This window comes from Bos grunniens, chromosome 11 (assembly GCF_055505025.1).
Source record: "Bos grunniens cultivar Pamir isolate PY7600 chromosome 11, Bosgru_T2T1.0, whole genome shotgun sequence".
Taxonomy (NCBI): Eukaryota; Metazoa; Chordata; class Mammalia; order Artiodactyla; family Bovidae; genus Bos; species Bos grunniens.
In genome coordinates, this window is record NC_141175.1 from 24,378,165 (window position 1) to 24,450,253 (window position 72,089).

At 41.8% G+C, this 72,089-nt stretch overlaps 1 long non-coding RNA gene and 1 other non-coding gene across 2 annotated transcripts; one reads left to right on the forward strand and one right to left on the reverse strand.

Moving 5' to 3' along the window:
• Positions 1 to 10,339: 10,339 nt before the first annotated feature.
• On the reverse strand, positions 10,340 to 10,412 carry TRNAC-ACA (transfer RNA cysteine (anticodon ACA)). The gene has a single exon. It is a non-coding gene; the product is annotated as a tRNA-Cys (tRNA).
• Positions 10,413 to 20,503: 10,091 nt separating this feature from the next.
• LOC147362744 (uncharacterized) lies at positions 20,504 to 26,885 on the forward strand. The gene is made up of 3 exons (XR_015135686.1): positions 20,504 to 20,653; positions 21,141 to 21,236; positions 25,613 to 26,885. It is a non-coding gene; the product is annotated as an uncharacterized LOC147362744 (long non-coding RNA).
• Positions 26,886 to 72,089: the final 45,204 nt, after the last annotated feature.

Genomic DNA, 72,089 nt, shown 5'->3' on the forward strand with positions numbered 1-72,089 from the left:
ACTCAGCCATGAAAAAGAAGAAAACAATGCCCCTTGCAGCAACATGAATGCAACCAGAGATTATCATAGTAAGTGAAGTAAATCCCAAAGAGAAATATATCACTTCTATGTGGAATCTAAAATATGACGCAAATAAACTTATCCATAAAACAGACGTAGAGAATAGACTGCTAGTTGTTGAGGGCAATGGGAGGGGGACGGATTGGCAGTTTGGGGTTAGCAGATGTAAACTGGTATATATAAGATGGTTAAACAGCAAATTCCCACTGTATAGCACAGGAAACTATAGTCAACATTCTGCGGTGATAAACCTTAATGGAAAATAATATGAAAAAGAATATATATATATGCACATATAACTGAGCCATTAGCACAACACTGTACTTAACTATACCTCAATACAAAAAATAATGACTTCTTACTGTTCACCTACTTTGTACCAGACATTAGCCTTTATCTCAAGCTATAACAAACTTATAAGGACAGGACAGGTTTTATCCTCCCCAGTCTTTGAGAAAGAAACTAAATTCAGAAAAGTCAATTAACTCAGACAAAAACACAGACCTAGTAGTGCGTTTGAACACGACTGAAGCGACTTAGCAGCAGCAGCAGCAGCAGTAGTGCAGAGCTAAGATGATTCCTGCCTTCACTGCTGTGCCCACAACATGGAGATGACCTGGGTTCAAGTTTAAACTCTGGTCTGGTTACTTGTGCTATTAAGGAAGGTAATGTAATTTAAATTTCCTCACTAGTTAAATAGGATTAAACATGGTATCATGTTGCCAGGGCTTCTGTGAGGATTAAATACATTAATTCCTTTAAAGCTCTGGCACATAGCAGAGACCTGATAAGTACTATCTCTTCATGATTTTATAGGGCTTCCTGGGTGGCTAAAGAAGAATCTGTCTGCCAATGCAGGAGCTTCCTGGGTGGCTAATAAAGAATCTGCCTGCCAATGCAGGAGCTACAGGAGACGTGGGTTCAATCCCTGGATTGGGCAGATCCCCTGGAGGAGGAAATGGCAACCCACTCCAGTGTTCTTGCCTGGGATAATCCCATTGGCAGAGGAGCCTGGTGGGCTACAGTCCATGCAGTCGCAAAGAGTTGGACGTGACTGAGCATGCAAGCATAGCATTCATGATTTTACAAAGTGGAAAGATAAGTTATGTTTTCTGCAGGTCAGAGTGAGTATGATTCATATTGATTTTAAAAATCTCATATTTTAACATGAAGCACACTTCTGTAGATTTCTGACATCCCCTCTGCCCAGAAGAGAGATTAATTATGGAGCTGCCAATTGCAGATCAGAACTAAGGTGAGGTCATCCAAGCATCATCCTATCTCCCTTATCTCTCCCTGCCCTGTCATGATGTGGGACTTATCTGGGAAACATAGCAAAGATAATGGGTAATCATCAAAGGATTTTTTAACAGAAAGATGAAAGAATTGGGCTTTAGAAAATGATTCTCTATCAGAGGGGATTTTGACCACAGAGGGTATTTGGCAACGGCTAGAGACAGTGTTGGTTGTCATGACCGAACTTGTCTCTAGCAGGTACAGCCCTGGGATGACGCAGTGAATGGTTAGCTGTAGCAGGGTTATTATTCAACTTGGGCTCCATAACAAAATACCAAAATGGGGGCTTGAATAACAGAAAGCTATTTTCTCACAGTCTGGAGGCTGGAGGTCAGAGGTCCAAGATTAGGAGTGGGCAGGTTCAGTTTCCTCTGAGGTCTCTCTCCTTGGCCTGAAGACGGCCACCTTCTCACTGAATCCCTGGTGTCTCTCTGTGGGTGTCCCCTTCCTCTTCTTAGGACACCATTCAGATTGGACTAGGACCCACCTGGAAGGCTTTATTTTAACTTAATCATTGCTTTAAAGGCCCAGTCTCCATACATAGTCACATTCTAAGACAATGGGAGTTAAGGCTTTAATCCTATGAATGGGGGTGGGGGATGGATGGAGCACAGATTAGCCCATAAAAGATGTTTGGTTAAACGTTAGTTCTGGTGTAAGTTTGTAAAGAACTTTCCAGATGAAATTAGCATTGGACTCAGTGGACTGAGAAAGCTGTTTGCTCTCCCCAGGGTGAGTGGGCACCATCCAATCCTCTGAGGGCTTGAATAGAACAAAAAGGGGGAGGAAGACCAATTCAGACCTTCCTGCCTGATTGCATGACATTGGCCATCAACTGCTGTAGGGGCCCCTGGCTCTCAGGTCTTTGGACTTGGACTAAATTACACCACCAGCTCTCCTGGGTCTCCAGTGTTCAGACAGCAGACAATGGGACTTCTCAGCCTCCATCACTACATGAACAGACTCCTTATATTAATAAATAAATCTCTTTCTTTCTCCATAGATACACTATCAGTCTGTTTCTCTAGAGGACTCTCACACACTGACTTTGCAAAAGCAAAGGACAAGTTATTTAGTTCCTAGTTCCTTCCTTTTCAAAAGGCAAAATCCCAGCTTGTAAGAACACCTGGATATCAAACTGCCAAGTTCATTCAGATCAAAACATGAGATTAGCTGGGAAGCCTAGAGAATACTCATTCACGTCTATGATCCAAAATGACTTTGTTCAAAATACTAGCATAACTATATTGTCCCGAACATGATCCCAACCACTAACTACCAAGAGTTGCTGGAGGCTGAGCACACACAGTCCCAGAGTGAGAGCCAAACATGTCTTGCTTTGGGAAGAATTTCTTTACAAAATATATCTAGCTCCTGGCATTCATGGTTTGTTGTCAGCCAAAGTCTATCCATTGGGAAAACACCCGAAGGCTGTGTCAACAACGAATAAAATCTGAAGTTGCTGATTTATCATTTCAAAATGAGAAGTCACTTAATCCAACCCTCAGTCTCGTCTCTCTGATCACTTATTCTTGGAAAGTAAAATCACCTTCCCTCTCCACTCCCAACTACTTCTTACATGCTGCTGACCCTCAGATCTTCATCTCAAACCCAGATAGTGCTTCTCAACTCCAGACCCACCCTACCCTCTGTAATCCAACTTTATACAGGATACACCACTCTGCAAGACCCACAGGCATCTCAAATCCAACCAACCTAGAACTCAGTTCATCTCAGATACAAATGTGAGCATCCAAAACTAGGTCCTCCTTCTTTATGACCAATCTTATTCAGCTGCATGTCTATCTACCCAGAAAACTAAACTTGAAATCTGTGAGCCAGACCAAAGTCCTCCCATATCCTCCACCCCTCACGTAATTGGTAACTAAAACCTGTAGTTTTTACATCTTAATTCAGTACATTCTCATCTCTTGGCAATGTGGTTGCAAAAGCCAGACAACTGGTCTCCCTGCAATTAATCTTGACCCTGTCCATTTCTTTCCCTGAACTGTAGCCAGAATGATTCCTCCAAAAGTAACACCTATTTTGATTATCTTCAACTTAAAAATTTTCAGTGGATCTCCCAACCTTGTGAAATAAAACCTTAACTCCTTTAAGCCTAGAAGGTTTCTTGGGATTAGCCTTTTTGCTTCCATTGCCCCTTCTACTTTATTCTCCCATCTATATTCTCTGAAAATCTCCCACAGTCAAGAGTCCCAAGAGTTTATAGTCCTGTTTTTAATTTCTTCTGCAAGGAAGAGCTTCTTCCCATTATCTGACTGACTCGTACTCATTCCTCAAGATTCAACCTTAGGAAACAAGTCACACCTGACCCCACGCTGTCTGCTGAGCCCTCCTGCACAGAAACCACTGCGTTGCGTGTGTTTTACCACATTTCTGTCCTTCCCACCTGGTGGTGCCTTCCCTGGGGGGCAGAGCTCATAACCTGTTTCTCTCTGCATCCCCACAGCTCCATAGGCATTATTTCAGTTTTAGAGAGACAATGTCATTGTTATGACACCCAGCTCTGCAGGTGTGAAGTCAGTTATAGCTGCCAAAGTTTAACAAATGGGAAAACAACTCATCCTACGAAATTCCTCCTCTGCTGCCTGGACCAGAAGAAATCACAATCCGCATTCCATCTGACAGGGTTCCATAAAGTGGAGGTGAGATCACACCATCATCACCTCTTACTGAGGCTAGAAGAGAGGTGACTTTTTCTCAATTTCAATGCGTTTGTCATTTATCATTTCCATTAAGTCACTTCTTACTTGGTTGAAACTTCACAATATTTTCCTATAACTCACCTCAAGGTTGCTCCCTCACAATGGCATCCTATGTTGTCAGGATTCTCTGCCTACAGCCATGAAGACTTTGTGCATCACTCACCTGGAATATTCAGCATCTTCATCTACTTCCATCCCACCCCCTGACCCTGCCCCCCATCTCTAAGTAGAAAACTCCTCATTTTCCTCCAAGACCCAGTTCATTGATCATAAACTCTGAGAAACCATTCCCTCAATTTTCAAAACTATACTTTTCCTTGTGTATGCTTACTGCACAGGATTGCATGTGTCTGTCTTTCTGTCTTCTATATAAGATGATGAGTTCTTTGTGGCTAAAGACAGGGATCTATTCATCTTCGGATCCCACTGCTTTATTTGGTAACTAGAGTACAGGAACTCCTAACAAACATATGTTTGAATGAATGAATACATGAATTTGTGAGTAAATAATGTGATGGGGTGTGGGGAGAAAGATCCCCGATATATGTAAATATTGGAGGGTTGACACAAACAGGAATTAATATAAGTAATCATCTATTATTTGCAAATATACTCTTGTGTTAAATTTATTCTTCAAAGTTATTGCAATTAGGATTGAATAGAGTCTCTGAACGGGAGAAGGCACTGGCAACCCACTCCAGTACTCTTGCCTGGAAAATCCCAGGGATGGAGGAGCTTGGTAGGCTACAGTCCATGGGCTCACACAGAGTTGGACATGACTGAAGCAACTTAGCAGCAGCAGCAGCAACAGCGTCTCTGAACTGAATTGGAAAAAAAAAAAAATATTTGGATTTCCAAGGTTAAATTTCAGGTCTGCAGCTGGCCATGGCTGTGACCAGGGACAAATCAACCTCTCAGGAACCTAATTTCCTCACCAGTGGGATGAGGATGTGAGGTTGAGTATTCATCAGGTGTACTTCCTGCTCTGCACATCTATAAGCTCATGATGCTATTGTTTTCTCCAGGCTCTGCATTTCCCACCCATGTAGCCCGCTCATCCTGTCCTCCGAGCACCCTGTCACCACCTTCCCACACGTGCTGCGTCTCACGGCCCCCACTCATCCTGGCTCCATCTGTTTGATGGGACGGATCTCAAAACCCACTCACCCTGTCCTCCAGCACTATAAGTCCTTGGTACTCACTTGAAATCACCTCCTACTTCATGTCTAATGAGCTGTCTTCTCACCTCCTTCAAAAAATTCCTCAAGGTATTTTTCTCCCCAAAATTCAGCTTTATCCTGAACCACTTTTTACAATGTGAAAATGCATACGTACATGTGAGATACATAATAACAACACTCATCATTAGCATATCCTAATTGTTCAAAATTCTACCTGGCCCCATCATCTCATATATTTTTCTATATTATCAAACACAATTTGGCAGGAAACTGAGGCTCAACATGTATATGTGGTTTTCCCAGACTCACAGACTTAGATTATGGAAGAGTAAGGATTTGTTCTCAAGTCATCTAACCCTGGTTATCATGTTCTTTCCACTCCTCCCAGCATGCCTCTCACAATAGAGATCCTCTATACAGATGGTGACTGCAGCCACGAAATTAAAAGACGCTTACTCCTTGGAAGGAAAGTTATGACCAATCTAGATACTATATTCAAAAGCAGAGACATTAGTTTGCCAACAAAGGTTCATCTAGTCAAGGCTATGGTTTTTCCTGTGGTCATGTATGGATGTGAGAGTTGGACTGTGAAGAAGGCTGAGCGCCGAAGAATTGATGCTTTTGAACTGTGGTATTGGAGAAGACTCTTGAGAGTCCCTTGGACTGCAAGGAGATCCAACCAGTCCATTCTGAAGGAGATCAGCCCTGGGATTTCTTTGGAAGGAATGATGCTGAAGCTGAAACTCCAATACTTTGGCCACCTCGTGCGAAGAGCTGACTCATTGGAAAAGACTCTGATGCTGGGAGGCATTGAGGGCAGGAGGAGAAGGGGATGACAGAGGATGAGATGGCTGGATGGCATCACTGACTCGATGGACGTGAGTCTAAGTGAACTCCGGGAGTTGGTGATGGACAGGGAGGTCTGGCGTGCTGCGATTCATGGGGTCACAAAGAGTCGGACATGACTGAGCAACTGATCTGCTCTGATACAGAACCAGAATAAAAATCTTTACATACTACAAGGAGTAAATGCTGTTTCCTCCTTTGCCTTATTTGTGACAGTGTCAGTCAGTGTAAGCCCTACAGGAAAAGCATGAAATGGTTTGACGGCCAAACTCCTACAAAGCAGCTGGTGGAGAAAAGTAAGTCCTGGAGCAGCAGGGCCAGTTTGTGAGGGTCCCTAGAGGTGACACTCAGGAAGGGGCCACAGAATTAAAAACTCTCTGCCCCTAGGGTCCTGAAGCACAGACCTGTATTCCTCTGAACTTTAAATGTTTCTCTATATTTCAGTCTTTGAACAGGTACATCTTCTGCTTGAATTCCCATTCCTGTTCTACTCTTTTTTTATCTAAACAATCCATACTCACTCTTCGAGACTAAGGCCAAGTTCAACTCTACAGAGTTTTTCCTGGACAGCCTAGGCTCAGCCCTATGCCATTCCTCTGTGCTATTTCAGTGTGGATTTTTTCTTATACCCCCAAACAATTAACTCAATCTTAACACTCTCTACCAAGAAAAAGTGTTGGATCCTATAAGAATGCCCCCCTACCTCCCCTCCTACTTCAGATGTCAATCATTAATCCAGATTGTTATTTGCACTATTGATTGGCTATAAATTAGAGGTTCCTATGGCCCCTCCTACAGTTTTATTAATTTGCTGAAATGCCTCACAAAACTAAGGAAAACATTTATTTCTGCCTATCAGCTTAGGTGGCTCAGATGGTAAAGAATCTGCCTGCAATGCAGGAGATCGGGTTCAATCCCTGGGTTGGGAAGATCTCTTGGAGAAGGGAATGGCTACCCAGTCTAGTATTCTTGCCTGGAGAATTCCATGGGCAGAGGAGCTTGGTGAGCTACAGTCCATGGAGTAACAAAGAGTTGGACACGACTGAGTGACTAACACTGTCACTTTTTTCACTTTCACTGGCTTATTATAAAAGGATATAACTCAAGAAGAGCCAGGTGGAATAGATGCACTGGGTGAGGCATGTATTAATACAGGAGTGTGGAGTTTCCACATGTGCTAGACACGCCACTCTCCCCGAATCTCCATGTATCCACCAACCCAGATGCAGAAGCTCTCTGATCCCTGTCCTTTGAGGTTTTAGGAAGGCTTCATCCCATAGTCATGCTTGATTAAATCACTGACCATTGGTGATGGAACTCAATCTCCAGCTCCCCTACCTCCAGTGGTCCAGGACAGGACTGAATGCTCCGATACTCTAATTACATGGTGTTAATTCCCCTGGCAACCAGACCCCATCCTTAGGTTCCCTAAGGGATTTCCAAAAGTAGCCTCGTTAACATAAACTCAAAGACACCTTGATCACTCTCTTTCTCAGGAAATTCCAAAGATTTCAGGGGCTCTGTGCCAGAAACAGAGATGAAGACCAAATATATATATATTTTTTCTTACTGCTGCTGCTGCTGCTGCTAGGTCGCTTCAGTCGTGTCTGACTCTGTGCGACTCCATAGATGGCAGCCCACCAGGCTCCCTTGTCCCTGGGATTCTCCAGGCAAGAACACTGGAGTGGGTTGCCATTTCCTTCTCCAATGCATGAAAGTGGAAAGTGAAAGTGAAGTCGCTCAGTCGTGTCCGACTCTTAGCAACCCCATGGACTGCAGCCCACCAGGCTCCTCCATCCATGGATTTTCCAGGCAAGAGTACTGGAGTGGGGTGCCATTGCCTTCTCCATTTTTCTTACTATAAATCAGGATATCACATCTCCCATAGCTTCATGTTTCTCTCTCTATTGTAACAATCTTCACCCTGTACTGTAAATACAACTCTTTTTTCCGCATGGACCCTGTGCCCCTTGAGAGCAGAGGTCATTTCTTATTCAATTCCATTTCCTCAGCTTCTCTGAGTGCCTGACACATATTAGGTGCTCAGAGCATGTTTGTGACTGAAGAATGAATGAAAACAAGATTTTCTAGAAAAAGCCTGAACCAGAGTTGTTTTTTCTCTCTCTCTCTCTGCAAATCCTATTCTGCTAATAGAACACTTCCAAGCCCTGAAGGATGAGTTTTATGGCCAACATATTTTCACAGAGACCAACACGTCCTCCAAGACTTCTAGGATTTCTGGTTAGCTCTTTTGCAAAAACAGAAAAAAATCAATGTTAATAGCAAAAGTTAAAAAAAAAAATATGCCGTCCAGTGAACTCTGTATCTATACTAGGCAAAGACAGACTTAGAGACAGATAGATGGAGGAGAATCTGAAATTACAGTCTAATCCAAAATAGTCTGATATGGATTGTGAAGAAACACAAGACACAGAGGGAACAGAGAATTTCAAAGATTTAAACCAGATAAAGAAGTAGAAGATCCTGGTAGAACCCATCATAGACAAATGTCTTTCTAGGCAATTTTCCAATAAGGAGTGTGTAACAGTTAACATGAGATGTTAGTTAGGATGAGATGGTTGGATGGCATCACCGACTCGATGGACATGAGTTTGAGCAAGCTCCGGGAGTTGGTGATAGACAGGGAAGCCTGGCGTGCTGCACTCCATGGGGTTGCAAAGAGTGGGACACAACTGAACTGAATAGTTAGCAGCTTTGCCATACTCCAGGGAAAACCACATATTACTAGTACTATTCTTTAAATATGTATGTGCAGTTTAATAATTATAGATGACATACATCTTGAGTTCTCTACCTATTTCTTGTTGCTTTTTAAAAATCTCAATTCAAAGAACTCTTCAGAAATGTTTAAGAAGAAAAGCAGGAAAGGGTTGGATTCACCAGTGCCTGTAGTTCTCTGAAATCTCCTTCAGAGAGTCTTATCTACTCTTCCAGCCCCTAATTTACTGAGTGTCAGATTCCCTGCAATTTTCACAAGTCCAGAACCCAACTCTGATCTCCCTGATCTCTCTTCCCAGATCCTTCCACAAGGAAAGGATTTGGTCACAGCACAGCCTATCAAGAGGAATTTACCTGATTAATATAGAGTGATTAGAGGTAAGACTCAAGTAAAAAATATGCACACTTATATCTTGTTAGCAAAGTCAAGAATGACACCCTAAATATTAATGCAATCATTATATATATAACATAGATATGTATGTGTATGTGTGTGTGTGTATGTGTTTGTGTGTGTGTGTGTGTTGAGTTGCTTCAGTTGTGTCCAACTCTGCTGTATTCTGCCAGGCTCCTTTGTCCATGAGATTTCCCAGGCAAGAATACTGGAGATGGTTGCCATTTCCTTCTCCAGGGGGTCCTCCTGACTCAGGCATTGAGCTGAGTCTCTTACGTCTCCTGCATTGGCATGGGTTCTTTACCACTAGTGCCACCTAGGAAGCCCATATAATATATGTAACAGGTCTAACTTGAATAACGACCCTCACAATAATACCAATTTTCCAAAGAACTGAGTATGTAGTATTTATCTCACTGAAAAAGAGGGACAAAACTGGGTCATCTGTCAGCTGAAACTTTGTACTCTATTTTTTTTTTTTCCTGTTCTTACTATTGCCAGAAGGAACTGTCAAAAACAGCAGTTTTCTATCTCACCAGGAAATGGCTTCAGTTCTGTTTTCCCAGAAACCCTGTTCCCAGGTGATTTCACCTAGATTCTAATGTCTTGTAGCTGTGGGATTGTAGAGTTAAAAGGGACACTGAAGATCTTTGAGAAAGGAAGCTCTTAACCCTTCATGGATTCATCTGAGAACGTATTGAATGGTGTTTGAGCAAACTTCAGGAGATAGTGAAGGACAGAGGAGCCTGGTGTCCTGCAGTCTATGAGGTCACAAAGAGTCAGACATGACTTAGCAACTGAAAAACAAAAGGAAACAGATCTTTACCCCCAGAAAACTGTACCTACACCCATTATTTTGCATATATCTCTTACATAGACGTCAGCCCCCAAAGGCTATAAATCCCCAATTAAGCAAACCAAATCTAGCAATCTAATCCAACCCACCATCTTATTAAGGAGTGAGTGAGTGAGTGAAATCACTCAGTCGTGTCCAACTCTTTGCAACCCCATGGACTGTAGCCTACCAGGCTCCTCTGTCCATGGGATTTTCCAGGCAAGAATACTCGACTGGGTTGCCATTTCCTTCTCCAGGAGATCTTCCTGACACAGGAATTGAACCTGGGTCTCCTGCATTGTAGGCAGACGCTTTACCATCTGAGCCACCAGGGAAGCTAGCAAATTTATGCCACTTTCTTGTTCCCATTCACTTTCTTCCCATCACATGGTGTGACTTCCCAAAGAGAACTCCAACAACATGAGCACCTTGAATGGGCAATGGACATTTCAAGACTAAAAGCTCAATTATAAATATAAAATTGTAGTTTAAGATTATAGATCATACCTAAAGCAAATCACTAAAATGAAGCCATCATAATAACACACCAATTATCAAACATATCAGGCAAATGTTTGATAAAGATAAAATGTTTTCTGTGAAGAAAGCTGAACACCGAAGAATGGATGCTCTTGAACTGTGGTGTTGGAGAAGACTCTTGAGAGTCCCTAGGACTGCAAGGAGGTCCAACCAGTCCATCCTAAAGGAGATCAGTCCTGAATATTCATTGAAAGGACTGATGCTGAAGCTGAAACTCCAATCCTTTGGCCACCTGATGCAAAGAACTGACTCACTGGAAAAGACCCTGATGCTGGGAAAGATTGAAGGCAGGAGGAGAAGGGGATGACAGAGGATGAGATGGTTGGATGGCATCACCAACTCGACGGACATGAGTTTGAGCAAGCTCCGGGAGTTGGCGATGGACAGGGAAGCCTGCCATGCTGCCGTCCATGGGTCGCAAAGAATCGGACACGACTGAGCAACTGAACTGAACGGATACCAGGCAAACTTCTAAATATAATACTGCATTAACCTTCATCATTAACCTATGGCGGGGGGGGGGGGGGGGGGCGGGTAGGGGGCAGGGGGGCAGGTGTGCAGTCGTCATGCTTCTTGTACAGAGAGGCTGAGTGACTTGCCCAAGGTCACACAGGCTGTAAGTAACAGAGCCAGGGCTGGACCATAGAATCTGGAACCAGAGCCTGTGCTCATAAACACAACACTGCCCAGACACAAGCTAAATTAGCAAAACAAACATAAATTGTATACAGGATTTTTTTTTAGCAAAGTATACTTTTATTCCTGTCAAGAATCTACAGGGATGCAATTTAAGCAAAGCATGTTCCACAGGTCGCATTAATGAGTAGTTAAGAAAGGTTTGCAATTAGCCAATCAATTTTTTTATATCTAAATCCATACTCTTCAAGGATTTCAAATTACTTGCAAGTGTTCTCTCAAGCATTTTAAACATTTCTTTCTATAATCTCATTTACACCATTCATTTGTAAAACTTAAAATGAAATTGTTTTACTTAAGTTTTCACTTCGCCATTATTTGTAACTAAATGGAAAAGAATCAGAATTTGCCATTTTTTTTAAGAGCAGAAAAGGATCTTACAGATCATTTAGTCTGACCCATTCATTTTATAGTGAGGAAACAGAGCCTAGATTAAAAGTGATTTTTATAAAGATTTCACAGCACGCTGTTAAAAAATCAGGACTAAAACTCAGTTCTGCTTTTCTACAGCCGACCAGGGTCCAATTCCATGCCCTACTACAGCTGTCTGAGCTTTGAAATCTTCCAGAAGATTATTTCATTCTTTTTAAATGAAAAACAAAACCAAGTAACAGTAGAATTATTTTTTAAGAAGTTGAAATTGCATCATATTTGAGTGGCAAATTAACAAGCAATAAAAATATACTGGCTTTTACTTTTGTTATGATATATGAGGCACGGTTTTTCTTAAACCTTAGTTACAGCATCGACCCTCTTTCCTCAGAACTTCAAATGATAATTCAAAGCATTGCCTCAAATAAAATTTAAAAACAACAGTAATGTAAACATTTGCCAGCAAACTATGAAGTCTTGAAACCAAAGATTGAAAATCAGAACCAAAGCAGAAGGAAACCGAGCCTCCACAAGGCACTGCTTCTCTGATGCTCTGACCAACCTGCCCAGAACTTAAAGCCCTGAATGTCCAAAGCCAGTCAGTCCCAAGCAGGCAGAAAGGAAACGAACATGCCTCAGGGTCAGGGGACCAAAATGGAGTGCCAGACACCCTGCAAACAAGCAGCGCCTCCATCCACTCCCTCATTCCAGCATCCCACTGGAAGCAAAGATTATTATTCCTGCTTCTCAGGTGATCACACTGAGGTTCAGAGACTAAGGAACAGACTTAAATCTCATGTGTAGTTCAATGAAGCAAGAACTGGGTGTGGAGCCTAGATTTGTTGATTTCAGCATGGGAGCTGTTTTCTAAAAATACCACCTTGCTATTACAGGCAATTGTGGGCCTTCCAGTGGGTACAACTGGTTCAAGCTTAAAAAAAAATATCTTTCAATCTAAATATAAGTAAAAGCTGAAATATATAAGTAAGTAAAATAAAAATATAAATAAAGCTATTATGAGTTTTACCTCTAAAATGACAGCTTGTGTACTAAGTATAAAATCTGGAAGATGCCTGGTAAATAGTTACAGAAAATGGAATGAAGAGGAGGAAGGGAAGAAGGGTGAGAGGGAGGAAAACACCCAAAACTAAGTGCGAGAGTGCTGTAGATCACCGGGAGCTCAGTTCTGTGTTCTGTGATGACCTCTAGGGTGGGATACAGGGTGCGAGAGAGGTCTAAGAGAGGGGATAATATGTATACATATAGCTGATTTACTTTGTTGTACAGCAGAAACTAATACAATATTGTAAAGCAACTACACTCCAATAATAAAAATAAATAAACAAATATTTTTAAAAACCAAGTAGTCTCAACCCTTGTTATTCAGAGTGTGGTTCAGGACCCAGCAGCAAGGAAGCTTGTTAGAAATGCAGACTCTCAGGCCCCATTCGGATTGCTGAATCAGAACCCGACTTCCACTGAATCCCCCAGGTGACGTGCATACACGTAAAAGTGTGAGAAGGGAGGCTTAGACTAAGCACCAAACAGCAAATACCACTGGAATTCCAAAAAGGAAAAAGCAGTGATGATCAGAGAGGGCACCGTGCAAGTGGTTGAATCTGAGTTAATCTTCCATGTGATTATGCAGAGAATTCCTATGAGGAAATGTTTTAGAATTCTCCCAGGCAGTGAGGAGCAAGAGAAATGTATGAGAAAGAATAGGTGTGCAGGAAATGGAGTGGATTCAGGAGAAGTAAGCAGATCCTTCTGCCCAAGGTGAAGTACCTGAGGATAAATGTTTGGAGTTTTCCTTTTGTGTTCTTACTATGCTCCAGGGTCACATAGTCCTGCATATAGGATTTCAATTTACAGAAAGAAAGAAAACTATTAAAGTAAAGTGTGTGCACCTGGAAAAGACGAGTACTCTTGGGGAATAAGAGCCAGCTGGATTCTCCTAACACACAGGTGAACTGATGGTTGACTCTGCCGCCTGAGACCCCAGTGCCTGATGTGAGCAAGTCCAGTGAATCCATGGTGCAGCGGAAAGCCCTGCACCAAGCTTGACAAGGTTTTCATATTTTACAGGTTTTATATAAAGAGGTTCTGAGAACAGGATCCATCTACCAAATGTGGTTGCTACCCATGTAAAGTAGGGAGCATGTGGTGATTGGTTTACTGGGGGTTAACCTGGCCCAGTGCCTTTCTCCAGATGAAGCAGATTTCATCGGCGTCCCTGTGGCCTCAGTGATTTGCTGTGATCATTAACTAAATGCTGATCACCCAGAAATGGCATAGGTATATGGCCTTAGAAATGAGCCCTGTCTCTCCAAGTCCACGATAAGCCATTTGTGCACAAAACAGACATTTACTGGGGTCGACCTCATGTCAGAGCTTTGCCAACTACTGTGAATTTGAGAACAGGAAAAAAAAAAAAATGGTCCTTGAATTCAAGCAACTTATACTCAATATTTCAGACAGCTAAACAACTGAAAGCCTTTGAGAACTTTGCTAAATAGGGGAAAGGCAGGTTTTTATAGGAGTTTAGAGGAAGCAAATCATCGGTCATTCCAGAGAAATTAATAAGGATGCGCAGAGGAGTCAGGAATTAGGCTGAGTGCTGGTAAGTTTGCCAGGTAGAAAGAGGAGAAAGGACAGGAATGTTCCAGGCAGAGAAAGCAAGTTTGCATAAAGCTGGGAGGTATGAGTGAGCTGGAAGTGTTGGGAGCTGTAGCGGTTTAAGAATACAGGTTTTGGAATCTCATGGTCCAGGATTCAAAAAGGCTTTGCAAAATAGTGCTACAGATTCTCAGAAACTGTGAGATAACAATTTGGTCAGTTACAGAGCAATAGATAACTAATACACTGTGAAACTAACGAAGTTTCAGGGCTCCTCCCTTGCACTGGGCTCTTTCAAAGCCCAAAGCAGGTGGCGGCCCTAGCCATGTGTTCACACAGTCATAAGTTTTATAAATATGCAAATATAAGATAATGGATTTTGTAATCTCTGAGACAGTTCTTCACATTTTAAATTTTTTAATCAGTTGTGCTTTTAACATTTATTTTAATTTGCTAGACAGGGTGTGGAGAAAAAAAAGAACCTTCCTGTACTGTTGATGGGAATGTAAATTGGTACAGAGACTATGGAGAACAGTATGGAGCTTCCTTACAAAACTAAAAATAGAACTACCAATGACACAGCAATTCCACTCATAGGCATACACCAAGAGAAAAACATAATTTGAAAAGATACATGCACCTCAATGTTCACGGCAGCACTGTTTACAAGAGCTAGGACATGGAAGCAACCTAAATGTGCATCAACAGGCGAATGGATAAAGATGTGGTACATATTTACAATGGACTACTACTCAGCCATAAAAAAGAACAAAATAAATGCCATTTGCAACAACATGGATGGACCTAGAGATTGTCATACGGAGTGAAGTCAGTCAGACAGAAAAAGACAAATATAATACCAGTTATACGTGGAATCTAAAAAAAGGGTAGAAATGAACTTACTTGTAAGGGTTCTTAAGGGGGGACAGCTAAATTGGGAGACTGAGATCAATATATATACATTATACAACATATGCATACTATATATACAATATATAAAATAGATAACTAATACGGACCTACTATATAGCACAGGGACATCTACTAAGCACTCTGTAATGGCCTATATGGGAAAGGAGTCTAAAAAAACATTGAATATATGTATATGTATAAATAATTCACTTTGCTGTGTACCTGAACCTAACACAATGCTGTACATCCACTATAATCCAATAAAATTTTGTAAATGTATTCTAAACATCAACTTTTATATACAAATGTATAATATATAAACATGCAAGTTTTTAAGTATGTAAATTTCAGTTCAGTTCAGTCGCTCAGTCATATCCAACTCTTTGAAACCCCATGGAATGCAGCAAGCCAGGCCTCCCTGTCCAACATCAACTCTGGGAGCTTGCCCATACTCATGTCCATCAAGCCAGTGATGCCATCCAACCATCTTATCCTCTGTCATCCCCTTCTCCTCCCTTCAATCTTTCCCAGCATCAGGGTCTTTTCTATAGAGTCAATTCTTTGCATCAGGTGGCCAAAGGATTGGAGTTTCAGCTTCAGCACCAGTCCTTCCAATGAATATTCAGGGCTGATTTCTTCCAGGATAGACTGGTTGGATCTCCTTGCAGTCCAAGGGTCTCTCAAGAGTCTTCTCCAACACCATAGTTCAAAAGCATCAATTCTTCAGTGCTCAGCTTTCTTTATGCTCCAATTCTCACATCCATACACGACTACTAGAAAAACTATAGCTTTGACTAGATGGACCTTTGTCAGCAAAGTAAGGTCTCTGCTTTTCCATATGCTGTCTAGGTTGGTCATAGCTTTTCTTCCAAGGAGCAAGCATCTTTAAATTTCATGGCTGCAGTCACCATTTGCAGTGATTTTGGAGCCCAAGAAAATAAAGTCTCTCACTGTTTCCATGGTTTCCCCATCTATTTGCCATGAGGTGATGGGACTGGATGCCATGATCTTAGTTTTTTAAATGTTGGGTATTAAGCCAGCTTTTTCACTCTCCTCTTTCATTTTCACCAAGAGTCTCTTCAGTTGCTCTTTACTTTCTTCCATAAGAGTGGTGTCATCTGAATATGATATTTCTCCCAGAAGTCTTGATTCCAGCTTGTGCTTCATCCAGCTTGGCATCTCACATGATGTACTCTGTATATAAGTTAAATAAGCACGATGACAATATACAGCCTTGATATACTCCTTTCCCGATCTGGAACCAGTCCATTGTTCCATATCTGGTTCTAACTGTTGCTTCTTGACCTGCATACAGACATCTCAGGAGGGAGGTAAGGTGGTCTGGTATTCCCATCTCTAAGAATTTTCCACAGTTTATTGTGATCCACACAGTTAAAGGCTTTGGTGTAGTCAATAAAGCAGATTTTTTTTTTTTTTTCCTGGAATTCTCTTGCTTTTTTGATGATCCAACAGATGTTGGATTTGATCTCTGGTTCCTCTGACTTTTCTAAATCCAGCTTGAACATCTGGAGGTTCATGGTTCACGTATTGTTGAAGCCTGGCTTGGAGAATTTTGAGCATTAGTTTGCTAGCATGTGAGATGAGTGCAATTGTACAATAGTTTGAGCATACTTTGGCATTGCCTTTCTTTGGGATTGGAATGAAAACTAACTTTTTCCAGTCCTGTGGTCACTGCTGAGTTTTCCAAATTTGCTGGCATATTGAGTGAAGCACTTTCACAACATCATCTTTTAGGATTTAAAATAGCTCAACTGGAATTCCATCACCTCCACTAGTTTTGTTGGTAGTGATGCTTCCTAAGGCTCACTTGACTTCGCATTCCAGGATGTCTGGCTCTAGATGAGTGATCACACCATCATGGTTATCTGGGTCATGAAGATCTTTTTTATAAAGTTCCTCTGTGTATTCTTGCCACCTCTTCTTAATATCTTCTGCTTCTGTTAGGTCCATATTGCTTCCATCCTTTATTGTGTCCATCTTTGCTTGAAATGTTCCCTTGGTATCTCTAATTTTCCTGAAGAGATCTCTAGTCTTTTCCATTCTATAGTTTTGCTCTATTTCTTTGCATTGTTATCTCTTAGGAAGGCTTTCTTATCTCTCCTTGCTAGTCTTTGGAACTTTGCATTCAAATGGCTATATCTTTCCATTTCTCCTTTGCCTTTCACTTTTCTTCTTTTCTCAGCTATTTGTAAGGTTTCCTCAGACAAACATTTTGCCTTTTTGCATTTCTGTTTCTTGGGCCTGGTTTTGATCACCACATCCTATACAATGTCACAAGCCTCCATCCATAGTTCTTCAGACACTCTATCAGACCTAATCTCTTTAATCTATTTGTCACTTCCACTATATAATTATAAGGGATTTGACTTAGGTCATACCTGAATTGTCTAGTGGTTTTCCCTACTTTCTTCAATTTAAGTCTGAATTTTGCAATAAGGAGTCCAAGGGACTCTCAAGAGACTTGTCCAACTCCACAGTTTAAAAGCATCCATTTTTCAGCACTCAGCTTTGTTTATGGTCCAAGTTTCACATCCATACATGACTACTGGAAAAACCATAGCTTTGATTAGATGGACTTTTGTTAGCAAAATAATGTCTCTCCTTTTTAATATGCTGTCTAGGTTGGTCATAATTTTTCTTCCAAGGATAAAGCATCCTTTAATTTCATGGCTGCAGTCAACATCTGCAGTGATTTTGGAGCCCAAGAAAATAAAGTCTGTCACTGTTTTCATTGTTCCCCCATCTATTTGCCATGAAGTGATAGGACCAGATGCCATGATCTTCATTTTTTGAATGTAAATGTAAAGTATGATAAATATATACATAAATGCACACAGGTTAAGTCACTTGAGTCGTGTCCAACTCTTTGTGACCCTATAGACTGTATCTAACCAAGCTCCTCTGTCCATGGGATTCTCCAGGCAAGGATACTGGAGTGGGTTGACACACCCTCCTCCAGGGGATCTTCCCAACCCAGGGACTGAACCTGCCTCTCTTATGTCACCTGCATTGGCAGTCATGTTCTTTATCCCTAGCACCACCTCAGAAGTCCCATACACATAAATATGTAAATATAAAACGTACTCATACACATGAGACAGCATGTTTAATGTTATGTAGTATGCGTGATGCTATGCTTAAGGAGATGTGTGTTGATACTATATATAAACCAGATATCATTTGGAAAATTAAATAAATTACATTTCCTGGATGTGGATTCATCCAGAACCATGTCAGGCAATCTCTACTCTTGTCTCTGTCTTTCCATTCCTTTCTTGTACCATCTCCATGCAGAGCTCACTCCTCACCATCTTCTTGAAGGAGTCCAATCTTACCAAACAATGTGTGGTTTTCCAATGTTTCAGGACAGGCTGGCTGAGCCATGAGGAAGAGACTACCTTCTGCCCCTCTAAGGCATTCCATCCCCCTGTGGCCGAGCTTCTCTCAGAGCCCATCTACTGGCCATTTGACCCCACCCCCAAAGCCCCCAAAGAAGGGCTTTGCTGTCACTTGCAGAACCCCACCGGTTGCCTCCCTGCTTCTGACTACTTTTTGCCAAGAGATATATGTGTGCATGTGTGCTTACTCATGTCTGACTCATGTTTTTGACCCCATGGACTGTAGCCCATCAGGCTCCTCTGTCCATGGAATTCTCCAGGCAAGAAGACTGGAGTAGGTTGCCATTTCCTTCTCCAGGGGATCTTCCTGACCCAGGGATTGAACCCACATTTCCTGCATGGTAGGCAGAAGACTCTTTACCACTAAGCCACCAGGGAAGCTCGCCAGGAGATGCTTCCCTGGAATTCTGAGACAGCACATCACAGCCCACTGTAAATTTATGCTGGACTACCTGGATAGTCACATCCTTAAAAACAAGCCTGAAACATGACTCCACTGGCCCTTTTTACTTCAGGTTAAAGATCATATCACATTCAGAAGCAGAACTAGACGTAATTGAAAGGGTTAATGAGAAAAGTCAGAGGTAAGTGAGCTTCCAGTACATCGCACTCCTTCCAAATAAACACAAGTCACAGCATGGTATAGAAATTAAAGCTCTGCAGCAGTTCTAAGAGAAAAAATGAAAAATGGAACTGTCACAGAGCAAATGACAGGATAGTCATGTGAGTTCAAAAGAGTCTGTGTCATAAGAATCGGTACCTTATTCCCCTGTGAGTGGTGACTTCATTTCATCAAAACATCATCTATTCACATCAAGTCAGTAATTGTCAATTTGAATTGCTTTTATTGTGATAAGTGGAATATTTCCTGCTATATCAGTGAACAAGGATGACTTAAGCCGTTAGGATTGCAGCCACTCCCTAGGGTGAGTCCCAAGGGAGTTTAGGATGTGAAAAAAACACAGGATACTAGCCCCAGATAGCTGAGATACATATGAAAGGAATTTCAGTAAACCCAACCTCTTGCATTTTCCTATACATAGAAAAGTGCTAAATACCTTAACTTGAGATATCTGCTTTTAACAACAATCTTTGGATGTTTAGACTACCTGCCCTTTGTTGCAAAAGGCTCCTGCCTTGCTTCCTCAGTGCAGTTCTCTTAGGGCTACTTGAGATGCTATCTCCTGGGCTTGAAGTCCTAAAAATTCCCACCTAATAAAACACAGCTCTCAACTTTTAGATTGTGACTTTATTTTTTTAAATCAACAGTAGCTTTGTTAGTAGTATGTAGTTTGTAAATGTGGTTTGGCTCTAGAGCCATATAAGAATTATAAGTATAAGGAACATAAATACATTTTACGTTTGTTCATGTATAAGTCAACATTTGGTGGGGCCGATGGTGTCCTACGGGCATTTTTTTCAGGTTTACAACATACCAGCTAACAGTTTAGAAAATGAAAAAACAAAAACACAAAAAGGAGTATTCACTATGATCTCAGTTATTCATTCATTTATTAACCCATTAAATACATATTTATTGGATACTGATTACATGTTGCCAGGAATCACTTGAAACACTGCATACAGCAATACATGTTAGGCAAGGTCATGCTTCTCCTCCACCTTAATTTCAAACAAAAAGGAAATTTTTTAATGTTTTTAAAGGTAATTTTAGAATCTGACACATGCATAGAAGGAAAGAAACCAGGGTGATCTGGTAACAAGTGGCTGAAGAGGCTGCTTTGGTTCAAAGCAGGAGAGGTCACTCTGTGGACATAACATTAGCCTTGAGACCAGGGAAGGGACAGCCTTCTGCAAAAACCAGAGGATTAACTTTCCAGGAAGAGGAAAAAGGAAATGTAAAGGCCCTGGGGTGAAATGACTGGAAAAGAATCCATGCAGGGAGTAGGGGCGAGGGTTAGGTAGGCAGATCAGACCACACTGGATCTTTTTAATGATTTGAAAGGGATCTGGATTTTATTCTAGGTACTTCTGGAAACCTCTGGAGAGTTCTTTAGATGGTAATAACAAGATTTAATATAAACTTTGAAAAGTAAAATGAAGTCTATGAAACAAATAAGGGTGAAAACCAGATGAGTTGGGAGGCTACTGGAGTAAACAAAGTAAGAAATGGCAGTGGCTGGGCGAGGAGGCAGCAGTGGAAACAAAAAGAAGTGGGTGAATTTGAGATATAGGTAGAGATACAGTCCACAGGCTTGGTGATGGACTGGATGTTAAAAGGTGAAGGAGAGAAAGAAAAGATTCAGAGGTGCTTTGAAGATTTAGGAATTGAGGCATTAGTGTTTTTTGTTTTATTTTAAAATAAAACAGCAGGGATATAGCAATAATTCTAAATGGAAATAAAATATTAAGACTCAGTATGTTTGGATGGTGGAAATAAAGTTTCCTTTTTGTGTGGATATAAATTTCTAAATGAAAATAGATAACCAATACCTTTTGTTTAAATTTCCTGGTGATAAATATCTTTTTTTTTTTTTTTTGGCACAGAGTCAAGGCTCCAAGTCATCTGAGGAAAGCAGAAGTCTGTTAGAAGTCTGAATAGGAGAGTCCCAGAATAGAAGAAGCCAAGGATTGAAGCAAGAGGTAAGGATGGGGATCTGGGTCAATGGATGATATTACAGAAAGTAAGGTCACAGCAAGTCAGAAAGGGAGCTCGGACCTGCTAACTTGGCTGTCCTAGTCTACCTGTGCATCATGGCTGCTTTTAAAGAGCTGGCAATACCCATCTGTTCCTGCCAAACACTAATAATGCTCAGTACTAGTGTTATTATCTCTCAATGAATGGGAGTTTCCACCACTAAAATGCGCAACTGGTACCAATCTACTCCCCTCTTTACCACTCAAAGCACAAGAAAGAACACAAAGGACAGGGTGGCAAGGAGGTCCTATCCAAATTGTGTATTGTATCCTCATTATTATTCATGGTCATTAAAATTGCCAACTTGAAATGACAGTATAGATGGCAGAACATAAAAACAAAGTGCTCTGTCCATGAGATTTTCCCCAACCTAAAAAAAAAAGAGAGAGAGAAACAAAGTGCGTTTCTAAGATCACACAACTGTCTGGTGACTGAGTCCTATTTTCTTTCCATCACAGTGTGTTAAACACAACAGTTCGGTACTTCCCAATACTTTTCACACTGTGCCACACGTAGAGACTGATAGTTTTACAGGATAGTGGGACAAACGGGCAGGGATGCTCCTGGCCTGCTATTTCCTCAGAGCGCCATCTGCCCCAAGGCTTATGTGACCACACAGAAACTAAATGGGTAAACAGCTAGACACAACTTTAAGAAAACTGTACATTTGTTTACAGGAGACTTAAATTGGTGATTCCCGAACTTTCCAAAACTTTGGAAAACTTTTAAGACACAGATTCCCAAGGACTTATCCAAGACATATTGGCAAAATTGCATATGTGAAACGAATCACCAGTCCAGGTTCGATGCATGATATAGGATGCTCAGGGCTGGTGCACTGGGATAACCCAGAGGGATGGGATGGGGAGGGAGGTGGGAGGGGGGTTCAGGATGGGGAACACGCGTACACCTGTGGCAGATTCATGTTGATGTATGGCAAAACCAATACAATATTGTAAAGTAATTAGCCTCCAATTAAAATAGATAAATTTATATTAAAAATAAATAAAATTAAATTTTAAAAAGACATATTGGTTAAATTGCTTATGATTTCAAGTAACAGAAGATACCCACTCAAATTGGGTTAAGTAATTAATAGGAAGTTTAAGCTTTGGTCAATTTTAACACTAATTCAGTGCCTCATCCACAAAGCCATGCTGAGTGGATCAGCTTTGTCTTCCAGTTGCTTCTCCGTGTTAATCAAAAATGGTTGCACCTCTTCTAGGCAATAAAATAGTCTCTGTTATACAATCTTCAACAATGCAAAGAGGCAGAAGGGGCCATGTTTTCTTATGTCTCTCTAATTTAGAACCTTCCTCTGAAGCCTCAAAGCTGACTTGCTGCTGCTGCTGCTAAGTCGCTTCAGTCTTACTCTGTGCGACCCCATAGATGGCAGCCCACCAGGCTCCACCATCCCTGGGATTCTCCAGGCAAGAACACTAGAGTGGGTTGCCATTTCCTTCTCCAGTGCATGAAAGTGAAAAGTGAAAGTGAAGTCACTGAGTCGTTTACGACTCCTAGCGACCCCATGGACTGCAGCCTACCAGGCTCCTCCATCCGTGAGATTTTCCAGGCAAGAGTACTGGAGTGGGGTGCCATTGCCTTCTGAGAAAGCTGACTTAGTCTCATCTAATCAGCCTCATGTACTTAGCATGTGTCATCCTTTGTTCAGTAGCTAAGTCCTGTCTGACTTTGTGGTCCCAGGGACTGCAACATGCCAAGCTTCCCTGTCCCTCACTGTCTTTCAGAGTTTGCTCAAACTCATGTCCATTGAGTTGGTGATGCCATCCAACTATCTCATCCTCTGTGGCCCCCTTCTCTTCCTGTCCTCCATCTTCCCCAACATAATTGGCTTTATGTAATTGATAACAATAGGGTCACATTCCTACCCTTAAGCAAATCAGTATCAAAGGTGATGGTTCATCCTGATTGGTTTATGTTACTCATGATTAAAACTCTGGAGCTGGAAATTCAGTTACCAATCTGAGTCAGGAAATACCCAAATAAAACTAGATTTTGCCCATTAGGAAGAAGTGTAGGTAAGCAACAATTATTATTGTGCTACATAAACAAAACCAAAATCTTTGAAAAGCCCTAACATCTATATATATATATTTTTTAATTAAAATCATTCTGATGATGGGCCAGGTTTGGGAACCACAGTTCTCAGCTCAGGGTGCTAGCCCACATGTGGCCTTTGCGTAAATTAGCAGAGAAGGCCTCCTTCAGCTTGTGGCGTACAGCTGTGAGCAGAGGGCAGTTTTGTTTGAGTGAAAACAAAGTAGGCCCTTCCTGCTCACCTTCACATCAGGGAGCAGGGCAGGGGCTAAATTTTAATCCCTCAGTTCCTCTCCCCTCACTGAGCCCAGTGGTGTGCTGATCAATGTTTATCAATCAGCTCGCTCATCTGTAGAGGCTGCCAGTCTCCGTGTGTACATACACCCACCAAGGCCGAGTTTAAGCCACTGTTGTAATGTCACTGAATGTGGAGCTGGGAAGTGATGTGCATAGTCAGTGCTCAGAAGTATCAATCAGCCTCAGCACATCTTGGACACGGACTCACCATGTAAAGAACACAAGTCGCACAGTCAAGCATAGTACCCGCCTGTAACCACGCTTTGCTCCACACGGGGAGAACCTACCAAAATAAAGCTATATAAAACTGGCCAGGGTTTTTTATTTTATATATATAAAGATAATGAGTCCCTAGTTCTAAACACAAGCCCTGGTAACTGCATTTTAAAAAGCATTGTTTCACAACCTCCACCCTACCTTAAATGATACTCCACTTGGAAATTAATAATGCACAGAAACTTCATATTTTTTTTTCTTTTTTTTATTTTTTTAACTTTACAATATTGTATTGGTACCACTAATGAGTAATAAATTATACTCTTGATCATTGTGTTACTTAAAATATATGAAGTTCAGGATGGGGAACTTCATATATTTTAAGTAACACAATGATCAAGAGTATAATTTATTACTCATTAGTGGGAAAGACAACTTGATATAAAAAAAGTAGAACTCATAAAAGGCTAAGTAAAAAATGAATCACTTTTATAAATAATGTCAAAGGAAATGATTATATCTTTGAATTTTGGGGAAAGCACAAAATTTATTGAAGAAAAATTCCCCTCTCTGAAGCTACCTAATAATATAGAGGAAGCTTAAACAATCTGTTACATGGTCATGCACTTTTCCCTTTGCCTCAAATGCTTGCTTTAAGTCTTGCTTTATATAAATGTGGATATGCTTCTCCTTTTCATATTGGCATGGATACCAAAATAAAGGAAGCTGGCATAACCTATGGTGAAAGTGTCATATTTTGTGTCAAGCTACCTTGGATGAAGTCTGTTCTACCACCTGCCAATGGTATAATTCTGGTCTAGTCACTTAACCTCTCCTAACTCCAATATCCTCATGGATAACTCCGATATCCTCATGGGTAACATCAAGGGAATAACAGCACTTACATCATAGGGCTTAGAAGCAGTGTACATGAAATAATCCATGCCTGTACTCAGTACCATGGCCAGCATATAGTATATACGCCATAGACATTAGCCACAGGGCACTCAGTCACTTGGGCAGAGCTGGTGTCCAAAAGCCTGTAGATGTCTATCCAAGCAACCAATCAACCAACCATTATGGTAGCTACACTAAGCACCTCTCAGAATTTATTCTCATCCTTGGTGAAGGAAACCAAGAGGTGACAGTGATTGAGCAAATAGTCTATAGCAGGCCCACAACAAAGTAGTCTAACTCAAGTGTTCTTATTATATTTCACAAGCATGACTGTGACTGTATATTTATGTTTTTACCCCTCCCTACTCACTCTTTCTAGTTCTCAGAGGGTTTTTGTCTCCTCTACCTCCATTTCTTACTGTGTATATGTCACCCATTAGGACTTAAAGACGGAGAAGGCAATGGCACCCCACTCCAGTACTCTTGCCTGGAGGATCCCAAGGACGGAGGAGCCTGGTAGGCTGCGGTCCATGGGGTCACTAAGAGTCAGACACGACTGAGCGACTTCACTTTCACTTTTCACTTTCATGCATTGGAGAAGGAAATGGCAACCCACTCCAGTGTTCTTGCCTGGAGAATCCCAGGGACAGGGCAGCCTGGTGGGCTGCTGTCTATGGGGTCGCACAGAGTCGGACACGACTGCAACGACTTAGCAGCAGCAGCAGCAGCAGGACTTAAAGAGAGAAGAAACCACTGGCCTAAATAGCAAAAAAGATGGATTTCTATGTATGTTTATAAAATATGGTGCCTTGTTTGTAGGAACATTTTTCATTTATTTGATCTTTTCTTGCAGAGATCAGATAGACCAGCTAGGCAAGAAGTGGAAGATGAACTTGGACATGAGAGGATGAGAACCTTTGGTTCAACAGTGGGAGGAAAAAGGATCTTCCATCAGGAGGATCAGGGATCTGGCAGCAAGCAGCCTCAGGGCTGTGCTTCAGCAATGAAGGACAGTTCTCCTGCCCACTCCCATCACCTCTACATCATCTATGGACAACACCCATTCAATGATCTGGCCCCTAGACTAAGCTTCCAGAAGGAAGGTGGATGGACAGCTTCTGTGGCAATGACCCCTTTCATAGAGGCACTGGCTAGGATCAGTGGACCCCATGAGTCATGGCCGTGGTGGACACATCATTTCTGTTACATAGGCATTAGGGCAGGTATTTGACAGCAGGGTTTCTAGACCTCAGCACAACTGACATTTTGATAGACAATTCATTGTTATTTGGAGCAATATTATGCACCGTGGAGCACCTGCCTCCTACTTGTAACACCTAAAAAGTGTCTCCAGATATAGCCAGATGTCCACTGGGGAGCAAAATCACCCTTGGGATGTGGGGCAGGGAACCAGTGTTCTACATAATAACTTCATAATAGTGCTACAATCCCCACGGCACAGGTGACAACACTGAATTAGAGGTAGTCAGTAGGCTGTCCAAGGTTCCAGGACCAGTGAACGGTTTGCTTTGTCTGAAGCATGTGTTTCTTTAGCATTCTGCCTCTCTTTATGGGACTTAAGTCTACCTCAGAATCTTTAAAATAGTAGGCATTTCATAAATGTTTGTTACATTAAACAATAAATGAATGAATGAGGATTTTCCCATTTTAATTCTCTAGGGTCTTATCCTCCATCGAAGTAAATAGGCAGAAATTTTATAGTCAGTAACAAGGACCACTGAGCCAGAAGCAGTGATAATCAGCCTTGTTCACATGGATGTCCAAAGGTCTCTCACCTGGAGTGGCCCAAGAAGCATAAGGCTTTTCTGAAAAGCTACTGATAGAGACCAGAGAGATCACACCAGCTGTGTGACAGCCTGAGACACAGGTGATCTGCAAGAAAGAAGAAAGTCTTGCTGTCATTGTTATCACTGCTCCCTTGGGTAAACAGTCTTCATATCTGTACCAGATAAATACAAAAGCAGAAGGGGGACTTCGCTGGTGGTCCAGGGGTTAAAGACCTTGCCTTCCAGGGCAGAGGGTACCGGTTCCATCCCTGGTGAAGGGGCTGAGATCCTTGCATGCCTGCCTCGTGGCCACAAAAACAAAACAGAAGTAATATTGTAACAAATTTAATAAAGACTTAAAAACATGATTCACATAAAAAAAAAATCTTAAAGAAACAGAAACAACAGCAGGACTCCTTCCCCTCCTTCTTTATATGAATCGTTGAGGTGTATATGACACTCTTACAAAGAAGAACTTTGGCCTGGGAGTCAGGAGACCTGGATTCCAGGCCTGACTCTAATTAACCATGGGATGTGAATACATCATTTGGCCCCTGAGACTGTTTCATTGTCTGATATTTAGAAATGGAGACACACAATGGCTCAGATCTTTTCTGAATCTCTTGTTCTTTGAACTCATGTGTATTAGATGATCATCTACTGTTCTTTTCTAGATCTCTTGTTCTCTGGACTTGGGTATATAAGATTGCCATTTGCTGCAGTATTAAAACCGTCTGCTGTAAGCCATTTCTGTGAATTGCTATAGAATTTAGATTGGAGCTGGAAAAATCAATAACCAAGTCACCAAACATATAAGTTAGCTCTCATGACTTGATTATTTCTATGCATTGCAAATAGCTTGGATTTAAATATTTATGATTTTGCAGCCAGTTCAGGCATGTAGTCATTCTGTCATGTATTGAATAAAAAATAATCAATGGAAAATAATGCCCTCATCAAGCTCCAGTCAAACTAAATGTTGAATAGCCTAACTGCAGACATGGCAGATTTTCTTTAAATCAATCTTCCAACAGGAGTCCTACACTTATAAACACCCAACAACCACTCTTTCCTGTGGAACCACTCAAATTTCTGTCTCTGCTGCTGCATTTGTGACATTCTCTCCATTCTGAATATTCTAGCAACTCTCAAAAGTCTACTACAGATGGACAATGAGGTCTCTTGAATCTTCTCATGAGAGGTAACACTTTCTGCCTCTGAATTCTTTCAGTTAAAAAACGTTGAGTACTTTCTCTGTTATATTCCCTGGAGCTCAGAGCCGAGGAAATGATTGCTGAACCCACAGAGGTATATGCAAGGTGTTATAAGAGCATCTATGCACTGTAAGACTAAGGTGAGGTTACCTGAGTAAGGTAGGGAAATGGTACAAGACAAGGGTGACAGGCAGGAGGAAGGGGGACAGTTGATGTCACTGTTTCATTCTGCAATCGCCACAGCTTAATAAATAAGACTCTGTTTCAGAAGCATGAACTGTAAGAAAGCATCATTCATAAATCTATAGAGGAAGGTGAAGGATGATTTGTGTAAGGTGGCATAAGCCAGTGCAAGTCTAATGAGGGGGTGGACATGATCAGATTAGTATTTTATAGGAGAGCTCTCTGACAACCGCATGGAAAATAGAACAAAGAAAGACATGACCAGCTAGGAGAAAAGTGAGACATTCAGGAAGCTGTTGGAGTGAAACAGATCAGATATCCTGATAGTGAGCACAAAGGCAGTAGTCAAGAAGTGAACAGGAACGTTAAGTTTAGAATATAGTAAGAGGTAAAAGTCCACCAAACATTATTGTATATGATGCTTAAAGAAAAGGCAGGAATTCATGATGCTGTCCTGATTTCTGGCTCGGAAGATGAAGTGGATGATGGTGGTTTTCACCAACTTGAGGAACAGAGCAGATCTGGGGGTAGAATAAATTTATAATTTGAGGTATATTGAGTTTGAAGTGCCAGTGGCACATGTCAATGGAGAGGTCCTTTAGGCATTGAAATACATAAAATCAAAACTCAGGAAAGTGATATGAGCTAAAGACATAGATTCTTTAACCTTTTTACGGTGAAATATAACACACACCCATAAAAGTATACAAAAATAAATGAACAGCCTAATCAATTATAAATTAAACATTCATGCAACTCGGGGCAAGAAATAAGCCCCTTCCATTTTCAAAGCCACTTGAATACCTTTTCCTAATCACAGCCAAGACCCTCCCTCCCTACAGAATAACCATCTTGATTTTATGGTAATCACTTTCCTATTTTCTACTTTTAGCCCGTAATTCTTAATCCCTCCAGCTTGATTGTACCCATTTTGAGCTTTCTAATGACGTGGAATGTATTTTTTATGACTAGTGTCTTGTCTCCTATATATTTGCAAAATAAATCCATGATGCTTGCTGTGTGTCACTGTGGTTCATTTGTTTTCATTGTAATATAGTAGCCAGTTTTATTTTTTGCTGGTGGATCTTTGAGTTGTTTTTTTCTGTTATGAATAAAGTTGTTATGAACACAGTTAAAATTATCACCTGATAGACATATCTGTTAGGTAAATAACTTGGAATGGAATTCCTAGGTCAAAAGATAGCATAGAATCCTTAACTTCAGTAGAAGATATCAACCATGATCTTAGTAACTGTACCACTTTACATAAACATCTGCAATAAATAAGACTTCCAGTTGCCACACAATCTCACCAAGACTTGATAACACGTGCCTTTTTAATTTCAGCCATTCTGATGAGTAGAGGTATTACATGTGGCATTTTGCTGATTAACTAGTAAAGTTGAGTGCCTGTATATTAATTTCTATCTATTTGCTAATCATTTAAATACCCTCTTTGGGGGAATTTCTATTCCAATATCTTACCTGCTTTTTTTCTCTACAAAATCCTTAACAAAATATGAACAAATGGAACTCTGTGATATATCAGAATACATCATGCCCAAATTGAATATTTCAGAAATGCAAGTTCTTGACTCAGGCTGACCTTTGTGTTTCCTTTTCATAATACTCTTATCAGATTTTGCTATTCAAGTTATGCTGCTGCTGCTAAGTCACTTCAGTCGTGTCTGACTCTGTGCAACCCCATGGACGGCAGCCTACCAGGCTCCTCCGTCCCTGGGATTCTCCAGGCAAGAACACTGGAGTGGGTTGCCATTTCCTTCTCCAATGCAGGAAAGTGAAAGTGAAAGTGGAGTCTCTCAGTCGTGTCTGACTCTTTGCGACCTCATGGACTACAGCCCACCAGGCTCCTCCACCCATGGGCTTTTCCGGGCAAGAGTACTGGAGTAGGGTGCCAATATGCTAGATACATGGAACAGGAAATATTGCTTCTCTTTCTTTTCTCTGGAGGATTTGATATAAGATTTCTTTAATATTTTGTAGAATTTACTGGATAAACCATGTGAGCTTAGAGTTTTCTAGGTGAGAAAGTTTGTTTTTACGGACCTGTATCACAGGCCTTATACAGCTTTGTGCCTCTGTTTTACAGCTAAATTGTACTTCTGTGAAGGATTAGTTCCCTGCTAGTATACAATTTTCTTGAAGGCCAGAACTGTGTCTCCAATGCACATCTTGGAACCTTGCACATGGCAGATGTACCATGAATCTAACTGAAATAACTACAGTATCCATTTGGGAGTCATTTTGAATACTTAATCCCAACATAAGATGTATGTATTCTGTTTTATGGTCTTTATTTATCTCACTGGCATCTATGGGAAAGGTTAGTATACTCTCCAAGGACCAGTAAGAGCCACGAAAAGTTATGAGCATTTAGTACATGTACGTCAGCCGTCTGGGTGTGAGATGAAACCAAGGAAAAGGAAGCCTTGGTGATCTGGCTGAGTGGTTTCCTGTCTGGAGAAGGAGGCAAAAAATGCACACGTCCTTTTGGGAAAGCAAAATATTTTTTTTTTTTCCTAGTTCTTATAAAACATAGACTTTAGATTTTGTCCTTGCTTTCAATAGCTGCACTGAGCAGACTTAGCTCTTCAACAAGTACTCCTTTGAGAAATCTCAGGACAATGCTATCCCCTCAATAATTTAAGTGTTCTATTATGTAGTAACTTATACTTTACTATTAGGCTTAAAAATTTATATTGCATTCTTTAAGAACCTGGCAAAGCACTGCAAAACAGGCAACGTGGAACACCTTGGAAATACTTTCATAATACCAGCATCTCTCATCCCTGGTGGGAAGCGAGGTGAAGGAGGGCTGTCTTGCTAAGTCTAGGCCCGAGAAAGCCCCAGAGGAATACGGGGCTTTTCACCCTCAGCGCTCTCAGTGCCTAAAACCAGAAAACTAGGACCACAGAGCACACCTAGAAGACCACGTCTCACCCAGCAAGAAAGCAACTGTGTCCCAGGTGGGGATTAGGGTAAGAATGTGAAACCAAGGGTCAACAAGCAAAAAATGGTTGAATTCGTAAAACAAGGAGACACAGATCATGACACAATTCAAGAAGGGAGATCACTGGCTTTGGTTCTCAGCTGCTCCTGCCATTGAGTGTGAGCCAGATTTATTTGAAGAATCTATCATGAAATAATTAACTTTTAGAGAGAGAGAGCATAATTTCTAAAGCTGGGGAGGCCAATCCTTTCTTGGCCTCTTACTAGCTGTGTGATCTTGTTAAAAAAAAGAAAAAAAAAGTAGCTTATCTAATTTTCAGGTTCTTCATCTGTAAAATTAAAAGTAACTTAGTCTCAAGGTGGCAACCATAGTTAAATGAGATACTGCATATGTAATATCCTAGCACAACACTGAGCATATAAAAGGCAATTAATAAATGCTATTTCCATACTACAACTTGTGCTAATCAGGGTAATATTAATAATATTAAATTAATATAATATTAATGTAATATTCCCTATATAACACAGGGAACTATCTTCAATATCCTATGATAAACCATACTGGAAAAAGTAATTAAAAGAATGTATATACACATATGGGCTTCCCCAGCAGCTCAGCAGTAGAGAATCCACCTGCAGTGCAGGAGACGTTGGTTCAGTTCCTGGGTCAGGAAGATCCCCTGGAGAAGGAAACGGCAATCCACTCCAGTATTCTTGCCTGGAGAATCCCATGGACAGAAGAGCCTGGTGGGCTACATACAGTCCATGGGGTCACAAAGAGTCAGACACGACTGAACAATTGAGCACACACAAAGAAGTTAATATAGATACAGCACCTAGAACAGTTCCTGGCATGTAGTAAGGACTCAAAAAGTGTTATTATTATTACAGTGAACAATTGGAAATGTTCACCAATGCTACCGCTCTAAGGCACTCCCTGTAATCCAGAGACTTCCTCAAGGACCAGCCTTGGGAGGGACACACATAACATGTGACTCTTGGTCACTCACCTCTTCAATCAGAGCGGCTCTGCTTTTATCGTTATCATTCCTTGTCCCTCTGCAGATGGATTTCCCCCAACAAGGGTTTCAGTGTTCAAAGTACATAGAAACCACTTCCCTCTGTGGCTTCCTTAACTAGACTAGAGCTTAGACAACTCACTCCATCCTCTCTGGGCTTAATTTCCTCATCCATATAGTGGTGGGGGAGGGAGTGGAGAAAAATAATAATTCTGCCTCACCGCACACTCTCTGAGACACTGACAGTATACATCCTTTGTATGGAGAGCATTCTCACCAGTTCTCAGTGACTTACATTTTAGTGTAAGTGATTGCGCTGGTGGGGTCTGGAGAGAAAGAAGTAGGAGGGCAGAAGGAGTCTATGGGGTGGCTGAACAGTGCAGGCTCTGCCCTTGCAGGGAGAAGAAAGCTGTCTGGGGTGTTTTAATCAAGTGGGTAATAACAGGAAGACCAGACTTCCCTGGTTGTCCAGTAGCCAAGACTGCACTCTCCCAGTGCAGGGGAACGGGGTTCAATTCCCCGTCAAGGAACTAGACCCACATAAGAGTTCGCACGCAACTAAAGATCCCAAGCGCCTGCAACTAAAACCCAGTGCAGCAAATAAATAAATATAAATTTAAAAAAGAAAAAGAGAGGCTTCCCTGGTGACACAGTGGTAAAGTGTTGGCTGCCAGTGCAGGAGACCTGGGTTCAATCCTTGGTCTGGGAAGATCCCACAGCTAAGCCCACCACAACTACTGAGCCCATGTTCCACACAAGAGAAGGCACCTCAACAAGAAGCCCATGCACTGCAATGAGAGAGTAGCCCCTGCTCGTGGCAACCAGAGAATGCCTGTGCAGCAATGAAAACCCAACACAGCCAAAAACAAAAATAAATAAAATTACTTTTCTTTTTAAAGGAAGAAAGAAAAAAATAAAGGACTGGAGAAAAAGAAACCAAAACATTAAAAAATAAATAAATAGGTAAAATACAGGAAGACCAACTCTGGCTATAGATCACCTCATTTCCTCCAACTTTGTGATGCTGCTGCTGCTGCTAAGTCGCTTCAGTCATGTCTGACTCTGTGCGACCCCATAGACGGCAGCCCACCAGGCTCCCCCGTCCCTGGGATTCTCCAGGCAAGAACACTGGAGTGGGCTGCCATTTCCTTCTCCAATGCATGAAAGTGAAAAGTGAAAGTGAAGTCACTCAGTCGTGTCTGACTCTTAGTGACCCCATGGACTACAGCCCACCAGGCCCTCCGTCCATGGGATTTTCTAGGCAAGAGTACTGGAGTGGGGTGCCATTGCCTTCTCCAAACTTTGTGATACTAGCCACAATTTTATCTCCAGCTGTCAGTCTCTTTTGTCTGTTTCTCAACTATTCCTGTTGCAGGGAGGAAGAACATGTTTGGTTACCACTTTGTTGTAAGCCTAGCCACATAAGCCTAGACTAAGAATAGCAATAATATTATACCTCTGTATATTTACCTAGAAAGTCCTTTATTCATTTTACAATGCAAGAACAAATTCCAGAGGTGTTAAATGACTTGCCAAAGAGCTCTTATCTCTGAAATGGCAAGAGTGTAAGTGGGGTCTGTCTTTCCCAGTAACTAGTCATACATTCTTCTCACTCTTTCTACTTAATCATGTGGTGATTAACATGTAATGGGAAAATGAGATTATGTGGCTGAAAATTGACCACTGAGGGTGTAGGACTTCCTCTTGAGACAAGAGGATCTTTCTGAAAAATCCCACTAAGCAGATTTAATGACAATCAACAACTTGAGTCAATACTCATTTGAACCACAGAAAAAAATAGATTATCTGAGATGGGCTTTGGCTTAGCATTTCAATGATATCCACAGGATTCAGAAACGGCCCTGGGGAGCTCTGATGCCAAGAGACTACTAACCAGCCACAGATATAACTGTGACACTATGAACAATAATAATGATATATACTTGACCATTTTAGTCCTAGAAACACTATAGAATTTTATGCCCCAAAGATCCTTGAATGGTTTATAAGCTATGCAGAGAAAGGAAAAGCAAACAGAAGAAATTGTAAGAGCTTAAGAGCAGCAAATAAAACCTTCCATCAGGTAAATGAAACAAGTTGATATATCATTAAGTGGAGTTTACAGACTCGTCTGTGGCTGGGTTGAGAAGCCAGCCTTCCTGGCCACATTCCAGGAGTCGATAAAATCTGAGCTGAGCCATAGAAGCTTTCTGAACAGAAAGCAGTCCAGAACATTTCTTGACAGCTTTGTCTGTACACGATGGCTCAGGAGAGCTGAGGGGCTACAGATTGGTTGATTAATTATGTAATGTTTGCAAACAATATGAAAAGTCCAAGGAAGCAAGGAGTCAGGCTGTCTCTTGGGGAAGACCTGAGTGACTGGCCTAGAAGAATAAATACATAAATGTTCCACCTCAAGACCCAGCCAAGGGCAAACATCTTCATTTGGCAGAGTCTATGTTTTGACTGTAATGTTTTCAGATTCCTGCCAATGCGCCTCCATTTAACAGTTCAGCGAGCCTCCATGAGCACAGGCATCCACATGAAAGCACTCTGTAAACTGCCAAGTGTGTGAAAGTGAGGACTGGTCGTCATCATTAATTAGCAGACTTTGCAGATCTCACACATCATTGAGTTTTAAACATATTAGATTATTGTCCCTCTCTATCTTCTGAGAGTTATGTTTTACTATTATAAAGAAAAGATAATTCCCTTGGACTGCAAGGAGATCCAACCAGTCCATCCTAAAGTAAATTGGTCCTGAATATTCATTGGAAGAACTGATGCTGAAGCTGAAACTCCAATACTTTGGCCACCTGCTGCAAAGAACTGACTCATTTGAAAAGACCCTGATGCTGGGGAAGATTAAAGGCAGGAGAAGAAGGGGACAACAGAGGATGAAATGGTTGGATGGCATCATTGACTCAATGGACATGAGTTTGAGTAAACTCCAGAGGTTGGCGATGGACAGGGAGGCCTGGCGTGCTGCAGTCTATGGGGTTACAAGGAGTCAGACACTACTGAGTGACTGAACTGAACTGAACTGGATGTTTCTACCTTTTTAATTTACATATTTTTCTTAAATGTGTTTGAACAGATTTTTCAAACATAGAGAGGAGATTTCCTATTTGACCAAATACTATGTTCCTGGAATTATGGTTTTCTTTTCTGACAATCATGACAGCCAGGCAGAGGCCAGGAAAAGAAAAGAGCATGTCTACAATCAACCGAGGAAGCTGGGATTCAAACGGAAGTTTTCTGGCTCCATGTTGCTCAATTCTAGACCTTGAGGACAGGTGCCTTTGATGGAACACCTGTTCTGCCACAGGCATTGCTGTGTGTTGTATGTAGAGTATCTCAATTGTTTAGCATCATTTTACAGCTAAGGAAATGGGAGGTCAGAGAGGTTAAACAACCTGCCTAATGTTATTGCTTATAAATGGCAAAGCTGGAAGCCAAATCCGCATGAATCTTTTTCCAAAGCTTTTGATCTGTCTCCCACTTCGTGCACCCCCTCTGGTCCATACAGTCAGGGATTCAGCTGAAGGATGGCATTTGTTACTTTAGGGCAGCTTGATCAGGTTTTTATTTTTGTCTTTTTAATATTTGAAGTTGTTGTGTTAATTTTGGAGTGTAACAGGACAGTAATAGGATTTGTAGATAATGACTGAAGTTTCACTATGAGAAGTTGTTGTTATCCAGTCACTAAGTCATGTCCGACTCTTTGTGACTCCATGGATGGCAACACACCAGGCTCCTCTGTCCTCCGCTATCTCCCGGAGTTTGCTCAAATTCATGTCCATTGAGTAAGTGATGCTATCTAATCATCTTATCCTCTGCCACCCCTTTCTCTTTTTGCCTTCAATGTTTCCCAGCATCGGGGCCTTTTACAATGAGTTGCTCTGCGCGTCGGGTGGCCAAAGGATTGGAGCTTCAGCTTCAGCATCAGTCCTTCCAGTGAATATTAAGGGTTGATTTCCTTTAGGATTGACTGGTTTGATCTCCTGGCAGTCTAAGGAACTCTCAAGAGTCTTCTTCAGCACCAAAATTTGAAAACATCAATTCCTCAGTGGTCAGCCTACTTTATAGTCCAACTCTCACAATCTGTACATGACTACTGGGAAACCGTAGCTTTGACTAAACAGATCTTCGTTGGCAAAGTGATGCCTCTGCTTTTTAATACGCTGTCTACATTTGTCATAGCTTGCCTACCAATGAGCAAGCATCTTTCAATTTCATGGCTGTGGTCACCATTTGCAATGATTTTAAAGCCCAAGAAAATAAAATCTGTCATCGTTTCCCCTTTTTCCCTTTCTATTTGCAATAAAGTGATGGGAACAGATGCCATGATCTTAGTTTTCTGAATGTTGAGTTACAAGCCAGCTTTTTCATTCTCCTCTTTCATCCTCATCAAGAAGTTCTTTAGTTCCTTTTCACTTTCTGCCATTAGAGAAGCCCTCCATGTAAATGACTAATAATGACTTAGAAAATAAAAGCCCAGAGAAAAGTACAAAAGTATATTCACGTAACTCATGCGCGGTACCTGAAAATCCTTTCTCCCTAAAGTTGCTGTCCTGAGACGTCCTCATTTTTCTGCAGCTGAATCTGTAGGTGTGGACATTGTTGGCTCGGCAAGTTACAGCCCAGGACTCAGGAGCCCTCTGTGGGTGCTTCAGGGACTGCACGGGGTGTCCTCTCCCTCTCTGAACTTAGTCTAAGCAATAAAGTACAAATGGCTTTGCTCCTAAACTGTCTTGCACAAGTCATCTCTATGGCCTTGTCTTCCCAACACGCCTTTCCATCCTTTTTCTTTTCAAGTTTTTAGATAAATATCACTGCTGAGTTAAGCCATATTGAAATCTGATACAAACAACAAATGGACACTCCTGTGTACCTGTTATGTAATGCAGACTCAGAGATATTGTAGGTTCAGTTCCAGATAAAGTGAATATCATGATAAAAATGAGTCTTACAAATTTTCTAGTTTCCCAGCACCTATAAAAGTTATGTTTACATTATAGTCTATTAAGCATGCAACAGTATTACGTCTAAAAAACAAGGTATATACCTTAATTTAAAAATATTGTATTGCTGAAAAATGCTAACCATCATCTGAGCCTTCAGGGAGATGGAGCAGTAACGAAGATCACTGATTATGATCATGAATCACCACAACAAATTTAATAATAATAATATTTGAAATATCATGAGAATTACCAACATTTGACACAGACACACGAACTGAGCTGATGCTGGTGGGAAAATGGTGCTGATAGTCTTGTTCAGCACAGGGTTGCCACAAACCTTGCATTTGTGAAAAACACAGTATCTGCAAAGAACAGTAAAGCAAAGTACAAGAAAATGATTTATGCCTACAGTACTTAATACTGACTTTTCCGAGAACAATAAGGCAGTTGAAAAAAATATATTGAAAAATTGGAAAGTAGGTAGATTAAATTTAAAATACTACTGTGAGTACTGAATATTTTATTTATATTCAGATCTTATTATAATTTTACTTTGGCTTAAGTTATTTTTTAAAAAATGTTTAAGATTACCACTTGGTCAAAAGAAATGATCAGACATGAGCATTCTGTCAACGGAAAACAACAAAAGCAGAGGAATAAATTTCAAAAATACTATTCATGAGTTTGCTTCTATTAGAGCCAAGGGTATCTATTTTATTTTTGCCTAAGCTCCTCTATGGCTCCTGGGCACTGTTTAGGAGATACATCTGTAGAGTCTTAGCTTTCCCTTCTTTATCACACAAGGTAGCATAATATGGATGGATGTTCCTTACACTTTGCTTTCTTTCATCCTAGAAAGGCTCATGTCAGTTTATAAAAGGTTCAAAGATGCTGAAGGGAGTGAACACTGGAAGGTCAGACAGAGGGCACAGCGCCCAAGCCAATAACTGTGCCATATCAGAGGTGTGTTTGTGAAGATGTTGTGAAAGCAATCACTGAGACCCAAGGCTGGCATCTGGGCATCTACTACAGGAAGGCACTGATGCCAGATTAAATCACTTTCCATCTTTCTTCCTTTTGAAAAATATATTCCTCACCACTTCCATTTGGTTCTAATACATCTACAAATATAAAAGTAAGCTTTGCCTTATAGCACAAACTAGGGGATGGAGAGATCTCTGATCCTCACCCTTGCAGTTTAACCATTATCGTGATAAGAGAAGACGCAGAAAGATGAACCTGTGAAAAGACAGGAGTTTTTCCCAAAGCGGAGAAAACACTTGCCAAGTTATTTCATGCCTCATTTTCCAAGGTTCCATAATGTTTCCAAACTGGAAAGATCCTCTTAAATGGGGACACATCTATGCTGCCAGTCACTTAGAGACAAAGAGAATGTGAGGTAATCCTCAAAGAGAAATGACCAAGAGAACAAAACGATCCAAAATGGGTCCTTTTGCATAAGAGAAAATTTGAATCAGTTTTCTTACCAATAATTCAGCATTGTGGCCTTAACTGGGAGGGGCAATTTTCCCCTCTCTCCCTCCCAAGTTCTTGTCTATTTTATTGTTTATCCAGTAGACGCAAGACAGATTAATAGGAGAGAAAGAAACAAATTTCAACTCATGTGCATGCAGGTCTCATATTAATAGAAATGGGAGTTAAGAAGTGGTTGATACAGGTAGTTTTTATACTTTTTAAGAAAGAGACGATAAATTTATGAGTAACTGACAAGAAAAATTTAGGTTTGGCATGCTCAATTAATGAAAAATCTCAACAGAGTTTGGCCTTGGGGAGGTAAGTTATAGAAGTCACAAAATTGGTGATACAGGCTTCTCAGCTCGAATTTTTTGTCTCTGGCATTAAGGGTGTCCTTATTCCTCTAGATGCAGGAAGCACCCTTTTCACATAAGGGATTTATTTCTTGTTTCAGGGAGACAAAGAAAGGAGGGTCAAACTGTCCCTCTTGTGTTGGCCACTTCTTAAGCAACTCAAAGTAACCCAGAAGCCATGAGGATATTTTGGGTGATCTGTCCTGGGTCCCCAGAGCCCAAATACAGATTCCTAAGGACAACTTTTTGTCTTTAATTCTTCCTCAGAAGGTTACAGGAGAGAGTGATGCTTTTCCCAGGAGGAAAAAAAATAGGCCTTTAACAAATGGCATGCTTATAGTGGGAGTCTGATAAATTTCTGTCAGTGAAGTGAAAGTCACTCAGTCGTGTCCAACTCTTTGCAACCTCATGGACTATACAGTCCATGGAATTCTCCAGGCCAGAATACTGGAGTGGGTAGCCTTTCCCTTCTCCAGAGGATCTTCCCAACCCAGGGATTGAACTCCGGTCTTCTGCATTGCAGGCGGATTCTTTACCAGCTGAGCCACCAGGTGTTAAAAAAAATGCAACAATATGCTCTCATCCTCTGTCCAGAGAGAGCCATATCCTTATCATCTGTTTTTCCTCTGCTGCCCACCCACACTTTTGTTATTTTATTATTCACATGAACCACTCTACATCTCTTAGTAATAATATTTGCTTACATAAAATCTAAAATTAGATTTCACAAGGGGAGACAGGAGGCATCAGCACACAGTGACAATATATACCATGGTAAAATGTGTGTGAAATATGTCAACTTAAGCATCTGCCTAATTTCACATTTACATATAAAGATTCTATTGAAAGAATCATGGTAATTTTTATGCTTAGTCCGGATAAAGGAAATGAAAAGAAGTTACAAGGTGTATACACGTCTCTTCTTTGATAAGCATTTCCTTTTCCTTTGCAAACGTGTGCATATTTTCTCCAGAGAGCATCTTCATTATATTTCTAAGTCATACAGCAAGGGTAGGATGACATTAAAACATAGGTATCACAAAGTTAGTATTTGTGTTGCTGTTTATATTTTGTTCACTTACTCTGAACAGTATATTTCAAATGCTTAAATGCTTTATGCTGGCAGTTTCTCTTGCCTCCTTTTAACATGTAAGACGTACAAGGAAATTCCTCAGCATGCTTAAGTCAAAGTTGCTCCATACTTGGAAGTTAAAACAGTGCTAATCCCTACAGAAAAAAAAACCTAGGAAATGATTCCTGACATCATGGTCATGTCCATGGGCAGAATTTGGGGGCAAAATGTCGTTAAGATTCAGAGCCAAGAAACAAGAATTCCTACATCAGCTCCATCACTAGAGGAAACAGGCCTAGGGATGAAGAGCAAGCTCTCAGGACATCTCCACCCTCCCTGCGGCCAAAAGCTAGGTATTAGGACGTGAAGGAATTTGAATACAGCATGAGAGTGGATACCCATTCAGAGATAGATGGGAGGGCTCTTGCCAGGAGAACACAGATTCCCTTAAGGTCCAGGATGTGCACACCTGCCTTGGTCCGGCCAGGCGTTTTCCTCAGCACTATGAGCTTCATTCAAAGATGAATCAAAGTGCCAGTTTTTATAAAGAATTAGGCTTATGCTCAAACTTCAACACAGAGCTGTGTTATGAATCCTAAACCTAACTCACACCTGCACCAACATCTGAGCTTGAGACTGGAGCAAAGTAGCAGGTATGAAGAGGGATGAGCACATGACCTTTCACAAGCGCACTCACTAGAACAAGTCCCAGAATCTGGCCACATCAGAACTGGGGTCACTCACCCCAGGAACATCGAGGGACAGAATAAGGGATGGGGGAAAGAAGAGAAACTCTGTCAATCAATTTATGTCATTTCACTACAAGAAAATGGTATATAACATCTAACTGAATAAATATTCTAAAATTATAAGGTGCTCACATAATGCATGTATATACTTATGTGTGAGTATGGGCTCTAAATAAACTAAAATCCTTCCAGAATATGTGTTTTAAAGTAATTAAGCAAGTTACTTGAAATGTAATAAAGCAATTAACTAAGCAAGTTACCCAAAATGTATTAATAATAATGTACAAGCTTCTGACAAGAAAGTCTTCCAAAGAAAATGGAGAAGGAAATGGCAACCCACTCCAGTATTCTTGCCTTGAAAATTCCATGGATGGAGGAGCCTGGTGGGCTACAGTCCGTGGGGTTGCAAAGAGTCGGACATGACTGAGCGACTTCACTTTCTTTTCTTTCAAAGAAAATACAGACCTTCTGCTTGCAAATGCTAATACCTATCTTCCTGAATCATTTCCCCTCATCTGTGGAGACTATGAAAAGAAAAATTTATCCTTTATTCATAATTCCTAAGGATTTTGTTCTTTAGAGCCCAAAGATTCATTTTACAAAAGAGATAATGAAAGATGTTTAGCCAAGGAAGTAGAATGTATCATGATGTAAGATATAAATTTCCATATCTTCCACACAGCAAAAAACTCTATTTTAATACCAGCAAATGTCCTTAGAAAAAAAAAATAATGTTTAGCATATAGCATATTTCATAATTTAATTTTTTTAGCAACCCTAAGCACTTTTTACTGATAAGGGTATTACCTGTGTATTATCAACAGGAACTTAAAAATTATTTTGCTGAAAATTGCAAAGTTAAAACATATTAATGGTAGTTGGTAACCATTTACTCTTAGAATAGTAGGCACTAAAATCAAAGTGTAAAATGCCTTAGACTTTAGTTTCAATAGTACCCTTTTGTAAATGAAATATTATTGGTAGCAAATCTTTTTTAGAATAAAAGGATTAGAGTTACTAATTTCTACAGAAATTACCACCTTCTTTCTTGCCAAGTTGTTCCCTGAGAGATTTGAAGTTGAAAGGAAAGAAAGATTCTGAAATTGCTATATTAGCATAAATATGCCATGTCTAAATTTTTGGTTAATTCTTCATGGCCACGGGATGAGAGATGCAAAAAGACAATACTGCTTTATTAAAATACCTAATACCTAATATTCCTCTCCACATACAGACACAAGGATCTGACACAGAAAAGCCCCTAGTAAATACCTATAGAAAGAGGGGATTGTCCTAGTTTGAAAAGAAGGGAACACACAATTGTTGAAGACGTTCACTAACTGCAGGCATTTGTCAAACATTCTACATATAGGATCTTAATCCTCGACACCACCTGTGACATTTACATGGCCCTCCCCAGTAAGCAGTAAGGAAACTGAGCAGAAAGAGTAATCCAAACATTCTTACCTAATAAACAGCAGAAACTGTAACTCCTCAATCCCCCAGCTACGCCTTTCCCTTCACTCAGGACAGCCTTGATTCTTTCCCAGAATCCAGCTTAGGAAGTGGGCTCGGCTTTGTAGCGCGTGTCTTCAACAGAGAAAAACCAGGGTGTTACCTACTTTGCCATCACCACAGTCTGCAGTTTTCTGTACTTCTCAAGAAGGCAAGAGGCAGCTGTACTGCTGCTGCTGCTGCTAAGTCACTTCAGTCGTGTCCGACTCTGTGCGACCCCATAGACAGCAGCCTACCAGGCTCCGCCATCCCTGGGATTCTCCAGGCAAGAACACTGGAGTGGGTTGCCATTTCCTTCTCCAATGCATGAAAGTGAAAAGTGAAAGTGAAGTCGCTCAGTCGTGTCCGACTCCTAGCGACCCCATGGACTGTAACACACCAGGCTCCTCTGTCCATGGGATCCTGTGGTGTGGTGTAAATTGCAGTGCGGTTTGGAATCAAGTAATGTAGATTCAGGCCCCAGTTCTGACATTTATTTGCGGACCAAACTCATTTCCCCATCATTTCATCAAGCCTGTTTCCTCTTTTGTAAAATGGGACTGACACTTCCACCCAGCATCATTATGAGACAAGCCAACTAATCAGGGTGTGCCATAATTGCCTGACCTGCCACACAGAACCCAGGAGATGCCCAAATAAAGCACTTTTAAAGAAAACTGAACTCAGAAATTGTAGTCACCCCTCACGCATGAGACAATGACTTTGTTGAAAGTGTTGATAAATCTCCTTTTCAACAATAAAGCCTTCAGCATATAGAATGGTCACATAAAGATACAGAGGGAAGAGGAAAGAGAAGAGGAGGTAGCAACCCTCACATTACTTACCCAGAGGGAAACACAGATTTTCCATTTCCTCCGATGGTAAAAATAAAGGAAGAAATAAAAACACCCCAAGGTCACACCAAGAAAATATTGCAATCTCAGGTTAAAGCATAAATATAATTATGCCCTGCGACTCTGGTGAAGTAGGTTGTCCAGTGGAAATAGATCAAGATTATATAGAACACCTGAGTTCTCCTCCTTGCTCTACTCATAAATCATGCCTAATTTTTAACTCTTCCTAGGTACCTCATTCTTCTTCTACACAAGTTAAGTGTTTGGACTATACTGTCTTTATGATTATCGTATTTGTGTACATAGACTCCTTTAGTCCTAACTGATTTAGTTTTAATTAGGAAGTTCTGCTTAGCTTTAGCAAATGTTTTTTCAGCAACAATTGATTTGACAATATCATCTTTCCTTCTCCTTTATTTTGTATATAATATATTATATATTGTATATAATATATATATTTTATATATAATAAATTATGTTTGGCTGGCATCAAACCATATTTGCATTTAGGGGATAAACCCTGTTTAACATAATATATTATTCTTTAAATAATCTGGATTTTATTTTTATCACTTTGTCTAGACTTCAAGCAACATTATTCTTAACACTGGTCTAATATTTGTTCTTTTTTGTTTGTTTTTGTCCTTCTTTATCAGCATTAAGTATCAAGACTGTCGTCACTTTTTAAAAATGAATTAGATCTTTTTCTAAAGCCTGGGATAGCTTAATTAACATTAGGATCATTCATCCTCTAAAGGTTAGGCAATAAAATTATTAGCTGTGAAGCCATCTGCTCAGGAAGCTTTAAAGAACTTTAATCATGGGTCCTCTTTCTAAAATCCTTTACAGTAGTTGGATTTTTCAAGTTTTCTACTTCTTTGTGGATTGGTTTTGGTAATTTGAATTTTAAGATAATAAAGTTTCATGTGTAAGGAAATAGTTGCATATAACAGTCCCTCTTAGTCTCTTCCATTCATATAGCCATTACCTTTTCATTTCTAAATTTTAAGTATTTTTAGTCTCTCTTTTCCTTCCTCAGATTCCTGAGGGCTTTCTCCATTTATTTGGCCTTTTTCCAAAAAATGGCTTTTGGATTTACACATCCTTTTTGCTATTGCCTTGCTTTTTGTATCATTTATTCTAATTTTTATTTTTAATATTTCCTTCTTTCTAGTTTTATGTTATATTTTCTAATGTTTTAAGATACACAATAATGCCTGTATTTTTGTCTTTTTTCTTGAAAACAAATATGAGTAAGGCTATAAGTTGGCTTTTGAGGTCAACCTTAACTGTGTCTCATAATTTTGGCAGGAAGCATATTTTGTTCTCCACTTATACTCTTCATTTTCATTCCCCATCTTTCTCTGCTCTACTCTAAGCTTCCAGAACCCTACCCTACTGGACTATATCAGCCAGATCCACTTGCTGGACAGATTTCAGTTGAGTTTGGCCCATGGGAGGCATCAACATGATGAAGGAAAGAGGAGTTCCACCCTGCTTCCTCCCGTTCTATCCCAGCAGATTCTGCAGTGGCTGTGGCCACACTGCTCTCAGGCGGCATCTCTCCCACAGTTATAGTTCACACTGGAGTCCTCTAACACTGTTTCTTCACTTTGTCTATTCAAAACAGAGAGCACCCTTCTATTGTCACTAGTTTGGGGGTGCCCCAACTGTCTTTATTCTCTTAGCTTTATGAAAGCTTTTAAATAATAATTTTACAAAAATCTCTACAGTTGGGCTTCCCTGGTGGCTCAGAGGGCAAAGCGTCTGCCTGCAATGCGGGAGACCCAGGTTCAATTCCTGGGTCGGGAAGATCCCCTGGAGAAGGAAATGGCAACCCACTCCAGTACTCTTGCTTGGAGAATCCCATGGACGGAGGAGCCTGGTGGGCTACAGTCCACAGGGTCACAAAGAGTAGGACATGAGTGAATGACTTCACTTTCACTTTCTTTCTTTCACAGTTGAACCATCAGAATGGAGTTCTGCTTCCTCCTGGGGCTTTCACTAGTACAAAATATGCATTGCTCTCTAAACAGTTCAATTCAAAGTTTATGTCTTTTCTTTTGTCCAGTGCTAAGTGGATTCAGTGGTGTCCAACTCTTTGCAACCCTATGGACTGTAGCCTGCCAGGCTCCTCTCTCCATGGGGTTTTTCAGGCAAGAATACTGGGGTGGGTTGCCATTTCCTTCTCCAGGGGATCTTCCCAACCCAGGAATCGAACCCACATCTCTTATATCTCCTACATTGGCATGAGAGTCCTTTACCACTCACATCACCTGGGAAGTCCCTTTGATCCAGTATCCATATATTACTTAGGAGAGTATTTTTTTAATTTCCAAAAATTAAGACTCTTAAGGTTGTTATCTTTTCTTTAATAATTGTTAGAACTGTAGAGACTCAGAGGGGAAAAAAAAAGTATACCTCTCATGCATGTCTACTTAGTAAGCTACTAGAGGATACACTCCATCAAGATAGGAAAGTAAAGCAAGAAATAATTTATAGGACCCAGAAAACAGGATCTAACAGGCAATAGGCTAAGAGACTTCCCAGTGATTGGGATGGAAGCCCTCAAACACCAACAAAGCAATCTAGAATGGAGCAGGAATACTGGGATCAGCAAATGATGTTTCTAACAAGGAAAAAAAAAATGGAAATTTGGAACTAATATATGTTTGGCTACATTGAGAGGAGATGTATAAATATTTTTGAGTTTAGAAAACATTTATGGTAAACACCTAGATAACTAAGCAAATGAAAGAAATAATTCAGTGTTCAAGGAAGGGTGAAAAGTTGTATGAAAAAGGAAATATCCGCAAATACTGCATCTGTGAAAAATGTTTACATGATCATGAACATATAAACCCTGAATACTGATTTAACCAAAAACTGATATATTGTGATACCGTGAGGGAAGTAGCATGAGGGAGAGAGAGGTTGTGTGTGTGTGTTCAGTCACTCAGTCTTGTCTGACTTTTTTGTGACCTCATGGGCTGTAGCCAACCAGGCTCCTCTGTCCATGGGATCTTCCCAACAAGAATACTGCAGTGGGTTGCCATTTCCTCCTCCAGGGATCTTCCTCACCCAGTGACCAAACTTGTGTCTCCTGTGTATCTTGCATTGGCAGGCAGATTCTTTACCACTCAGTCACCTGGAAATCCCTAGGTATAGAGAGAGATTATAAAGGCATGAAATCCTTAGTTTCACAATAGAATGCCAGTTGACAATACATAAATTGATAAATTAAAAAATGGCATAATAAGCAAATTATTTAGGAATCTAGAGGTAAATACCAAGAGTAGCTTACAACGTTGAAGGAGAGAGGAAAATTACAACTAACATTGTAATTTACAGCCTTATTCAGGACTATAAATGAGAGGGGAAAAGAATTGTGTTGTGTGTTGTGGTAGCTGTTATAAGCCTTCTTATTCTATTTGACTTTTTAAACTACATAACTACATTAGTATAGCTATCATGTGATTTTTTTAAACCATGTAAGCTGTATGGACTCCGGGAGTTGGTGATGGACAGGGAGGCCTGGCACGCTGCGATTCATGGGGCCATGAAGAGTCGGACACGACTGAGCGACTGAACTGAACGGAACTGAAGCTGTATTATATTTATAAGTTAAAAGTTTAAAATAGAAAGATAAAGAATCTAAGAAACTCAGGTTTCTTTCACTCAGGCAACCAGGGAAAAGAATTATCTGGGGGGAAATGCAGCCATTAATACTGTAGTATGAATTACATTAATTGTCTCCTATGTCTACATTTCAGCAGTCCATTGATTTAGGGTTTCCCAGGAGGCTCTTTAGGACATGTGGGAAAGACGTGTAGCCCAAATCTGCACCTCAAAAATATTAATGACTTTGCTTCAGCTCAGCCAAGACACACTGTTTCATGTTCATAATATCAACATTCATTATACCCTAACTACCAAACTCGTGTATGTATTATTAAATTTTTCAAATTTGGTAATTTACTGCTTGAAACCTGAGAGCAGTTTTACTGTTTTTTTAATAGCAATTAAATTTTCCCCTTAGTCATCTGCCTCCTACACTCTTACACTTAACAAATCTTCCTCCAGTATGATGTGGGGAAGATTTTATAGCATATATCTGGAAGAGCCCATCCTCAGCACAACAAACCAATTAGCTACTAAGAAAAACACAGCAGAGTTCTCTTGCCATTTATTTTGACTTAAATCTTGTGTTTTAATAATAGCTCAGCAAAACAGGGAACACTGACAATGTATCAGCACTGCAGCTGTTGAAGCTTCTTTCTAGACTATGCAGGGCCATCTTAAGCAAATAAGAGACAGGACCCCAAGCCTGCGGATCATTAACAGTAAGTCTGCAGATCATTAAGAAGGCGGAGTTGGGGATTTCCCTGGCAGTCCAGTGGTTAAGAATCCATCTGCTAGTGCAGAAGACACAGGTTTGATCCCTGGCCTGGAAAGATTCCACGTGCCTCGGGGCAGCTAAGCCCACACACCACAACTACTGAGCCTGTGCTTTGCAACAAGAGAAGCCGCTGAAATAAGAACCCGGGCACCACAACTAGAGAAAGATCCACAACAGCCAAAAGTAAATAAATAATAATAAGCTTTTTTTTTTTTAAAAAGGTGAAGTTGATATTTTTAAACACTTGGGGTATGGATCACAACAACCATAGATCATTTACTACAATGAGTCTGTTGATAATTTATAAGCTTCTTAAGAGAAATATCCTAATGTTTCATAAAAATTCCCACAAAGTTTGATCACATAGTACAAAAGAAAGGAAAGAGCCCCAGTTCAGAGATTTCCAATTCTAGTTTGAGGACCCTAGAATTGCAGGAAAATTAATCAAGAGCATCCACAGCAGACAGGGTAGACAGATGATGCAGCTCCAGAGTCCTTCAAAACCTGTACATTCCTTTTTTATTCATCATCTCACACACGACAAAAATTAAGGCCTCCAGGAACAAAGAAAAAGTCACCCAACATCACACAGCTAGCAGGTGGTAAAGCTTGAGCCAAATTCAGATCTGTGGATTCCCGGATTAATGTTCTGCCACCATCTTTTGCTGCCTTGCTTGTTTTAGGTGCTTTTCTACATATGGAAACTAAAAATGTATCCCTTTCTGAGAGTTGTGGAGATGTTGCTACTCTGCATTTTCCCTAAGGAAAGAAGTTTGATGAATTATTTAAATATCCACTTTTCTCTGCTAAAACGCACACTATGTGTTTCTGTAAGTAAAATGTGGAAACACTTATTTTACTGAGCCATTTATATGCATCATTTTTCTTCTGAAAAGCTTCCCTTCTCCCATATCCATTGCATTGGAAACCTCTGGAGATATTATAATGAAATATTGATTGCCCTCACTCTCATCTCCACCCTATTCCTAATCTAATAACCCTACAACTCCAGAATAATTTTTGTTGAGGAAGCACTAATTCAGAAATATGTTTGTATATTTCTTTTAATTTATTTATTTTTTATTGAAGGATAATTGCTTTACAGAATTTTGCTCTTTTCTGTCAAACCGCAACATGAATCATTTTTTAAAAAGAAAATTACACTAACCAGGGACTGCTGCTGCTGCTGCTAAGTCCAGGGACTATGCACCAGCATTTCACACATTAGCTACTTGGAGTGTCTCCTATTGGGATATTACATTGCATTAACAGGAAGAACTCTGAATTACTGGATCCAGAAGGGACTCTTTCAAGCCCCCGGGGATGATGGAATCAATTAAGACAATTATGGTTAAAAAGCAGAGTTTTCCCCAGAACACCCCAGGAAAAGCCCTGGTCTACATGGTGATTGTAGCCATGAAATTAAACCAACCCAGACAGCATATTTAAAAGCAGAGACATTACTTTGCCAACAAAGGTCCATCTAGTCAAGGCTATGGTTTTTCCAGTGGTCATGTATGGATGTGAGAGTTGGACTGTGGAGAAAGCTGAGTGCTGAAGAATTAATGCTTTTGAACTGTGGTGTTGGAGAAGACTCTTGAGAGTCCCATGGACTGCAAGGAGATCCAACCAGTCCATCCTAAAGGAGATCAGTCCTGGGTGGTCTTTGGAAGGAATGATGCTAAAGCTGAAACTTCAGTACTCTGGCCACCTCATGCAAAGTGTTGACTCATTGGAAAAGCTCCAGTTAGGAGCTTCCAATAGAAATGTTGCTGATTTACCACCTACTATTTTGAAAGTGAATATGCCTTGGGACTTCCCTGGTGGTCAAGTGTTTAAGACCTTGTCTTCTAATACAGAGGGTGCAAATTAGATCCCTGGTCAGGGAGCTAACATCCCACATGCCTTTTGGTTAAAAAAAAAAAAAAATGCTGAAACATAAAACAGAAGCAATATTGTAACAAATTCAATAAAGTCTTTGAAAATGATCCACATCAAAAAAAAAAAAATCTTAAAAAAAGTGGAGAATATGCCTTGATGTGGTCATAACCAATTTAACTTGTATTTGTATGTATGGTTGCTATTTTCAAAATACTTCTGCTCATTTCTCCCAGGTCCTTTAAAAAGCAGGATTGCATTGATTCTGTTTATTTGTTTGTTTTGCTTTGTTTTCTGTGGCCCCAGGGATCAGGTCAATGTTTCCCTGGGAAGGAGGTCGCCCAGAACAGGTAGAGTCAGGAGCCTGGAAAAAGAGACACACCCACAAATCTGGGACTCTCTCACCTACTGATTGCTTCCTGGGAGCAAAGTGTTTGATTCTAAAAAGTGTCAGCTAAAAACTTAGTCATAAGCCAAAAGTAAAGAGTTATTTTATTTGGTGGAAATGTTAAGGTCTTCGAGCCCTGAACAGAGCATCTCAATGACCCCGAGAAAACTGCTCCAAGGAGGCAGGAGAAGGAGTCAAGCTATATACAAGTTTGCAACAAAGAGGGAAGGCAGTCTAAACATCAAAATGATTGTTAAGTAAAGGAAAACCTACCCAGCTTCTCCAGGGGCTCAGCAGTAAAGAATCCACCTGCAATGCAGGAACCACAGGAGACATGGGTTCCATCCCTGGATGGGGAAGGTCCCTAGGAGGAGGGCAAGGCAACCCACTCCAGTATTCTTGCCTGGAGAATCCCCATGCACAGAGGAGCCTGGTGGGCTACAGCCCATGGGGTCGCAAAGAGTCGGACATGACTGAGGCAACTTAGCATGCACAAAGGAAAACCAGGTATACAGCTAAGGAATCTACCTTTCTTCTACGTATGGGGAGATACATGCCTTTGGGCTCATTGAATTCATTCCTTTCATATGTACCTCAGCTATCTAGGGCCAAATCCTGTTTCTTGATTGTTTACATCCTCAATTCCTTGTTCACTGTAAGCGGATGGCTGCTACTTGCATCACCCCACTTCCTCATCATGGGGGTTGGTGGCATCTGCTGGATTACAGGCAATGAGTCCGTTGGGAGCCCTCATTCACATTTGGGGCTTCCCTGGTAGCTCAGCTGGTAAAGAATCTGCCTGCAATGCAGGAGACCCCGGTTCGATTACTGGGTCAGGAAGATGCCCTGGAGAAGGGATAGGCTACCCATTCCAGTATTCATGGGCTTCCTTATGGCCCTCCATAATCCATCCTACATTTCTACCCTTCTATTGTAAGATACATAGGAGACCCACGAAACACCTATGGGAGGAATAAAAGATAGGAATGACACCACCCCTTCCCATTTAACATGCCTGCATTGGCCACACTAAAGGGTTTACTCTTGTCCTCCCTGCCTCCCACACACACACACAAATTACCACTTTTGCCTTTTTTTTTTTTATAGGTGATCCCTTCATCTGATATGCTGTATTCCATGAAATTTCACCACTGAAATTATATTTGTACTTCATAGTTTGGTTATAAATCCCTATCTTCCAGGAAATCTCCCCAAATCTCTTCATCTATAAAGAGTCCCTTTTCTTCTAGGTTAATTAGTTCATCATAACTTCTAAAATAACAAACATGAACTATGCCCAGTATTATCATTAATCTGACAGAATTTTCTGAATGATAAATTAGGAACTAGGGGATATAGATCTGAATAAGGTAAAGTGCTATTCTCCAGGAGTGCAAAATCTAGTAGACAGAGTTTTTAAATAGTCGTAATATTGTAAAATAAGAACAAAAGTATACATAATATTTAGAAAGCAGCAGAAAAGAAAAACTTTGGAGAAATGCAAGCATCAGGAAAAGACTTTGAGAGGAAGTAGAACAAGATTGAGGAAATGATAAGAAGACATTCCATACTTCATACTAACCATTGGCAAAGTCTTGAAGATCTGAATCTCCATGCCAAGTTTGCAATTCCATTTGGCAAGCAAGTTGTAACTGATGCTAGAGGTCAAGAGAAAGAGATCAGAGCAGTGACAGCCTTGGGCTCCACCTGAAGGCTGGAACTTCTTATGGAGGTGGCAGAAGGTCATCGTCACATTTCAAGCAGGAACACTGATCATTTCTTGTCCATCTTTATAACCTAGGGTCAACAAGCACAGTGCCTGGAAATAATAATAATCAAATAGACATTTATTGAGTGCTTACTGTATGCCTGTCACTGTTCCAGGCATTTCGTATGCATCAGTTAGTAGGCACTGAATAAAAGTTTGTGCCATTAAATTAAATGGAATTGCAGCTCCATCCCAACCAGACTGAGTGAAAATAGAAACTGTCGTTAGATCTTTAGCAGAGTGAGAGAATTATGAGTTTAAAGAAGTTTGGTAATGAAAAAGGATCAGAATAAAAGAGCAAATCCGATTATTCCTCAACTAAAGGCCAAACCAGAAAGACTCAGGTAATAAAATAAAAAGGACAGGTAATATTTTAAGTGGTAAAAGAGCTAGAGAGGATTTTATAAACACTTTAGAGAGGAAATAGATAAACCACAGAGAAAAATAAGCCTTCTAATAAATTAGTAGGAAAAGAGAATTAACAATAAATGAGAACAGCTGAAATATTGAACTCATCCTTTGCAAGAAAAATGAGAGGAAATAACTTAGATTCTTAGCAAGTAATAAAAATCTTGCAAAATACTTAATAGGGATAGAAATCTAGTGAGGAAATATTCATTAAAGTTAATTCATCATTTTAAAATAGCACAGGGCCCTCACAAGGTGTGTTTCCACTGGGAATCAGATCAGAGTTAGTTCTCTCCTTCCTCAGTAGGGCTTCCAAAGACATTGACTCTTAGCAGAGACTAAATGTACTGGGAGACGGTCCACATGTGAATGTGGCCCTTGGGATACTGCCAAGAAAAGGGGACGCTGGGAACAGCAGGCATATGTGGGGGCAATGCTAGAGAGGGGGGTAGGGATGACTCTATTCTCACAATAACACCCTCCTCCAGTAAGAGCACCACTAAGCTCCTGAACTGCTCAAACTCTCAACTGGAAGGCTATTTCTCCTATCTTTCTGAATCTGGCTTTTTGGTGGTTTTTTTTTTTTTTTTTCCTTTCTGCTATAGATCAGGAGTGCTTGATCAATGCAAAAATAATTTCTTTTGTTCTTCCAGTCCATCATTTTCTACATGATGTTTTCTGTAAGAGGGAGTAAGAGAAAAACGAGAGAGAGAGAGGCGGTGGGGGAGAGAGAAACTGTGTATGTAGACATGTTAGTGGGATAATATCTCTGCAAACTCTGGAAAATGTCCTGAAGCATTGTTTACTGGTATAACTGTCAACCTGAGAATTTTATCTCACCAGCAGTGAGCCCTGACTCACTGACTACAGTGATGACCAGCAACACAAGAAAACTGAGACGTCTGGAAAATTGGGGAAGGGGGAGGACTGCAAGAAAAAGAGAACCAGGAGGTTAGGAGGAAGGTGATCCAGGTTGAAACTGGTAGATAATAAATCAAATAAGCATGATTTGCGGGGTTTCTCAGGTGGCACTAGTGGTAAAGAACCCACCTACCAATGCAGGAGGTGTTAGAGATGTGGGTTTGATCCCTGGATTGGGAAGAGACTCTGGAGGAGGGCATGGCAACCCACTCCAGTATTCTTGCCTGGAAAATCCCGTGGACAGAGGAGCCTGGCTGGCTACATTCCATAGGGCTACAGAGTCAGACATGACTAAAGCAACTTAGCATGCATGCATGATTTCAAAGCAGAAAATCTGAGGGGGAGGAGGTCCCATAAAAACAACAAATGGAATTCTTATCAGAGCAAATTAGCTGTTCTGGAGAAAATAAAGTAGGGACGTTATGTCCAAGAACCAAAGGAATAGGCAGTCACATGGTCAAGACACTGTATTAAAAACTGGGCAAAAAAAAAAGACAGGGAAGCCACAGTGTGAACCAATGACGAAGACCAATCCCAATGAAACACCGTGAGTGTCAAGAAGGCTCTTGATAAATGAGTAAATGAATGAAGAAATAAGTAACAGAATAAACCAAGTGTCTCGGTATCCTTGGTGTCCCAGAAGATAATGGCCAATCACAATACTTTGTGAGACTTTTCTACTGATGGTCAAGCCTTTGATGATGGTTCAAGCAATTCTACCTGCAGACAACAGGCGTGTTCAGATTATGTCACAGAATCTAAAATCCTACAGCCAGACTCCTTTTTGATTTGTGAAACAAGGCTTACAAAAATACATTGAGAATGAAATTCAGAAATTGGTCAAGAAAAGCCAAATGAAAAATATATACAACGTGTTCTGAAATGTTGAAAAGAGGCAAGTGTGTTTAGAAGATAAGCCCCAGGTGAGAAAATGAACCTTTCCAAATTTAGCAAAAGCTGCTGCAGGGTGACTCTTTTTTCCCTCCCCACACCCCACCCCCCCACCCTGGGATGACTCTTACTGCTTAGAAACAGGACACATTACTGACATTTAGTGGAAATCAAGAAAAGAAAAAAATATAGGGGGAGCAAGAATATTATAACAGCATTGTCAGCATCAACACCCCTGGGTTAGCATTTCACTAGGATGGAAAAGAGACATTCTGAGGGGAAAAAAAAAAAAGAAATGCTGCCTTAGTACAGAAGTCACACAGCTGTTTTCATAAGAGCAAATTAATGGTTTCAAAGAAATCAGGGTTGGGGTTTTCAACTGAGGAGTTCATCATTGACTTTTTACAGCTGAGGAAAACAAAGTTCAGGGAAGAGTTATGGTTGTCTCATGGGCTCCCGTGTTGGCTCAGTGGTAAAGAATCCACCTGCCAATGCAGGAGAGGTGGGTTCAACCCCTGGGTTGGGAAGATCTCCTGGAGAAGGAAATAGCAACCCACTCCAGTATTCTTGCCTGGGAAATCCCACGGACAGAGGAGCCTGGTGGACTACTGTTCATGGGGTCACAAAGAGTCAGACGTGACTAAACAATAACCAATGGCTGTCTCATGATGACACAGTCACATCTGGTAAAGGAGGGATGCTAGACGCAGTGTAGCCTAAGCCAGGAACCTATAGCAAGGTGCCCAGGAGCACAATGAGAGGGAACAGGGGCGAGAGGAGATCCAGGGGAAGTCATCACCTGCCTGGAGCCTCCCCTGAGCCTCCCAGCATCCACTTCCCCATTAGACTGGGTTAGGCGCCCCCTTCTGGTGTGAGGGAGTGAAGTCACTCAGTCCTGTCCGACTCTTTGCGACCCCATGGACTGGAGCCTACCAGGCTCCTCTGTCCATGGGTTTTTCCAGGCAAGAATATTGGAGTGGGTTGCCATTTCCTTCTCCAGGAGATCTTCCCTACCAAGTGATTGAACCCAGGCCTCCCAGATTGTAAGCAGACGCTTTGCCGTCTGAGCCAACAGGGAAGGTTCCCCTTCTGGACTCTCCAAGAAATGTGAGCATCTCTCAATCTGCTCACCACTTCTTTCATAATCTTGTTTTTCTTTTCCCTCTAGACTGAGCCCTGTGAGGACAAGGGCTACATCCAGTTAAATAGTGTGACTCTATTGGTTGCTCCTTGGAAGAAAAGTCATGACCAACCTAGACAGCATATTAAAAAGCAGAGACATTACTTTGCCAACAAAGGTCCATCTAGTCAAGGCTATGGTTTTTCCAGTAATCATCTATATATGTGAGGGTTGGACTATAAATAAAGATGAGCACCAAATAATTGATGCTTTTGAATTGTGGTGTTGGAGAAGACTCTTGAGAGTCCCTTGGACTGCAAGGAGATCCAACCAGTCCGTCCTAAAGGAGATCAGTCCTGGGTGTTCACTGGAAGGATTAATGTTGAAGCTGAAACTCCAATACTTTGGCCACCTGATGCAAAGAACTGACTCATTTGAAAAGACCCTGATGCTGGGAGAGATTGAAGACGGGGGGAGAAGGGGATGAAAGAGGATGAGATGGTTGGATGGCATCATCGACTCAATGGACATGAGTTTGGGTAAACTCTGGGAGTCAGCGATGGACAGGGAGGTCTGGCATGCTGCAGTCCATGGAGTCACAAAGAGTCCGACATGACTGAGCAACTGAAGTGAACTGAACTGAGCGGTTACTTCAAATGGCGCTAGTGGTAAAGAATCTTTCTGCCAATGCAGGAGACCAGGATTGGATCCCTGGGTGGGGAAGATCCCCTGGAGGAGGAAATGGCAACTCACTCCAGCATTCTTGCCTGGGAAATCCCATGGACTGAGGAGCTTAGCGGGCTACAGTCCATGGGGTCGCCAAGAGTCGGATATGACTGAGCATGAACACACACACAGCGGATGTTGAAAGAACAATGTGAAAACTTAGTGAAGACTCCAAAATGCATTGAAGAAGCCCACAGAGATGTAACTATGAAACCAGAGCAGAGAATCTGTCACCAGGAAGACACATGTTGCCCCTGTGTAGCCCAGCATCTTCCTGTCTCACGGAGGAGCTTCAGGAGAGCTGGACCAAGGACCCAACTCTCTTGGGTGACCCTGCCTTGCTCTCTGTGGTCTCCTCCTCAGAGAATAAAAGGCTCATGCAGTAGCCTAGCCACGATCTGTAGAATGCCACTCACCTATTTCCCTGCCTTCTTTATAGGTCTTGAATTGAATGCCCTGTGGGAAAAGTGACCTGGCTGAAATGGTTGAAATCTGGGAAGATTCAAATGAGATTCACCCTCTTGGATGCAACACAGGGGTATTCAGGAGAGAGTGAGTAGATGGTGACTGCTGAGCAGAAATGCAGTCCCTGCCCAGAATACTTTTGTCCCTTAAGTGAAAATCCAATGGACCCAAAGGCAAGGTTCCCACAGAAGCTTGTCTGAAGCCCCAGTCAGAAGCACCTTTTGCCTTTTAACTTCCAGGGCACCTGCTTGGCCTATTTGCAGCTTTCTTCATAGTTGCCTGGATGCACAGACAGGTATGCATGTGTGCTCATGTTGTCCGATTATGAGCTTTCAGCAGGCAGGGGATATTTCTAACTTGTCGTTTTATCTGTGCTCCCTGAATTGATTTCTAGAACATACTGGACACTCTAATAGCTGTAGAAGCAGTTTTTTCTTTTAATATTTATTTATTTGGTTGCCTCGGATCTTGGTTGGGCACATAGGACCGTCTTCACTTTGTCATGTGGGATCTTTCTTTGCAGAGCACAGACTCTCTAGTAGTGGCACCAGGGTTCAGTAGTTGTGACATGGGGGCTTAGTTACTCTGTGATTTGTGGGATCTTAGTTCCCTGACCAGAGATCGAACCCATGTCCCCTCTATTACAATGCATTGCAAGGCAGATTCTTAACTTCTGGGCCACCAGAAGTCCCGAAGCAGGAGTTTTAAAAGCAGCAGGAGTTGCAGCGCATCTGAAGCAGAGTCATGGCCGTCACCCCCCCTTAACTGAACACCTGGCACTCCGTCGGGCTCCGTGCGCAATGCGTGTCTCCCTAGTTCATCTAATCCTAAAAGCACCTCTAAACAGCAGGTGCTTATTTTCTTAGTTTTATGGCTTTTTCTTTTACAGGTGAGGGAAAAAAAAAAAAAAGATAAGTGCGATCACATCACTTGCTGATGGCTTTAGAGCCAAGATTCACACTCACATCTCACTGACATCAGGGTCTGCTCTCAGTCTGATTGAGTGAACCCACTGGCTCAGATACTGAAGGTCACCCCACAAGTTTAGCCCAAGTTCAAAGATACCTGCTGCTCCTGGAGACCCACCTTCACTCCCAGAGACCCACCTTCACTCCCTGTCACTCCTGTGCCAGCCGCCTTGCTCTACCTTAGAGAATTATGGCATTCGGGAGTTACTAGGTGCTCATATATAAGCTCAAAGGGACCAAAGCTCTAGAGGTGACATGCTGTGTCCAAGTCACTTGGGCACTCTGGTGCAGATCATAGCAAGTGGCGTGATGTCCTGCCTCTCGGGAATCTGGCACTTTCTCTATTATTCCTCAATTTGTTTCCATGTTGAGATGCCAGGCTCAGACCTCAACACATAGAGAAAAAAACCCAAGTGAAAGCACAGAATCATTTCCTTCTGCCAAATCCAAGATGGCAAAGCTAAGGACTCCCATGATTCAGTCCTTATTATAAGAGGAAAATGTCATAAGCTGGGCCTTGTTCCCCTTTTCCATCCTGCTTCCTGTCCTCTCTCTCCCCCAAACCTACGGTCAGTGACTTCAACTTGACCCCCTCAAGCAGAGGCTGCTTATTACTCCTCCTGAGAGGTGGGTTCCCACACCTGCCTTGACTTCCAGGTTTCGTGAAATTAAAATCTCAGCCATGCATGCCCTTCCTTGGTTACTGCCTCTTGGCTACTGCCTCTGTCCCTCCTGCCAGTGCCCTGGCTGCTGTGGCCTAGAGAGGATTTATTCCCTCTGCTGGCTTCCAGTGAAAAGGAGGGTGCCGGGGACCAGCCCCGGCTGATCCAGGGAATTCGAAGCGGGGATGTCGTCGGCGAGGATCAGGAAACAGTTGCTTAATTAAACGTTAATTAAGGATATAAAGAGTAATAGAATGAGGATAGCTCAGTAGGAAAATTCAGTGGAGAAAAGAGGCTGAAATAAGGATAGCTCAGTGAGGAAATTCAGTGTAGAAAAGAGGCTGAATAATTCAGCCTCAAGGTAAGAGAAAGAACGACATGGTGAGACCAAGTTTCGGTGAACAAGGCCCGCACTTTATTTTCCAAAGTAGTTTTTATACCTTAAGTTATGCATAGAGGATAATGGGGGAAGGGGTAGAGTAAGCCAGGCTTTCTTCCTGCAAACTTATCATATGCAAAAGTTTAGGTGATTTGCATCATCTTCTGGCCTGGAGGCCTTTTTCTCTAAAGGTGATTATTCTCAAGTCAGGCGCCAGCCTCCAAAAAGCATTAGATAAAGTTGCATTCCTACAGAGCAAAGGTGTGGTGGGCTATAACAAGAAAAAGAAATAACTCAAGGATCCCAGGTTACAAACATTAAAGCTACTACTTACACCAACTATATTAATCAATACACTGCCAGGGACACAGCAGGTAAGGGATATGGAAACTTAGCAGCAAACATTGGCCCAACAAGTGAAAATCCCTTCACCAATACAATTTCTAATCAATCTTTTAACTACTCAAAGGAATCTGTATTTAGACAGTTTAGAACATCTCCTGCCTCTCACAGTTGGGAGGCTCTGAACAATCACATGTGGCCGGAAAAACCTATTCAGGCAGGCTAGAGGATTTCCAAAGGAGTTTGTAGGTTAAACACTGTCACACCCAGGAATTATTAACTGGAGCTGTAAGCTAACTCTTTTTTCAGAGAGGTTGTGGGGGACAGCCCCCCGTAAAGTCAGAGGTGTAGGTGAGAGCACAAAGCAGAAAGTAGGCAGACTCTGGTTTTGGGGGTAGATTGCTCGAGAATTTCCAGGGAGACTCCTGAGGCTTGATCCCGCCTTTGCGTATGTCAAGCCTCCTTCCTCATGACCTTTGCCACGGGCGGAGCTCGCTCCCCACAGGAGGGGTCTCTGGATGGGCCAGCTCGCTCCAATCTTGGTGCCCTGACGTCCCCTCGTGATTCACTTATCCCGTCCCATGACAGAGGTGCACCTAACGGATGATGCCTTTTTATTGGAAAATAGGAGCCATAATAATACACCTACTACAGTAAATCACAGGCCCTGTGAATGAGGCACATTTTCACAGAAGTACAAAGCCAGAACAAAGTAATAAAGGATTGCTTTGTCATCCACAGTGCAATACCAGAAGGAGCGCACTGTGTCCTTTCCTCTAGTGTAAATGTGGTATCACATCACTTCACTATTGTAATAGGGATGAACAGCAAAAGACACATGAAGCAGTGAGCCCTGTGTGGACACACACACGGTCAACAGCCAGCTGTAGTTTTCTTACTTTCTTAGCTTCCTTCCCTGCAGAAGGAAATGGCAACCCACTCCAGTGTTCTTGCCTGGAGAATTCCATGGATGGATGAGCCTGGCAGGCTACAATCTATGGGGTTGCAAAGAGTTAGACACGACTGAGCAAGTAACACTAGCTTCCTTCCAGACGTGGCTCAAACACAGTCCTTTCCGCAGCCCTTCCTGAGTGCCTCCTTCCCCCTGAGCCCGAATCATGAAGCTGTTTCCTTGACGCTCGTAATTTCCTTTGACAGTGATCACATTCTGACTTTCATGATTATTATTCACAGATCTTTAAGTCGGAGGCAGGGACCTTGTCTTAGTTCCCTGGCTTATGTCAGGTGAATGGAATTGGCTTACCTTGAAATGAATGGAACTTGACATCACCTGCTCTGCCGTCAGCTTGTTGGGTGACTCCTCTCTGTACTGAAACTCATGTTCTTACGATACAGGAGAGTCAGTCTAAGAAAGAGGCTTTTGTCTGAGGGTATCGGTTCTCAAAGTGTCCTCCCCACGTCAGCAGCACCACATTACCTGCCAGCTTGCTAGGAATGCGAAACTTCAGGTCCCACACAGACCTACTGATGGGGAAAGTCTGGGGCGGGGCCTGGCAGTCAGCGGTTTCCTGACCTTCTGGGTGATTCTGATACCTACTTGTTGAAGTTTGAGAACCACTGTCCTCAGAACTTCTGAGAACACCCTAAAATAGGTGTCTCCAACCTCTGGGATCTAATGCCTGAAGATGGGAGGTGGGACTGATATAATAATGATAATAGAAATAAAGAGCACAATAAATGTAATGTAATGGAATCATCCCCAAACCACCTGCCCCACCATCGGACTGCGGAAGAATCATCTTCCACAAAACCCAGCCCCAATGCCAGAATAGTTGGGGACCAACTGCTGCCGTAAGCCATATGAAAAGTCTGTTTTATGTATGTGTGTGTGAGTATGCACTTGTATATCCTTTCCCTGGAGAGAGTCTGCTTAATGTTCATTGTATTCACAAAGGTTTCACGACCTTAAAAAGAGGTAGACATCCTAGATAAACTTTGCCCTGTAGTTCCTTCTTGATATAAAACGTCATGAGTCTTACTAGAAAGAAAAAGAACATGGGACAATTAACATAAACCCTACTTAATTTCCATGCTGATTGATTAGATGAACATGAACTCAGGGCCCAGGGCAATATGCCAACACAGAGTCCAAAAGGGAAGAGTACTCATACAAGCCTGCCAACTGCTCTGAAGATGAGATTAGCCCCCAACCTCTGTCCCTCCCAACATCCTGGTGCCAGGGCCCCTCCCCCACCTCAGAAATCATAGTGTCACAGAGTTGGGGGGTCATCGGAATTCCTCTGAGCCCTGGCTACCTATTAGAACCACTTAGGGAATTTTAGAAAGTACCAAAGCCACAGGCCACTCCCAGACGCCTACATAATTGGTCTCAGATGGAGTCTGACTCTTCTATTTTTATACTCAGATGACTCATCTATTTTTATAAGTTCTCCAAGATTCTAAGGCACAGCTAGAACTGAGAACCACTGAGCCTACAGGTGCTGGTTGTGGTTTAGTTGCCATGTCCGACTCTTGTGACTCCACAGCCTGTAGCCCGCTAGGGTCCTCTGTCCATGGGATTTCAAAACGCCTGTGTCCTTCTACCTGCACCGAAGGGCTTCTCAGGTGCTGCAGTGGTTAAAAATCCACCTCCAGTGCAGGAGACACAAGAGACTTGGGTTTGATCCCTGGGTCAGGAAGATCCCCCAAAGAAGAAAATGGCAACTTGCTCCAGTGTTCTTGCCTGGAAAATTCAGAGAAGCCTGGTGGGCTGAAGTCCATGGGGTGACAAAGAGTTGGACATAACTGAGGACTGAGCATGCCCGAGGACCTGCACTAGAAATAGAAGTTACTTTTACACATAGCAACCACTGACCCCCTGCTGTACAATGATGGAGATGGCACCAGAGGCTCAGGGAGAAGGCCTGTGGAGCAGGACTGGACTTGGGGTTAGAATTCATTTCTGAACACAAATCCTGGCTCTGTTGTTTCCTGGCTCTCTGTCCAAACCAAATCCCATCACCTTTGTGAACTAGGTTTCTTTGGCTGTAAGAAACAGGTAGTTAGTTCTATCTTCTTGCATGCAGTGGTGAGAGGAAATGAGAAATTGATGCCAACGACACTCCGTCAATGATGCACCAGTCCTGCGGATTGTGGTGATGAAATTCCAGGGAGGGGGTTAAGCTGGAGGCAATAAAGGAAATGTCCACTTATCTAGTAGGAGGCTGGTGGGGAAACTGTCCACAGAGTAAGGAGGGCAGGTGCTGGGAGGGAAAGTGTTTGAGATGCCCCTATTGAACTGGCTTCTTCCCAGCCTCTTTGAGCAAGGTGCATGGAAGGGTTGCAGCTGCTGCTGCTGTTAAGTCGTTTCAGTCGTGTCCAACTCTGTGTGACCCCATAGACGGCAGCCCACCAGGCTCCCCTGTCCCTGGGATTCTCCAGGCAAGAACACTGGAGTGGGGTGCCATTGCCTTCTCTGGCATGGAACGGTTAACTTATTCCAAAATCAATGGTCTCTGGCTTCTCCTGTTGCTGGCAGGATTGTTTGTGCTAATTAAAAACAGGTGCATTTGCCTGAGACTTCTGCCAGGAGCCTTTCTCAGGACTGGGTGCTCTGGAGACGACCATCGCCACAGGCAATCAGTTTAGGGGATGCGTTCTAGCTTTATTTGCATATTAGAACTTGAGTTTCACCTGAGGTTCATAAAAAGAACCTGAAAAATGATATGTGCTTCAGTTCAGTTCAGTCGCTCAGCTGTGTCTGACTCTTTGTGACCCCATGAACTGCAGCACGCCAGGCCTCCCTGTCCATCACCAACTCCCGGAGTTCACCCAACTCATGTCCATGGAGTCGGTGATGCCATCCAACCATCTCATTCTCTGTTGTCCCCTTCTTCTCCTGCCCTCAATCTTTCCCAGCATCAGGGTCTTTTCAAATGAGTCAGCTCTTTGCATCAGGTGGCCAAAGGATTGGAGTTTCAGCTTCAACATCAGTCCCTCCAAGGAACACCCAGGACTGATCCCCTTTAGGATGGACTGGTTGGATCTCCTTGCAGTCCAAGGGACTCTCAAGAGTCTTCTCCAACACCACAGTTCAAAAGCATCAATTCTTCGGTGCTTAGCTTTCTGTATAGTCCAACTCTCACATCCATACATCACTACTGGAAAAACCATAGCCTTGACTAGATAGACCTTTGTTGACAAAGTGATTTCTCTGCTTTTTAATATGCAGTCTAGGTTGGTCATAACTTTCCTTTCAAGGAGTAAGTGTCTTTTAATTTCATAGCTGCAATCACCATCTGCAGTGATTTTGGAGCCCCAAAAAATAAAGTCAGCCACTGTTTCCACTTTTTCCCCATCTATTTGCCATGAAGTGATGGGACCAGATGCCATGATCTTAGTTTTCTGAATGTTGAGCTTATTGCTTAGCTGTTCTCCAAGAGGGAAAATAGCTTGATTAAAGAGATTGTTGCGAAGGCAAAAAGTAGCAAAGAATGACCAGGACGGCTTTAAAGCATCTCCCAAAAGAGAACCAGTGGCTAAAGAGCCAGGAACTCAAAATTCTGGTTCCAGGATTCCCATGATCTCCCTATCTGACCTTTTACAATAAAACAAACAAACAAAAATGTGTATATATAATAAGGTATGCTATCTCCTTTTAAATCTGTTTTCATTTCCACCTTATAGATGTACTGCATCATGTCCAAATCCTGGTGGACTATAGCCCACCAGGCTCCTCTTGTCCATGGGATTCTCTAGGCAAGAATATTGAAGTGGTTGCTGTTTCCTTCTCCAGAGGATCTTCCCGACCCAGGGATCAAACCTGCATCTCAGGCATCGTTGGCGTTTGCAAGTGGGTTCTTTACCACCAGCACTACCTGGGAGGGCCCACAGATGCATTGGCGTGGCCAAAAAGTTCATTCAGGTTTTTCTGTAAACCGGGAAAACCCAAACACACTTTTTGGCCAATCTAATGAAAACAGAAACCCATCACTCAGTGACTCAACTGGGTAAGGATGAGCCCTGATTCAAATCCACTTCCCTGTGCTATCGTCCTTCAACCACCCTTTTTTTCTTTTCTGCTGAACTTCAAACTCTTTCAGAAAATGAAGATTCTGCATACACTCAGCTTTCTTCCTGCCTCTGAATCCAGAACACAGAAAGTAGTGTTTTTCTTTCCATCTTGTCTTGCCGTCTCAGAGCCAAGATCCCTCAGCAAGTCCCAGACTGGGTTTTCCGATTCTGAGCCCAGGAGAGAAGGGGTGATGAAGAGACCAGACCAAGAGAGAGAAAAATTGGCCCACACAGCAGAACCCCAGCACTGAGCTTTCATTTGGTTCTGAGCTTCATGGTTAGGTAGATTTGAGGCTGACATTTGGAAGAGATGATTGGGATGTCAAAACGAAGCCAAGACCTGATTTATAGTGGCTAGGATCTGTGCCCAAGAACTCAACATCTGACTTTACCCCCCCCACACCCCCCACTTTTTAATTTACAGCTCTCAAGCCAATTTAATTACATTTGTCTTCAATGGGGCTGTTTATTGCCATTTGAGAAGACAGGCTTTCAAAATTATAAGAGTTTTCAAAATTGTATTCGGGATAGTGAAGAATCAGAAGATAAGAATTCCAATGTTCCTTCCTAATTTACCCACACAGCATGCAGCAGGGTGAGAAGCATCTTAAGTTAGTGTGTTATCCAGAATGACTTGGCTGGATTACAACTTCGGCCAAGTTTAGCAAGATCAACTTCTTTTCCCCAAGCCAATTGCCTGAGGATTTGAAAACTTGTCTCTCTGTTCTTCCTTTGAACAAAGAAAGTCAAAGTTACCTTTCTGAACCTTCCTCTCAAATTGAGCTCTCAAGATGTTGTTGAGAGCAAATTTTCAAACAATCTATCAGCTTTTCAAGATCATTCAACGGAGCTGTCACTCAGCAACTCTCAAAGAACTGTGAAAAAGTACAAATTTCGTTGGTCTTCGAGTCCGAAAAGGTGCACTCGTTTTTATCTCCAACCTGTTTGACCTTGAACGAGTCACTTCCCCATTTCCGTTCAAGGATTTTTTTCACCTATAAGAATAGCACCTCCCCTTTCTGCCTCAGAATCCATGAGGATCAGCTTGGATGCGGTGGACACATGCCAGGCAAGTATGAAACACTCTTACTGCTACACGGATGGGGCAAAAAGGAAGGATATCTTCTGGGGGCAGGGGGGCAGGAAGGTGAAAGGGGCAGTGCCAGGTGGCACGTGGATTTTCGAATGAGGTGCCCAGGAATTATTCCCCGGGTCTGCTCCTGATAACTTTCCCTTCGATCTCTGGACCCTGATTTTCTTTTCTAAAATAAGAGAAAAGTATCCCTTATTTGTTGTCAAGATGAAAGAAAATGATTTAAACCCTGATATTTAACACAGAGTAAGAACTCAATCAAGTTTTCTTCCCTAGTTGTAGTGGTTAAACATGCCAATTTTATAGCCAGATGATCCGGCTCCAGTCTTGGCTAGGTAGCTTCCTAGCTGTGTGGTCTTAGACTAGTGACTTAACTTTTCTGAGTCCCAATTTCCCCATCTGTGCTGTGCTCAGTCACTCAGTTGTGTCCTACTTCTTGATACCCCATAGACTTTAGCCCACAAGGCTCCTCTGTTCATAGGACTTTCCTGGCAAGAATATTTTAAGTGGGTTGCCATCTCCTTCTCAAGGGGACCTTCCCAACCCAGGGTCAAACCTGCATCTCCTGCCTTGCAGGCAGATTCTTTACTGCTGAGCCATCACGTAGGCCCATCCCCATCAGTAGAATAGGGGAAATGATAGAACCCAGTACATAGGAATGGCACGTGAATTAAATGAGTAAATTATTTCACAAGTCTTTAGAAAGAGGCCTGTCCATAGTAAGTGCTACTTATCAAACCATTTTAATAAGAATTAACTCAAATCTCTTCTTTACTTGAACTGTACTATAATAGTAAATGGAATTAACCAGATGAAAGGCTAAGGCTAACTCTTAAGCCAGCATGTCTCACCGTGAAAGGACTAACTCCTCTCGTCAGGAAGCTCTACATTCCACATCCGTATACACAAAGAACAAACACAGAAAGAAAATACCCCATCAGGTCATCCCCATGTCAAATGACCCTGTGGCTCAGAAAGGTAGAAAAAGGACCAGCACAGATGTGAATAACAACCTTCTCCTTGCTTTTGTAATTTAAATCTTTTCCCTCACGTGCTTAGTCACTGCAAAAACTGAATTCATCCTCTGCCACTCAAGTTTCTCTAGGTAACTTATGAAATTTCTCACCATGTACTTATTTAAAGAAAGAAATCTCTTTAACAAGTCAATTTTGAGGGCCTATGGTGTTCATTTGTTACAAAGGGATTTTTATCTAAAATCATGTTATAGGCCAAGGTTTCATTTTGCCTCCACTTCGGTATCCTGGTCTTGAGCTATTTTATTTTAAACAACACAAGGTATAGACTGAAATTTCCCAAGAGCATTTCAAAGAGCAATTTCTCATTTCCTGCCCCTATGAATTTATGTTCTTAAAATAGAATTGTGCTAAACAGTTTCTTCTGAAATCAGGTTAATATGAACATGAAAGGATGGAGCAAAAAAACTTGAAAAATAAAAGAACATTAAACCTTTTACAAAATCTATTCGTAGGAGGCTTCCTCTCAGTCATGAGGAAGAAAACAAACAACTCATTAGCCCTTGCAGTTCTTAAATTTTCATTTACTCTTTAGTTCACAAATATGTATTGAATGCCTTCTATATTCCAGAGGCTACCATCAGCATTTGAGTTTACAGATGAGACAGAAGGCCAAGAAAAGAGGTAAGTACAGTATATGTAGGAGCTGTGGCCATGATAAGCGTAGAGTATGGTTAGAGTTCAGATCTCACTGCCCTTAATCACTGAGAGATGATCAGGGAAGGCTTCCTGGAGGAGCATGTCATCAAGGACCTGTAAGAGTCGGGTAGAGAAGGAAAGGGACTTGAAGCTAATGCTGGAAATCCAAGAGTCCCATAGACTAGGAGAGAAAACCCAGGTAAAGCACAAAGGTTATGAGGTTCTAGAAGATGAGGCCAGAGAGAAAGCCCAGACCAGACCTGGAACAGCTATGGAAACTCAACTAAGGGATTTTATTTCTATCCTGAGAGTTGTAGGAAACCATTAATGGACTTCAAGCAAAGAAATAATGTGCTCATTTTTGTCTTTCAGAAAGATAACCTGGCAGCAGTGTATATGGTTAAGCAAAAGCACCAGGCAGGGAAAGTGGGACCAGTTAGAAAATTTCTATAATGGTCCAATGAAAAGTGATGAGGGTCAGGCATATGAGTGGTGGTGGTGGTTTTGTTGCTAAGTCTTGTCCAACTCTTGCGACCCCATGGACTATAGCCCTCCAGGTTCTCTGTCCATGGGATTCTCCAGGCAAGAATACTGGAGTGGGTTGCCATTTCCTTCTCCAGGGTATCTTCCCAACCCAGGGGTCGAACCCGGGTCTCCTGCATTGCAGGCAGATTCTTTACTGAATGAGCGACAAGGGAAGCCTATGAGAGGAATATGAGAGGGATTTAGAAAAAAGGCTCTGACGACCTGTATTTTATCACCTCCTGCTCACCCCATCAGTAAGGGAGGGATTTCTGCCCTAAAGTTAGAGGAATCACCCAACACACAACACCAGACACTGGACAGGTAGGCCAGATGGCAGTTCACGAGTCACATAGATTACAAGCCAGGAGAGGAAGGGAGCACACACCACAGGGCTACATGGAGGCTACCACGGAGAACAGGTCACATCCACAGGAACTGTAGGAGACAGATTTTGTAGTATCAATAGGGTGAGTTGCCCCCCAGTTCCTGAAGGATGTGATTGGCTTGTCTGAATAACTTTGCAGGCCGACGGGGAGATAAAGCCTGCTACTCAGGGATAACCAGGTGGCACAGTGGTAAAGAATCTGCCTGCCAGTGCATGGGACACAGATTCCTGGGTGGAGAAGATCCCCCGGAGAAGGAAATGGCAACCTATCCAGTGTTCTTGCCTGGAAATTTCCATGGACAGAGGAGCCTGGCGGGCTACAGTCCATGGGGTCACAAAGAGATGTGACTGAGCACACACTCAGTGATAAGCAGAAACTGTGTCTGATCCCTTGATAAGAAGCATGGTTTACTGGGACCTTGTCTGCAAGAACAGGATAGGGAAGGAAACGTGGTTAAGCCATCTGAGGTCCTCCTGATTTTACCAGAAATCAAGGCAGCACATATAGTTCAGTCTAATTGTAGGTTTTGCATCACAGCCCGTAACTGAAAGGACAGAGCAATGAATGTGAGACAGGAGACCAAATGCCTCTGGTCTTTCTGATTTGGGAGGATGGATAGGTGATGGTACACTCGCCTGAGATAAGGATTCAGAAGGTGCGTATTTTAAAGAGATCATCATGTCTTCATTTTAGGCATGCTGAGTTGACAAGATTATGAAAAGTCTGTGGGTTATGCTGGAGATAGAGGGAAGTTTCACTCTCTCCCTTTGGGGATTCTTTCCCTTCCCTCACTCCTTGGTCAATGGTCTTTGTTTTAAGTCACAAGGTTGTGGGGCACTTTTTATGCAGAAAACTCTAACTGATACATGCATATTGGAAATTGAGATGAGAGCCAAAGTTTCCAGTGAATGAGGGACCGGCCCTGAAGGGCAACAAAAGAGACCAAGCAGGTGCAGGTGATGAGGTTGATTTCCTTCCTTCCTGTATTTCTGACTTATTATTAAAGGTTCCTGTTGGGAAAATAATTACTGTCTTTATATCTACTGGGTCTTTTGGAAGGAGTATTTAAGTATCCTTTGCCAGGTGGGGGCCCCCTCAACATGGCAGTTTGCTTTCTCCAAGCCAGAAGGGAAAGAATCTATAAAATTAGGAGTTCTGTGTGGGAAGATAGTATGACTTTTGGAATTGTTTAAAGGTTGAGTCTCTGAGGTCAGGAAGAGCTGAATTTGCATCTAGGCTCTATTCCTCTCCTTTACTGTGTGACATGGCATTAGTTACTTAACCTCTCTGAGATTTGCCATTTTTCATTAGTAAAATGAGGATCATGATAGTACCTATTAGATTGTCCTAAGGATGAAATAGAAATGTTTCATTTTATGTCTGGCTTGTTATTTGTCTCTTCTCTGAATTAACCTAGCTTATGATATGAAGAAAAGCCAGGCCCCCATTCTCTGACCTTGGTTCTTTATCTATAAAATGAGAAATTTCATCAGAGGATCTCTAGGTCCCACTTTATCACAAACGCTCTAGGGAAGTAAAGTATAGGACAAATACCCTCTAGGATTCAAAACTTATAAGGCAAAAACATTCCATTTTTAAAAGGCATTTAAATAACTGTACTGCAGCTGTACGGGACATTTTCATTGTTTTCTTGATTTTTTTTTCTTTTTAAAAAATATTGGACAGCTACTTGTCCTTGTCAGCACCAAGACAAAGCATATTGCATAGGTTCTATCCCGTCTGTTTTGTAGTTTGACTAGATATCATGTCTCAATTGCTTTCAGTAAAAAAGAATACATTTAGAAAGGACAGTATTTATCAAGTCAAAAGAGTTATTTTTCTCACTGTAATACTGTAACATGATGCAGCAATCTTGCCAAGCAGATGGACTGCTGTGTAATGGTTAGATGCTAAGCCCTGTTTGATAATTTATTGGCTCTTCCTTGTTGTCCTAACAGATGCCTCCTGTATTCAGACACGGCCAAGCCTATGGTCTTGGAGTCTGAGGTTATTTTCTTCCTCGTTGTCCCAATCAAAGCAGACAGTGCATCACACGCACGATGTTTATGGGTCTGTTCCCAGCCCTATTCTCAACTCCCCATCCATAAGGTAGGCCAGATTGTAGCATCTTCCTTCTTTGTCACTCATAAATAATATTAGAAATCAGAAACAATGCATGTGCTTCTTCATGTTCATATTGGAAATAAAGCAAGTGCCAGTTGGATCAAGGGCAAGAAGGCCCATGGATTTGATCTACAGAGAAAAGGTCAGACAATTAAAAATGAATATATTAGTTATCTACCACTGCATGACAACTACCTCAAACTTACCAGCTTAAAACAACACACATTTCACAGTTGCTGTGAGTCCAGAATTGGAGCCAATTCAGCTGATACTCTGCTTCACAATTTCTCATGAGGTTGAAATTACAGGGTTGGCCATGGTTGGGGTCTTACCTGAAGGCTCAACTAGGGAAAATCTGCCACCAAGCTTGCTCACAAGACTATTGGTAGGATTCAGTTCCTCGAGAGCTTTTGGACTGAGGACCTTCATTTCCTTCTGTCTGCTGGCCAGAGACCGTCCACATTCCTTTGCCAGGTGGGCCTCCCCAACATTGCAGGTTGCTTTCTCCAAACCAGAAGGGAGAGAATCTACAAGCTAGAGGTAAGCTATTGTTTTTCTCTAATCTAGCCACAGAAGTGCCATCCCATCACCTTTGCCATAGTCTACTAGCTACAAGTAAGTCGAGGAGAAGGGCTTACACAAAGTGTTAATGCCAGGAGGCAGAGATTACTAAGGGACATCTTAAAGCCTGCCTGTCACAGTGAAAGTCAAAGCCAAGCTGCTGTGCATGCCCAGGCAGTAGGGATAGTAGGGCCCAGACATTGCTCTGCTCCCCCAGCCACAGGCCCTAAAGCAGCACTGTGGCTACCTGGATAAGGAAATCCCCTTTGCAATTTATCTATGCCACTTTACACAAAACACCACATGGATTAAAAGTAGTCATCAATCAAAAATTCATATTATTAATACCTGTAAACATGGACAGCTCCATAAATAGAAGAGGTAGGGCATGTGATACACTTGAAAATTCATGTTCCAAGTGAAGGCACTCAAAATTTTCCTCCCACCTCCACACCTGGTCTCCCCAGTGACCCGTTAGACACAGCATCTTCCAAATATCTCAGATATGTGGGCCGAACACAGCCCAGGTTTCCACATGTGACCCAGTTTTATAGCTTGCTGCATCCAAATTCCAGCCTTTTTCTTCTGGGAAGGGAGACAGAGCCCACAGTCTTGGAGAAATTGCATTCAACTTCCAACGCTTGTCTCAGAGAACCAGTCATAGTGTAATGGGGCCCAGCCTGGCCTTTCTGGAAGATAGGTCCCAGATTGCCAACCTCACTTTATCCTGGAATTATCTCACCAATGTTACAGCCATCCCTCACATCCTAGTTCTTTGTGCTTTATTCGTTTATAAGAGATCACTGAGCACCTACTGTGCCAGGCACTGTATGAAACATTGATATGAGGATGTAAATAAGATTCTTGCCCTGGAGAAGGAAGATGCAAAAAAATCAATGCAGTGATGTTTTTTCTGTCCATAATCTCAGTCTGACCTGGCAGAGTTGGGACACCAAGGGGTGATGTCAGAGAAAAATTCAGAGAAGATGAATTTTTGGTTTGAGACAAGTCTTTAAAAAATACGTAGCTAGATGTTAAATACTGGTTTCCTGGGAGGCTCAGAGGTAACTCCTGCAATGCAGGAGACACAGGAGACACCTGTTCAATCCCTGGGTTGGAAAGATCCCCTGGAGAAGGAAATGACAACCCACTCCAGTATTCTTGTCTGGGAAATCCCATGGACAGAGGAGCCTGGTGGGCTTCAGTCCACGGGGTTGCAAAGAGTCAGAAACGACTGCATATGCACATGCAGATGCAGATGTTAATTGAAAATTAGTGCAGACCAGAGGGGATCAGAAAAAGGCAAAGAGGGCCATTTCAGCGAGTAGGCCATGAAGACAAAGAAGCCTGATGCCACCAAGAACCTGCAGTCCCATTCCTGGGGGCCTCCTGGGCCATATTAACAAGTGTGCTCTCAGAAAAGGAGAAATATCATATGGCATCCCTTAAATATGGAATCTAAAAAGATCTGACACAAACTTACTTACAAAACTGAAAGAGATTCACAGACTTAGAGAAAGAACTTATGGTTGCCAGTGGGAAGGATGGGAGAAGGCATACTTAGAAAGTATGGGATGGACATGTACACACTTGCTGTTTAGTCGCCAAGTTATGTCTGATTCTTTGAGACCCCCATGGACTGTAGCCTGCCAGGCTCTTCTGTCCATGGGATTTCCCAGGCAAGAATACTGGAGCAGGTTGCCATTTCCTTCTCCTGCATATACACACTGCTATATTTAAAATGAATAACCAACAAGGACCTACTGTACAGCACATGAAACTCTGCTGAATGTTATGTGGAAGCCTGGAAGAGAGTTTGGGGGAAAACGGATACATGTGTATGTATAGCTGAGTCCTTTTGCTGTTCATCTGAAACTACCACAACATGGTTTGTTTATCAGCTATACTCAAATACAAAATAAAAAGCTTAAAAAAATCTGCACTTGACACAGAGGGCAATGAGATGCCCCTGAAGAGATTCTGACAGAGACCATATGCATGAAAAGATAGCATCTTAGAGAGCTCACTATGACTTCTGTGGCGGGGCAGGATTAGACAGAGTCAAGAGCAAATGGTGGACCAGATGTGAGCTTCCTCAGTGATCCAGTGGAGACAGAAGAAAGGTATGAGCAGGAGAGGTGTCAAGGGGCAGAGTTGGCAGGGTGGAGACAGATGAGAAGCCTGCCTAAATTGGGGCAGGAGGAATATGGATGGTACAGAAGAGGCCAAAAAGAAAAAGGAATTCCTGCTAAAATCTCAGGGCTATTTAGAAGGAAGAAGAGTGCAGAGGGCAACTGGATGGATGGCAGCACCAATCCCCAGAATAACTGGTAAAGAACTTGAAGCAGCTTTGAACAAAAAGATGCTTAGGTTAATTTTGCATAGGTGGAGGGGCGTTTCTGTGGATCATTCCAGCCAAGATGAAGAAATTTGTATGCAGGTCAGGAAGCAACAGTTAGAACTGGACATGGAACAACA